Source organism: Lactuca virosa, chromosome 8 (genome assembly GCF_052849685.1).
Source record: "Lactuca virosa cultivar CGN04683 chromosome 8, Lactuca_virosa_CGN04683_v6, whole genome shotgun sequence".
Lineage (NCBI taxonomy): Eukaryota > Viridiplantae > Streptophyta > Magnoliopsida > Asterales > Asteraceae > Lactuca > Lactuca virosa.
In genome coordinates, this window is record NC_136433.1 from 250693568 (window position 1) to 250765656 (window position 72089).

The 72089-nt window shown below is 38.6% G+C and overlaps 1 protein-coding gene, 1 long non-coding RNA gene and 1 pseudogene across 2 annotated transcripts in view; all 3 read left to right on the top strand.

The window, feature by feature from the left end:
• The first annotated feature begins 17044 nt into the window (after positions 1-17044).
• On the top strand, positions 17045-18150 carry LOC145131419 (plant UBX domain-containing protein 5-like; annotated as a pseudogene).
• Positions 18151-18214: 64 nt separating this feature from the next.
• Positions 18215-24138, top strand: LOC145128289 (uncharacterized). The gene is made up of 3 exons (XR_013716790.1): positions 18215-18313; positions 23889-23936; positions 24033-24138. It is a non-coding gene; the product is annotated as an uncharacterized LOC145128289 (long non-coding RNA).
• Positions 24139-69483: 45345 nt separating this feature from the next.
• Positions 69484-72089, top strand: part of LOC145129559 (auxin transporter-like protein 2) — a 4243-nt gene continuing 1637 nt past the window's right edge. The window contains exons 1-5 of the mRNA XM_079064307.1: positions 69484-69782; positions 69983-70168; positions 70610-70722; positions 70823-71006; positions 71337-71434. Of these exons, the coding sequence (XP_078920433.1) occupies positions 69621-69782; positions 69983-70168; positions 70610-70722; positions 70823-71006; positions 71337-71434 (743 nt within the window). The 5' untranslated portion in view covers positions 69484-69620. The remainder of the gene's footprint in view (positions 69783-69982; positions 70169-70609; positions 70723-70822; positions 71007-71336; positions 71435-72089) is intronic.

Here is a 72089-nt window from a genome sequence, read left to right on the forward strand (position 1 = left end):
TATCATACAATTTATGTTTTCGAATTATGTAATGTAAAACAATGTACTTGATGTGAACAATGTCAGTTGTATTATGTAATGTTGGTGACGATTGTGTTATGTTTCATGTATATTCATTGTGATGTTATTTCAATTTATAGTCACACGAGCCCCCGGACGTTTCCGCCGTCTGGTTCGGGTGTGACAACATATTCATGGTAATTTCACTCAAACTTACAATCTTACTAAGAGGTTGAAATATCAACTTTCCATGATCATCTTTCAAGCCTCCATAAGAAATCAAAGTTTCCCACGTAATCAACCTGTCTTTCAACAATAACCTGTAATATTGTTTCTCATTAACTTTGTATTTGACATCTTTAATCATCTTGATCCAAGAATCATAATGCAAATACACCATCTTTGATTAATTAACAATAAAGATTATAAGAACTTGGATATTTCAAAAGAGAGAAAGTGAATATGAATCAAATATCTAGAGAGAGGAAGTGAATATGAACCAAGTTCTAGAGAGAGAAAATGAGATTAACAAGTTTTCTAGAGAGGGAAAATCTAATTTTTGAATCAAATCAATGAATAAATTCGATTTCTAGAACAAAAACTCTCTCAAATATGAAGAACTTACAACCATTTGAGATTCACCAAGACAAAAATGTCATCATGGATCAATTATTGAGAACTTCAAGAACACCCGCTCTGATACCAATTGATGTGAGTTAGAATCGAGTAATGAATACGTAATCAAACAAAGAAAACAGAAAGAACACATCGTGTAAATAAGATCTGAATGGCTCATATTTCGTCTGTAAAGAGTACAAGAGTTTGAGAGTGTTTACAAACTTGAAGAGCACAAAAGTTACTCTCGACCCTAATACTTACCATATTTATAGGGTGTTACAGACACAACAAAAAATACAAGGACTAAACATTCTAGTTTGAATTCGACATGTGCCTTGTAAATACATATAAAGTCAAAATCATGCTGATTTTGAACCCTTACATACCCAAAGTATTTCGACTCCTCACTATCTATATTTCAACCCCAACAATCCCCCCTTAGTGAGAGTACTCGAAATTACGCCATAAGCTTCAAATTCTGTAGAAGTACATTGCGAACTTCCATATACCATAAAATTGTCTTTCATATCCCTTCCTTGTCTTCAACTTCATTTCTCTTGCAGTTGTTGATACGAACAAGGAGATTGGTATATTGAACATTCGTATACCTCTCTAAATCACTGACTCGTAACAAGAATTTTCTCAACTTCCCATTCTTGTTCTTCCCTCAAAATACAACCCCAAAAGGTTTATGTATAATCTCCCCATCTTCATACTTATCAATATTGATCTCCCTCTTTAGCAGAGGTGAACAACATGTGATTCAATGGGAAGTCAAGCTGATTAAAATCAATGTTTTCAACATCATAACTCTTCTTAGGCACTTTGCGAAAATAGTCATTCAGCCCAATCGAAACGATTTCTTCAATGGTTTTTGTAACACCACTGCTAGTTGGGATCACCCTTATTCAAGCCAGATGGGTCATTTTGTCTTCACCTCATTATCTTGTTAATTTGCCTTTGTTTTTTGATTTACAGATCAAGTTGTTTCTTTTTCTCTTTTTCAGAAGGAATCACTGAGATAGCTTTCCATTTATCACCTTGATCATCTTTCAAAGGTGGTGGCACAGAACTCGAACTTGAACAACCAGATTCTTCGTTTATTATGATCCCTTTTTATTATTGGTCTTGTTGTTGTAGTTGTTGAAGTTGTGGTCAATGAAATAGGAAGTGAAGTCGGTATCTGAGTCGAAATCACTTTTCCAACAACAACTCCTTTCCCAGAATCCTTTAAAGACCCAACACCTCCACATCCTTTATCTCCCACTTGTGACACTTTCCTCGCAGGTGGAGCATTCGTTGGTAATCGAATAACCAACTCAAGGATGGGAGCAGGCTCTGTTTTGATATTTTTCTCTATGGTCGAAATTAACTGATAAATTGATTCTTGGGAAACAGAAGATTGATTCTAAAGATCAGCTTTCAAAATGGATTCCTTGATACTGGTTAAGAATTCTCCAACTTTGCGAACACCTGGGAATCCTTCTCCAATTTTTCTTCAAGCTTGGTCGAATAGTCAATATTGAATTCAATCAACTTTGTGATAGCAGTTGCAACAACATCAACTTTGCTATGCAGCAAAGTATAATTCTTATCCATCTTTTCCACCTCTTGAGCCATCTCGGACTTGAGTTCAGCCACCTTCAGATCCATAGATTCTTTCATTTTTGTGAAATGTTCAATGAATATATCATGATGCTCCTTGGCAACATCTCAAAGCTTCTGTATTTCATAATCAAAACTTTTGTAGTGAACAGCCAACCTTTCAACCTATTTCTGTTCAAGGCTTTCAACTAAGCTTCTAAACCGATTCTCCTGAGACTTCAATAAGTACTCCATATCTAACCCGAAGCGAAACTCCTTCCCCTAGTATTTGTGTGGATTTGTAAAAGAGCTTTAATTTTGTTGTTGAGGATTTTGAATTGTTTACCTGACATGATCATGTTATCAGGTACATTATCCTCCTCTGGGTCGAATTACAGATCAACAAAAGACACCATGATCTTATCATCATTTGGTTCATCTTCTTGAGTCACTCTCCCTGCTTTAGTAGATTGAGAAGAGAAAAGGGTAGTAATTGGTTCATGCATGATTGTGGAGTAAGTTGGTGAAATAATGGAAACTGGAAGTGAAGTTGGGAAGGGTGATGAAAGTAATGGTAAGGAAGTGCATGTTTCGAATGTAGAAGATTTGATGGTGGATGAAATAATGGTTGAAGTGGGAATGGTTGATGTTTCAAGAGTAAAAGTAACAGAGGCTTCTTTGTTCTGCACCCTTCACCCATATTGACATGTGTGCCCTTATCAGATAAGTCTAGAAGGATGTATAGAGTTTGAACCTCCTCCGCATAGGACTCAGTATGTGAAACTCCAGGTGATATGACCTTAATCTTCTCAGGGATGGATGTAGATGTTTGATCATTTGAATTTGTGTTTGTATCCGTATTAGATATGTTTATAATGACACCAGGATCTCTTGTCTCCTCGAAATTTGACTTGAGAGGAGAATCCCTTTGAGGTGACCTAAGCCCAGAATCATCATGTCGATTATCCCCACTATCATTGTCATTATTAGTTTCGACAGTAACTTGATCAAGTGGATCTTGAATCTTTCTCTTCTTTTGTTGCAATTTCTGAGCCATATCGAATGCTTGTCGTTTCTTCGAGGCTGGAGAGACAGGAACATGAACTTCTCTAAACAACACACATATTATATTGAATTGAGGCTTTTTAATATTTTTTATACCTATCTGAGACGAATGAGTGTGTGAAGAATCAACATGTGTTTGCTCATTTTTCTCGATTTCGGGTTCTTGAACAGATGGTCTGAAAGGAGAATCATGAGGCCTCTTGGCTTGTTTCTTGGTACGCTTGAGAATACCAGTTTATGAAGGAATAATTTCTTTAGAAACCTCCTCCAGCACAGTTGGTGGTTTCTCAGTCTGCCTCTTCGTCTTCAGTACTTTAGCTGCTTTTGAAGAACCCTCGGCCCCTTTCGATGGAAGAACACCAATCAAAACAGTAGAATCAATTTATGCCAAATACTCAACAAGAATTGGATTTTACGGATCAACATTTCTGAGCATCGCATATGGACTACGAGCAACATTAGGAAAGATTGTTGGATCATCAACAATGACTCGTGGAACAGCCATTGTCGAAAATTCTGCCGTTTCAATACCAGAAGGAACTAAAATCCCTTCTTGTTGATAAACCTCCTTTAGAATCAAACTCTAGTACTGAGCACACGATACACCATTTGTCAAATTGGTGTGAGTAATAGTTGTGCCAAATTATTCCCAAGGATATGTGGTATAATCCACATCGAGACCATAGTAAAGCCCAACAAGAATGGAATAGATTTCCAATTTGACTTTATCTAACCCTAAACTTCGGCCTGTCAAGCATCTTAAGACGATTCCAAATAGAAAACTCCATATACAGGGTAGACCTGACTTTTTAAAATGACTGATTCCATTCAAAACAGGTTGATGTCCTATCTCATTGAACATGTGAAGCACTTGTTCATTAGTAACCTCGTAGAAACTACCTGAGACAGGCAGCTTCATGATTTGAGCAAAGTGTTTCCTCGTGAGCTTTCTCTTCTTGGAATTCTTCAGTTGAAATGTGATGACTTTCGTAGTTTTGTTAAACATTGTTGTTGAACCAGCAAGATAAATCCAAGTCATTGGAACTGCAAACGAAGATGATATAACAATATAGAGAGAACAGAGTTATTTAGGGTTTGAATCAACATTTGTAATTACTATGGATACTGATCCACCATTGGCAGCAATCGTAGATTCATATTCTGAATCTTCATGAGAGGTTGTGAGATTTCTTCTTCATTAGTGGTGTTTGTGGGATCAACATTGGTTTGAGGAGCAGCCATTGTTGTGATAGCAAGGATTGTTGAAGACGATGAACAATTGTTAATTTTGGGAAATTTCTTCTGATAGCATAAAGTCTGAGAATGATACCACCAATTTCCTTATATAATCTATAGTATTTTTGAATTTGAACCGGTTACCAATAATACACTGCCATGTATTGCGTTATTTACTTAACCGGCATCGTAAAAACTTCCATGTCTTAAAAAGTGATCATCATGTTTTCCTTGAATCTCGTGAAAATCTTGATCCGTCACTTCCATAGGATCTTTCGCTGTTCCTAACCGGATAAGAATCGCCACTTATTTCGAACTGTGAGCAAGGAAATCTTGTTGTTTCGACACCAATAGAACATCATTCCTTCGCATTGAGGGTAGGCTCATTCACTTTGGGATTTGAAAGCGAAATCATATGCCAGACTTTGCAAAATCTTGGTTTCGAGTTGGTATTACCCAAAGCCTCAAGGATTCCAGTGAACTTTGTGCCAAAGAATGAGTGAGAAGCAAATTTAAAAAAATATGGGTTCTGTGATATCAAATTTCATTTGATACGAATGCAGTTGGATCCCAGACAAAGTTCTCTTCATTCGACATCAAGAGAGATGATGAAAGGCCTTTGTGGTTTCCCGTGAAATACAATCAAACGCTCATTAATAAGCATCGAAGGGATTCTTTTTCATTGATTTCGAAAGGTAGGCTCAATTTTGCTCAAAATCACAAGTTAACATAAGTGTGAGTTATTTGAACAAAATTACATGGATGACCAGTGTAGTCAAGAACAAGTATGGTTGGATATGATTTGAGTTAACAGTAATTTAGAAAGATATTCAGACGAAAATCACATTCCAAGAAAAAATTAAGTATTGGATCTTGTTGGGAAAAATGTATTGGTTTTAGAACATTTCATTAAGATCACTCAAGTCGAACGGAATATGATTTTGAATATTGAATAGGTACTGAAACAAGTGTTTCGTTAAAATCTTGAACAAAAATATGCACCGTCAATTCCTTGATAATTGGGGTTTCGGGTTTCACCATCATCGTGGAAGAATGACTCTTGATCATAAACACAGAGTGTTACCATATCTACATTCTGGTTGGTTTCGACCAAAGATGTCAAGGATAGGCAGTGAAATGTATGATTATGAAAGAAATTTTGGTGAAAATGATTGTGTTTAAGAACTCATTGTACCTGTGCAAAATATATGGGTATTGCAGAAATCTCTTTACTCAACATGAGAAGAGAAAGGTACCTCTTTGACTAATGTGAATATAGCCTAATTAGGAAGAATCTTTCGTAGTGAGAGTTCCATTAAGGCTTCGAACACATAAAGTCTATGAGGCTTGAGGTCAGCATACAACAACATGCTTTTAGAGACGCTTAACTAGTACATTAGTTCGAATTAATACCTATCCCCTTGATAGATATGATAGATGAGCATGCTCCTTTGCAGTACGTTGTTACAACGAGAAACGAATTGTTAAACAATATATGAAATAAAAAACAAGAAAATCTTTTTGGATTTTTGTTTTAGAATTCAAATACAAAAATAAGAAAATCTTTTTAGATTTTTGATATTTGAAACAGAAAAAAAAAAGCAAACTTGTAAAAAGTTACCAAGTGACGTTCGACCTAATAAGTAGCAACCCCCAATGATGTTGCTCATCGAACAACTTTCTCCCCAAAAGGCGAACTAAGGTCGAAATGGATTGGAGGAAATTCGAATGCGAACGCATGCAAATGCAGAACTGAAACAATAACCTCTGAATAACTCACAAAACACCAATGAACAGACATAAATTCGATCAAGAAGAACCTAGAACAGAACTTGCTTTGATCATCCCCAATCCATTCAAAATCATTAAGAATGACTTCTCATCTAAAGGTTTTTATAAAACTATCTGCAAGTTGATCCGTTGTTTTCACAAAATGGACCTCAATGTTCCCATCTTCTACATGGTCTTTTATGAAGTTATATTGAAGAGCAATGTGTTTGGTTTTTGAATGTTGGACTGGATTATGGCAAATGCGAGTGACACTTTGTGAGTCACAATACAAATGATTTTTCTTCATATTGATTGCATAATCGCGCAGTTGACTTTTTATCCAAATAACTTGTGATGCGCATGCTGCAGTAGCACATATTCTCCTTCTGCAGTCGAAATCGAAACACACATTTTTTTCTTTGATTGCTAGCTCACAAGCTTTCCATCCAATAAATTACATCCACCAGTTGTGCTTTTTCGATCAATCTGACATCCACCTAGATCCGCATTTGAGAATGCTTGGATAATTAATCTTGTCTTCGATGGATACCATAAGCCCAACGAAAGTGTTCCTTTGAGGTAACGAAAAATATTCTTCACAGCATTGAGATGGGTTCTCTTGGGTTCGATTGGTACGTCACACAATTACATACAAGAAACATAATATGAGGTCGACTTGCACTTAAATACACGAGTGAACCTATCATGCTTCTATATGTTGTTAAGTCCACAACAAGCTTATCCAACGAAGGATTCAAGCGAGTGCCAACAGCCATAGGTACTTTCACTTTTGTGTTATTCGTCATCCTAAATCTTTCAAGCACGTTGCGAGTATATTTTTCCTTATTAATAAAGATGTCTTCCCTGCTTTAACGAATATGTAAACCTATAAAATTAATAATTTTACCCATCATACTCATTTGGAACTGACTTTTCATAAGCTCCTCAAATTTCTTAGATAATAAAGGGTCATTCGAACCAAAATTATATCATCGATATAAATTTGAACAAGCATCAGGTGATTCCAAATTTTCTTTCAAAATAAAGTGGGATCAACTGATCCTTGTTTAAATTTAGCAATTTTCAAAAAATTGGTCAGAGTTGCATACCAGGCACGTGGTGCTTATTTCAACCCATAGACTGCCTTATCTAGAATATAACAGTGATCAGGATACTTATCTAACGAAACTAGGTGGTTGTTAGACATTTTTGTATCTGTGTATATGTACTCTCAACTGTTTGGTTGTGGAATGGTATTCCTAGCAGGATTGAGTTGGTAGTTGTCCTTGGTTATTGGGAGTTCAGATATCAGAGCAACGTTGTTAAGTTTTTCAGGTATCATCGTGGGTACACAAAGTTCAATTTTGACAGGTTGCGACGATGGGGTTGATATTGGGATTGATTTGATCAAGGTTTTTGCAACATTTCTGGTTAATTTTGGGGTTCTTACAAAAATTGATAGTTTTATTGGTCTTTTGTGCATTGGTAGGATCTGTTCAGCTTCTTCAAGGTGAGGGATCTTGTTGTGGCTGTTAGAAGAATGTGTCTAATGGCGGTTGAGGCTCATCGTTTCATTCATTTTGCTTGTACGTCACCTTTTGGGTAGGGTCACGATTAAGAAGGAACACAGTCAGCCTAAGGACCATTGTGTTTTCTCCTGGAAAGTGTGAAATGTTGTAATTTCAAGTTGGAACGAGTGTTCAGTTGTCTATCTTGTTTCTGGTTTTTTTTTCTTATGGTTCGTTTAATGATGCGTTGGTGGCAGTGGATTGTGGAAGAGTTGCGTGTTACAGAATGTTATGGCTCCTGTATTTTGGCAAACTGATGAGTTTGATAATGGCAATATGGTTTTAGTCCCGTTGGATGCTGGTCGGTAGTCCTCATTTTTGTGGTTGGGTGAGGGCAAGAACGGTGATGAGCCATGAGCTTCTCATCCCAATGGTTGGATGGTGTCCCAACATGCCATGATCCATCGTGGATTTCATTTTTATAAATGGGGACGAAAGTTGTGCAACAGAGACCCATGTGTTGGATTGGTAATCGTGTGGTATAGATGGGTGTTTGGGCAGTATAACGTTGTCACTTAGGGCTCAGTAACCGACAGGTTGAGCCGGGCAGTTACAAGATGTTGATTTGCTGGAAAAGTCATGGTGGCATATTAGTAGTTCATTATTAGGAGTCTTATTAGGGGACTCGTGTTCGTTTTATGATGAGGCTTCATGTGAGTTCTCTCCTTGTATTACATATGTCATAGTGGTGTGCATGCAGGACTAGTCGAGTCTTAGTAGCTGATGGTTGTTATGAATATTTTTAGAGTTGCTGATAACTCCAAGACTGCTGAAAGTCCTCAGGACTGTTGATAGTCCCATGGTCACTAATGACCCATATTTTTTTAGATTGACATAGGGGTAGTAGTGCATTGGTTAGAGTACCAGGAGGCCGGTGATGCAGATGATTATAAGTCTCTTGGGTGTTTTGGCATAGGATTGTGCACTTATTTTGTTTAGGGAGCCCGAATGTCATGAGAGTTTTGGTTTCAGACATGGTTATGCTCGTGGAGCATTCGGTTAGTCACAACTTGTCAGGAAGTCGGGTGTGTATTTGAGGACTGCATTCATGATATCCGAAATTGGGATGGGTTGATCAGTCCGACTGTTGTTTTGTTTATACGAAGGACTTTCAGAGCCAAGGGGATGTGTAGGCTAGTTTAACTTTTGCTGGTTCATATTTCCCACTTAAGTCTGTATGCGATGTTGTCGGCATCGACAGTTGATTGTGGATTATGTACCCAATTTTTAGTGAGACCGCGCGAGGCCGCAAAAAACCTTGGATGAGCTGATTTTTGTGAACACTGGGTTAGCATAGTTTATGTGTGAGTGGCCTTGTTCCTTAGAAATGAGGTACGATCTAGAAGTCTTCAAATTGTGACTAAAAGTGAGTGCCTCCTGAGGTTTATTAGTTGTAGTGTGATGGTATCCGCGTCTTCTTCGAGTCGTATGCTTCTTGCTAAGGATTAATTAAACTTGTGTGCCAATGAGGAGATGTTTGTTTGGGGTATGGTTTCAGTGCTACATTGTCGGGACATCAACCTTCTGGAAGTTCCACTTGGGAATGGATTATGCACCTGTTTCTGAAATCCTGGTAATGATTGTTGCAGATTCGGGTATGATGGGTTATGTCGGATCGCGTGGAGGGGAGTGGGCTTAGAAAACCTCAAAAAGGATTCAGGGATGTTTTTAAGATAAATTCGCAAAGGCAGATTTCGATGACAAAGTCTAATTTAAGTGGGGGAGAATTGTAACACTCGTTTCCCAAAATGGATCAGGTGAGGGCTTGGTGGGAATAGAGATCAGATTTTTGGGAAAATCTAGGTGCCACGATGTGGTGATTGGAGTAGCACAACATAGCATATTTTATGCATGAATACACGTTTAGTTGGTCGCCACAACGAGGTAAGGGGAAGTCCACATCGTGGTAGCTGAGGTAGCCCAATCCCATGATTTTTAGGGTTTTCTCTATATTTAAGAACCTGATATCAAGGATTAGGGAATCCTTTTCAGCCTCCAACCCATTTCAACGAAACCCTAGCCTTCTTGGAGTGATTCTTGTTGTAATAATGGTGATTCCTGAAGTTTGAAGCTTTGGCTTGCATTTTGGATGAAGGATAGGTGTGCTTACTAGTTGGAACAGTGCATCACTTCGAATCTTGCACCTCATGCATCTTGTGGTGCTTTGGAATGTATAAAACTTCCACCTATTTAGTTCTTTCTTCATATATCTAATTTTTATTACATTTCTTGGTTCATATTCAAGTGTGGGTTGGTTTGATGAGATAGAGTTTGCAACTTTATAGCTCACCTTGGTCCCTTTGTCACTATATCTTTTGGATCTGATACTTGATTGTGTTGTGAACTCCATGCATGAGATTTTGGTCTTTTTCACCCATTTTGACCTAGTTTGAGTTCTAGACTTGCATTAGGTGTGCATGTCTGTTAAACCGCTGTCGCGCACGATTTAAGCAAATAATATTTCACTGTTGGTTTCACTAATGGATTGCACAGGGAAATAGGGTTGAATCCTCAGGGACACAACCTAATGGTCATTGCCTCTTTGTGTAAGGCACATTCTATTAAAAAACAGAAAATAATAAAAAGGGGGGTTTTTGATTTAAAAATAAAACTAAAAATTGCAGTGAAATAAACTAAACAAAATCAGTAATAAAAAAGAATTCAGCTCTGTTGCGACTTTCCTAATAATGCAATTAACCCACATTTGGTTATTCAGAATGCGTTTTATCAAAGATGGTACTAAGAAAAACTAACAAGCTCTAGTATAATCTCTTTTACCTAGTTAAATTAACCAAAACAAGCTCTTTAGTTAACCCCAAATTTTTACTGTCTAATTAAACAAGCTCTTAATTAAGATCAGAAAAGTTGCATTAATATTTGTGTAAAATTCCTAGCAATACTCAATACTTCTCACAAGATCGGAAGCGTAAAGGTATGAAATTTCAGTTTATATCAGATTAAATACCAACACGGAACCAATCTGATACTTGTTACTTATTACCAGTTCACAAGAACAAGTATAACCAAATCTACCAATCCATTCATATCTATACTCAAATAATGCTAAGATACGGGCCCTGTCCACACTTAGCTACTAATATGCACACCTAACATACACGGGCTGGCATTGGTGCCTTCGACCCATTCAAACCAGCAGGATATCACCTCGCAAAGCTGAATGCAAAATCTCACGGTAAGAAATCTCTAGCAGCTGATCTGACGACTCCCCGAGCTATCAGTACAAAATAACACTTAGTCAAAACCCAATAATCCTTCTTAGGGTAAAATGATGATTTTACCCCTGATCTAATCTAGTCCATGACCTAGGCCCAAATCCATAACATGAAAGGCCCAATTCTTGATAGCCTTTCCAAGCCCACTAGTGGCCCACCAATGGCCTAATTTTCTAAACTGGGCCCAACTCCTCAAATAGGCCTTCCCTTAAGCCCAAAAATATTCTTAGCCCAAAATAACTGATTTCTGATGGCCCACTATGGCCCAAAATAGCAAAGTCCAAGGAATGGCCCAACCCGAGGCCCAAATAACACAAAGCCTAAATCTAGTGAGTACATGGGGCGTACTCCTCTATACGCTAAGCGTACTGGCTGTATAGCTTGCACGCCCAGCGTACTGCTCTGTTAAGCCACTTATACCATCAAGCACTTAATACTTTATTCTAGAGACTAAAATCACAGATCCAAGTCCTTTTCAACGTCTTAGTCCATAAAGTCACTGACTTGGTGACTTTACATGACCCAAACAAGCCCAAACTCCAAAAATGGCATTCTACTTCCATGAAATGACCTTAACTCTTGCATGAACCCATTAAGACCTTCAAGATGGCAACTTTCTAACTTAGGGACTCAAATAGCTCCAAGGGTGGCAACCCTAAGCCTAGGAATCGAATTTGAACCATAAAGCTTCATCCTTGGGACCAAAAAGGTCCAAAACCCCATACTTCAAGAGATCTAAGCAAATAAACACCAATTTCAAAGCTTTATGCCTTATATGAATGCCAAATGTTGATAAGGTTCTGGATCTATAAGCCTTTGCTCCTTTGATGATGCTTCAACAATGGCCACCTTCCTTCAAAACACCAAGATGCACTCCAAAATGATCTTCTAAGCTCAAAACACACCAACAAGGGATTAGGGTTTCGTAGTAGATGCTTTAGGGGTGAAAGGGAGGCTGGCCTTTGAGGCATAATGTTCCATATATAGTGCCAAACCCTAAAATTAGGGTTTTGGTCTGAATGGAGTACGCCTCGCGTACCTCTTAGTACGCCCAATGTACTCATAAACCACTCGCGGCCATGCAACCTTCTATACTGGGCGTACCCAGCCAAACATGTGCATGCATTCCTTGCATGTTTGGGACTGCCTTGCCACGAATCTCCATTAGGGACCAAAATTGTCAATAACTTCAAAGTGCCATAACTTCCTCATCCGAGGTCCGTTTCCAACGAACCTTATATCCACGAAAAGGTGGCGAGAAGCCCTACGCTCCTAACAACACGCCCAATCCCTAAAACTTTCCGAATGAACCCAAAACTCATAAAAGACCGATACATATGTCTACAACATACCCTTGTCTTTCGAAGACACAAAAGAATACTTGGGTCACTCATGCCATGACTACCACCTCCGAACTAGGCCAAATCCTTCCTTTCCAAAAGCCTTAAACCCTATGGCAATGATAATTGGGCTGCAGCCCCGAGCAGCGAAATATTTTCAAAACCAGGTGTTACAACTCTCTCCCACTTAAATTAGATTTCGTTCTCGAAATATCTCCTTACTAACACCCATATCCCAACAATGATCTGAGGAACGCAACCAATGATTCTATGTGTAAAACAATCTTCTTAAGACAACCGAAAACCAAACCGAACTTCCATCCCAAAGAAAGCGAACTTCGAGCTTCGGCAAACCACTTCTGCCTTCCCAGATTCTAAATCCCATACTGGTCTGTCTCCTTGACACACTGCCCATGCATAACCATCTGCAGGATAATTATACTTGACAGAAGGCTCCGATAATCCTTCGAGTAACAGATTCATCCCTGCAATGGTTAGAATCAGACGAGAGTTGCGCAATAGGGTCAAATCAAATACTCTGAGATTATCTAATCCCGCTGCGAGTGACTTAGCATTACCCAAGTAATCAGTTACCATACATACATGAAATCCTAAAACACTAATACCGCCAAGCATATATGGGTGTTGGCCTCCCCTTCATTCTATTTCAACCGGATACTGCCGAGCATATCTGGGTGCTCGACCTCCCCTTCGGTCTATTTCATCCGGATACTGCCGAGCATATCTGGGTGCTCAACCTCCCCTTTGGTCTATTTCAACCGGATACTGCCGAGCATATTTGGATACTCAGCCTCCCCTTCGGTCTATTTCAACCGGATACTGCCGAGCATATCTGGGTGCTTGACCTACCCCTTCGGTTTATTTCAACCGGATATTGCCTGAAACATTGGAACTGTCCGAAATAGCATGCTGCCTCCTGGCTGCTTTCCAAAATCCGCCGACACCTCCCTGGTCTCAATTCATCTTCCAGTCATCTGAAATACCGGATTCCCACCAGGTTGCTGAGCCAATGAACACCCTTTTAGTCGCTCCCCGCGACTTCCGAAGAAAACTTCAGTTATCGAAACTACCCTATCCACATTGCCACTCTTGGCTCTATAAATCCTGGGATCCCCGATCCCATACCTTGACCCAACGGTCTCTGCCAGGTCCCACCTGCATTGTTATAAGCACACATGCCTCGCCCACGGGTCTCACCCAAACCATATCATGGAGTGGCCTTGCCCACAAGTCCCACCTATCTAGGGCTACACAGGCCCAACTCCACCTCGAATCCCAACGACCAATCCTTTCCTGATTCCGATCCTGCTATGGCCTTTCCACGATCCTACGAACTGACCCACCCTGAACTAACTCATCTGAATGAAGCTGTGAATGCTACGGCTTATTCCGCAGTCTAACAACACTCTCCCATACTATCTGACCACATGAAGAATGCTACAGCTGCCCCACAGTCGTACTATACTTTCCATGCTATCTGGCTGCTGGTGAATGCTACGGCTATCTCGCGGTCTTACAACACTTCCCACGCTAACTCAACCACAGACCATGGTCTTACCGCTGATTACCAATCCGACCCCGTCCGATGTCGAGGACTCACGCGATCTAGCATGCTTACCGAACTCGCGTCCTGATGGGAATTCCCAACCTAATTCCCCAACACCAGCTATCAAACATCAAGAAGACACGAGCCCAACGTTGGGAAGTTTCCCAAACTCCCAACTCACACACTCCTCGACCCAAATAGCCACTTGGGTCGTCTTCCTCCCCAGCGGGAATGCGAACTCATCCTAGTTTCGTATCTACTTCTGTTCCTGGATACCTGAACGATTCTCCCCCACTTTGATTTAACTAACATCTTACAGCACACAAGACTGGAAGGATTCCCAATCCTTCTTACCATCCAATGATCAATCTGTTGGAAACCAATGCTTACCACTGTTAGTGTTCCAAAGCTAACCAACACTAAAGCGGTGGAACTCTTGAAGACTAACGAAACACCTCCCAAGCTCCAATCACACTTGCTACAGCTACCGCATCCTGCAACATCGGAAGCCGATCGCGCCTCCTATGTAGTCAGCTGGAAAGCCTTGCTCCTCACCGTAGGCGCCTCTTCCCGTCCATGATGGCCGTCGGTGATCCTCAAAGTCGCAGGGGCAGATGTCATCACCTGTCCCACTGCAGCCAAACTCGGACATTGGGCCTTCTTGTGGCCCCGCTGACTGCAATGAAAGCAGATCAAGTCTGATCCTTGGGTGGTGGTAGCAGTACAATCCCTGCTATAATGACCGATCCGACCGCACTTGAAGCAACCAGTATCACTACCACTGCCACTCCTACACGCACCCTCGTGTGTCCTGCCGTACTTGCCACAGCGGCTACGGTCCTGATGACCCCTCAATATAGAATCCAATACCTTGGGCCTCTTGCCTGATCATGCGGATGTTTGAACCGCATATGAATTTCTCTTTCTTATTGCCTCCAATTCGATCTCCCTCTCCCTGGCTCGAGCAATCATATCCTCCAGCTTCTTGCAGCTCGATCGGCTCACAAACTGCCTGATGTCGCTCCTCAGCATCTCGTGATATCAGGCCTTCTTCATCTCCTTGTCCGCCACATACTGCGGGACAAGAAGGCCCCTCTCCCTGAACTTGGCAGTGATCTCAGTCACTGTCTCAGTCGTCTGCTGGAGATCCTGGAACTCCCGTGCTAGCTGTTGAACCTCAATCACTGGTGGAAACTTGGCCCTGAAGCTGGCGGAGAAGTTACTCCATGTCATCGCATCAATAGCGGCATCGTCTCCAATAACATGTCCAACCTTCTCCCACCAATCAGGTGCTCTGTCCTTCAGAAGACAGGAGGCGAGTCAGACCTTGTCCCCCTCGGGACACCGGACAGTATGAAAAGTGTTGGCGACATCTGCCAGCCACCGACTGCTAGCAATGGGGTCCTTAGCCCCATGATAGTCTTGAGCTCCACAAGCTCTGAACTCTCGGAATGTCATCGTGTGAGCCCCCATCATGGCCGCCACCTCAGTGCGAAATGCACTCAGCCCCTCATCAGAAATCTCCAAGATACCCTCCTTGACCGTACCGAAGATCACAGGAGTCTGGTCAATGATACTGCACGTAACCTCAGCTGAAATAAACTCTCTCATTTGATCATCAAGCTGCCCGACTCCAGAGCCCGAGCCTGATCCCTCGCCTACACCAAAACTGCCAACTGGTCTAGTACGTAGCGTCACCATGCTGCAACATGTCATAACAACCATTATAATATTCATCACTATCGAGGGATCACACACTCACTACAAGTTTCTTGGTTTAATCTCAGCCCTCCTTCACTCGAGTACGGATCCTCTGCTTTCAGTAGTACGAGCCCATACTACCTTCCACATCTATCCGTACTTTCCTCAAGAATTGCCTTGACTCCACCAAGTCCCTTTCACTACTACTGCTTTCCACGCTAATCTCATCCTAGGCTTGCCCTAAGGTAATCTCTGACCCACTCTCCGCCATCAGCTGCATAATAAATCCTTGCTATCTCTCCCTAACTAGCTCGCAAATACCATTACATATTACTAAGACCAGATAATTCTTCGAATGAGAGGTCCTACCCTACAATGGTTAGACTCAGACAAGAGCTGCGAAATAGGGCTAGACCTAACCTTCTGAAATTATTTAGTCCTCGTAATATGTAACTTAACATATTCGTTCACTATTTAGTTAAAGATAACTAGAACTCCTAAAAGCATGAAGCAAGCAGCATTCGGGCATCGAGTAAACAAATCCAAGCATATCCTAATTAGGCCATCACACCACTCACTAATCAGTACTAGCATGCAGTTCAATAAGCTCATACAGTAGGCATACAAGGCATCCTTCCTAGATCCTTAGGCCTAATATAGCATGCAGTTCACATATTCACAATTCATATCATAACATAAACGTGTATGGGTAATTTGGGCACTACTAGAAAACAACCCTTTAATGATGCGTAAACAATGACACACAGTGATAGAGGACACACATTTGTGCGTGCCCTAAAAACTCATGTCAGTTTTCCAAAATTTTAAGGATAGAGGACACGCATTTATGCGTGCCTTAAAATTAGTGTCAGAAAAGAAAAAAAAATGCGGAGGGCGCCTTTCATAAAATGTGCGTCATGTAAATGTGTCGCTTTATAATTTTTAAGTGAAACACGCGTTTTAGGCGGGAAATGAAATTGACGAAAATTACCCCAGCATATTGGATCCCAAAAATTAAACCCCCCCCCCCTCTTCGACTTAGCAAGAAAAAGCCCTAGGGTCTTCATCTTCATCTTCAGCAGTGGGAATACCTAGGTCGATTCTTCAGGATTCTCTCTTCTTCCGCTCCCCAATCTCCAATTCCACTCCGATCGAGATCTTCAACAGCTTTGAACTTCTCTATGATCCATCCAACCATTCCCTCCACCGTTCTTTCCTAGAGAAAAAATAGGAACTCTGTGAGTTTGCACCTTTATCTTTCTACGCATATTCACACACTTACACAACAATCGATTTATAGGGTTTCTCTGACACTTTAATTTATGTTAGACTGATACGTGAACTCTCACGCAAGAAAACCAAGAATGGAAGACACACCGGCAACCAACATCGGCGGAGACGCTCACCAGGAAATGATCGCAGCATTCTCAGAAATTACTTATGCTACCAAAGAAGAAGCCTCCTTCTTCCTCGAATCGCACAACTTCGATCTCGATTTCGCCGTCTCCACCTTCTTTGAAACCGTTGCCGCCGTAGAAGAGGCTCTTGTGTCTGCCTTACCTATCCGAAATCCTAACCGCCCTTCTGATACACATTCCCCTTCATTTTCTCCGTCGTCTTCTCCGTCTTGCTCCTGATCAGCCTCCCCACCTCCTGCTATTGGTTTACAAAATCCTTACAATCTACGATCAAGGAACACCGCTACGGATAAGAAGCCATCAGGTAGTCGGTCTACTGGACGCATACGGACTTTCTCAGATCTGAATCGACAGGGCGATGACTCCGGAAGTGACTCCGATGAGCCCCATGAGTATTATACCGGTGGTGAAAAGAGGTAAATAAGGCAGGGTTCATCCGTTTATTAGGTTTCCATCCATGAGTTGATTGACAAGGAAATTAGTGCAAACAGTACTCATCAAGTCTCTGAACCTGATGTTCACACACACACCATCACTTTCTGGACCAATGGTTTCACTGTTAACGATGGTCCTTTAGGAAGACTTGATGATCCCCAAAATGCATCTTTCTTGGAGGTACCATATTAAGTTAATAACTTCTTTTCCTTTTTCCTAATTCCCATTTTACCCTTACATGATGTGTTCTCTAATTTTCTTTAACAGAGCATAAGGAAGTCAGAATGTCCAGAAGAGCTTAGGCCTGCAAAAGGAAGAGCTCATGTTCATGTCAGTCTTGTGAGGAAGCTTGAAGACTACCCTGTTAGTAATCTTTCCCATTTCTTGATTTCTTATATAATCCTTCTAGGCTGTTTTTCTCCAATGCAAAACATGCAGGTCAACTCTTTGAATGTTTTGTTCAAATTTGAAAATCTTAAGGTCACAAACATTAAAGATCATATCATATGACACATGTACTTATGATCAACAGATACAAGTTTAACAATGTCAACAGTGGTGACAGCAGACAATATTAGTGATGAAGGAGCCATGAACGCTCGCACAACAGGTTAACTGATCCTTTTTTTTTAAATAAATATACAGCCCTTATCTTTATTATATACATATATATTTATTGCAGGATGGAAGTGATTGGAAAAATGATCATGTATCATCCTTCTCAATGATTGATGCATCCTATAGCTTGCCAAACAACACAGCTATTATAACTCTACAGGTATAATATATACAATTATTATACTTTGTTGGGTCAAAATTTGGTTTATACTTTGCTTTTCTAGACAACTGTATTTTTCTGAAGTGTAATATGTGTTTGCGGCTGTGTTCACGGCCAGGTTGGTGTGTACGACCATAAACGGGTTTACGGCCGTAAACTCGTTCACGGCCGTGAACCCGTGTACAGCCCATGTTTCCTATATATATATATATATATATATATATATATATATATATATATATATATATATATATATATATATATATATAGGTGTAAGGGGTGAGGAGTGGTTAATGAACAAGAGGAGTGTAAGGCTAAGAGTGAGAGCATATTGTAGAGAGAGAAAGTTAGAGAGAAAAAGAGTGTGTGTGAGAGAATCTTGTGTAAGGAGCATCATTCATATCTTCAATACATTCAAGATTCAAATTATTCTTCTTCTCCTTCTTCTTCTATTTTGATCTGGCATCATCCGTTTGATTGGGATTCCGCACCATCAAACGGATCTGATTGATACACAAGCAAATTGGGGACTTACAAGTGGTATCAGAGCTTGGATTGTATCAATCAATTTTGTCAGATTTGGAGCTTATTTGATCTTATTTTTGAAGGATTTCTGCGTTTTTGGATAGATCTTGGCAAAATAGGGGGTTTATTCTTCGCGTTTTTGATCGAGTTTTTGAGCTACAAAGTCGAAAAAACGCTGTTTTTGGTCGTAACCAGCGAGGGGGTGGCGGCGTGTACGGCCAGCAGCTAGGGTTTCCGAAGAGTTTGCGGCCGGAAACGATTTACAGTCAGGGTTTACAGCCGGAGTTTACGGCCTCGGATTTTACAGCCTCGGAGTTTACGATCGGAGTTTACAGCCTCACCTCGGGTTTACGGCTCCGCACCTCAGATTCATGGTCAGCCTCGCATAGGGTCCGAAGTTCGCACTGCGTTCATTTAAAAAAAGAGGGGAACCAATTTTGGGGCTGCCAGGTTTCGAACCCTGGTCACCCGCATCCACAACAAAGGCGTCTTACCAGTTGGGCTAGACTTCTTGTTGATTTAAACCTTTGCGTTTTAATTCAAAATGCTTCTCCAATTCGACTAATTTCGCATTTTTTACACTTTCAAGCCCAAAATCAATTTTCTTTTATTTTTAAATTTCATTTTCAACCCAAAAATTGTAGTTTTTAATTTTTGACTTTTAATTTTGACTTTTTACTTAAAATTTTGACATTGACTTTTAAAGTTTGACCTTTGACTTTCTCGTTTAACCTTCAAATTTTCAAATTTAGCTTTTCGGTTTGACTTTTAAGTTTGACTTTTAAGTTTGACTTTTTAAATTTGACTTTTAAGGTTGGCTTTTGAGTTTTTAGTCAAAGGGCATATTTTGTAAAACAATGAGTTCTTCAAACACCAAAGTCAATGAAATTTCTTGTTCTCAAACATGCATTGATAATGTTAAAAATTTACTTGAGCATATCGAACTATTATGCAGAGAGAACGAGGACCTAAAGTACAGTTGATATCAACTTAGGAAGGCACAAAAACCCCTAAAAGAACAATTAGAGACCAAAACCAAGGACTTCCGAAAACTACAAGAAGAATAGAGCAATAAATGTGCAAACTATAGATTTGTGACAGGACAACTTGCTAAGTTAACTGCTGAACTTGACGCATTAAAACATAAGTTTGAAAATGCGGACTTTAATTTCAGAAAATTTGATGCGTCGAGTGAAGTAGTTGCATCAATGATGGAAAATAGTTTGAGATTTAAAAATAATCAGTCAAAGGGTTTAGGGTATGATAAAGTGTCTCCTCCTTTTAATCACACCTATCAGTATAACCCCTTGACAAAAGAGGAAATGGACAGAGAGGCACATCTCAAATATGGCAAACCTGCTGTATTTGTGTCGGGATGTGGTCCTCAGGTTGCAAGTACTAATGTTTCTACTTCTTATGCAGATCAACCACTAAGTCATTGCAAGCAAGCAGCTGAAGAGAGTGTGTCTGATAATAAAATTGTATCAAAGTTTGATGACTTAAATTTTTTCGATATATTTGATGATATCTTTGATAATTCTGTCGTGGTTGTGCCAGAAAGTGTTGTGCTGAACGATTCTAATGCTTCTACTTCTTGTGCAGGTAAAGTAGTGGAGGATGAGAACAAGAAGAAAACTATTGAACAAACCAATGTCTCCTTGAACTCTGAATCTGTTGCTTCGAATACAGTTGTTTCTGACAAACCTGCTGTTGAGAAATACAGGCCACCAAAACAAGCGAAACAGAGTGCTTGATGTAATTGTGCTTGTGGGAACAATAAGAGACAAGGCATGGACAAGCCACCAGGGGCAAGAAGAAACAATTTCCCAGTGAAGAAAAAGACATGTTTTCACCGTGTAACACCTGGACACATTGCCAGAAATTGTCCAAATCGCGCATGCGTTCCCTACTATGCACAAGGGTGGCAGAAAGCGCCAAGAGGGAGATTTTCCAAAAGAAACCCCTCAAGGTCACGTTCAGACAATGGCGACTGGAATGCCACGAAGGGCAAGAGTTCAACTCCCAAGGCCAAGAAATCAACTCCCAAGGGAAAGAAGGGAATGCCTGCCCAGAAGCCAATTTCAAGAAATGCTCCAATGAAACCAAAACCGGCTAGGTCAAAGTCATCTCGGTGAACAGCTTCAAGTTCAAAAGCAAGCGACAAGGCATCCATCCGATCGAACAAGAAATGGGTTAAACCCAACTATAGATGGGTTCCAAAGGTTCACTCTCCCAAATTTCCTAATGCTTCTAACGTTTCTTCATCTTCTGTTTGTGATAAACAGGATATGTCATGGGAGAGGATACCGTGCAAGGATGACAAAGGTCAACCCAATTTCAAAATGGACTGGGTTCCAAAGACCAACTAATCTCGCTCTGTGTCGGATCAGCTATGGAGGCATATCTTCAGACTTCGGTTTGTTGGTAGTGGCTGTTCCAGGCACATGATAGGGGACATCTCTCAACTGTACATCATTCAAAACTTTGCTTGAGAGTATGTGTCCTTTGCGGGAAAGGAAGAAAGGAGAGGATCACAAGGGGTTTTGTGCTTAACGATGTGAAGAATTTTCGGATCTGTTCTGAGATTATGCGTGTTGTTCTCAGACCTTCTGGATGCAAATTCAATCGGTGACTTACGGTTTGAGTTTTCTTCTCTATACTCCTGAGTTTATCTTAAACTGATTCATTTTGAAGACAATTTTTTATTTCCTTATATGTCTTTCTTTAATAGGCGTTTTTTTTGGGAAGTGATATGAAGTATAGTGCTAAAGGGCAATTTATGATGCGTGTAATGCACTTAAGCCGAATTGTCTAGACTCTGTATTCACTGTGCTGGTAGGCACAAAGGATTCAAAAGGACTAGACATTGATTGACCATGAAAGGACTAGACAATATAGACTTAGATAGTTTCATTTGGACTGACCATACGACGCTCGGGTAGATTGAGCAGTGAGATAAACATGGGAGCCTGCGAGATACACTAAAAGTTAATTATCTAGAACTGTGGCTGAACATTTCCTTGATGTATGGACTCATGTCCTTAATTCCGGTATTGATAGGGCAACTGGGGGGTTCTGATAAAGTAGGTCTGTAGGAAATTATTTTCTTGCTTTTTTTTTCTGTCAGTCATATGTTGCTTCCTCTGCGTGATTGGAAGAGATCCGACCTGGAATGCAACATATGCAACTCTATCTCTATGCATTTCCATATCTATGAAATTCTTTCTATCTGTTAGCCATATGTTGTTCCCTCTGCGTGATCGGAAGATCCGACCTGGGACATAGCATATGCACTCTACTATCTCTCTAAACCGCTATCTATGTTAGTCATATGTTGTTCCCTCTGTGTGATTGGAATACATCCGACCTGGGATACAACATATACACTTCTATATCTGACTTCTTTCTTAATGATTGAATACTTACCTAAAGTAAGGAGTTCTTTGGAAGTTCTTGATTACCGGGGTATATCGGGAAGTGGGAAACATGTTCTAGTACAACTAAAATTGAACCATTTAGAGGTTGTCTGTAGATCTCGCTGCTTAATTTAAGTGGACAACAATATCCGTGGTCGTCGTCAGCTAAATTTCCATTTAGGAATATATATCACAATGACTTGTCACTAATAATCTGTCCAAATTGTCAACATCCTTTGTGTTTAAGTGGACCACAATACCGGTGATTGACCAGATCTAGACATGCAGGCGTGTGCTGATAAACGATATTGGATTGCTTGACAACTTTGATCCCAAATATTTTTGTTTTTGTTAAATTTGTTCATAGTTTTCCTCTATGCACAAATTTAGGGGGAGAATTAAAAAAAATTCGAAAATCAAACAAAAATCAGAAAATTAAAAATCCAAAAATAGTGTTATTTCTGTTTTATTTTTTTTCAGAAAATATGAAAAATCCAAAAATATTGTGTGCTAAGTTTTATTTTAGTTTTGTTTCTATTTTTAGCTTTGTTTGTCTTGAAAAGTGAACTCAGATGTACATGAGACTCGTGGAGACTGTATCAAGAATTTCCAAGCCAAGGCTTCATCCGTGATCATCGAAGAATTCTCATTCGAAGGAGCAAGAAATGAAGATTATTCTTCCAACATTCAATCTTTCAACCCCAGAAGCAAGGTGAAGCTGACTTGAAGATTATGTGACAGATTGCATTGAAGTCTCCTCAATCAATTTGTTGCTATTCTTGAACCTGCTGAAGTGATCAAGAAGATTATTTCTCTCTAAAGATTCTCAAGCTGAAAGCGCCATCTTTCAAAAATCTTTTCAAGAAGCCTCCTCACCCACCGTGCGTCCAAAGCCAAATTCTGAAGAAAAGCCCAAGTGCTCAAGATGAAGTCATTCATTGAAGATTCATCAAGTTCATCTTGATGTTGTGAAGAAAATTGAAGATTAATGCTGAAGCCAAGCTCCCGATGAAGATTGACAAGAAAAGCCAGCTACTTTTTAGGGGAGTTTGTTGGGTCAATTAGAAAAGAAAGCTATAAACCAAGGGGGAGATTGTTGGGTCAAAATTTGGTCTATACTTTGCTTTTCTAGACAACTGTATTTTTCTGAAGTGTAATATGTGTTTGCGGTAATGTTCACGGCCAGGTTGGTGTGTACGACCGTAAACGGGTTTACGGCAGTAAACCCGTTCACGGCTGTGAACCCGTGTACGGCCCATGTTTCCTATATATATAGGTGTAAGGGGTGAGGAGTGGTTAATGAACAAGAGGAGTGTAAGGCTAAGAGTGAGAGCATATTGTAGATAGATAAAGTTAGAGAGAAGAAGAGTGTGTGTGTGTGTGAGAGAGAGAATCTTGTGTAAGGATCATCATTCATATCTTCAATACATTCAAGATTCAAATTATTTTTCTTCTCCTTCTTCTTCTATTTTGATATGGCATCATCCGTTTGATTGGGAATCCGCACCATCAAACGGATCTGATTGATACACAAGCAAATTGGGGACTTACATACTTGGTGGACTAGTTGTTTGTTCATTGGGGGCTATTCATACCATGATTAAGTTGATTTGTATTGTATTTGATGATTGCAGGAGCTTGAAAGTGGAAAAGCACTCCTTCGTTTGGCTCATCTATACGAGGTTTTACCAGATTGTTCCAAGTTTTTTATTTTTTTCTTCATGAAATGTTTAGTTATGATTATAAACTGGCGGGGCGTTTGTTATGTGGATTGAAAGGTGGGGGAAGACAAAGATTACTCTGTAATGGCAAGTGTGGAGCTGAAGAAGCTGTTCCCAGATAGGAAGGTATATCCATAAGTTGGTTTTAAATGTGATTGTTTTGTTGTCCATTTGATTTATGCGTGTGTGTGTGTTTCTCGGATAAGGAAGGTAACAGAGATGAATATGTCGGGCAATCAACAAAGAGGCGAGATGGAGAGGAAGAAGCTTGCTTGGAAAGTGAAAGGTGGATCTGAGAGGGAGATAGTTAGGGGAGGTGGGTTGATCCTGAAAAGCTAGTGGTGGAACTTGGGCCCATGGAAATCCGAACATTCTTCATCGATTTGTATTATCTCGGGATGTTTGGTTCGGTTAGTGATGAGGTGCTTGGTTGATGTAATGTAAGACAGACTATGTTTACTGGTGACATCGATCCAATCTGTCTCCAATACGAATACGAGGGAACAAATAAAAATGGAAAACAAAAAATGTGGGCTGCTCTTTTTGTAGGCCGACCTTCGGTTGTACAACCCAAGGTTTGTGCTTTTCCACATCAAAGTTGAAACATGGATTCGTGTTGATGTTTTTATTTTTGACAATTTTTTCTTTTGATTTTGTTCTAAACTGTAGTTGTTGGTGGAGGAAATTTGAAGTTGCATTATGCTACAAACTAGGAAGAGCTTATACGTTATACAAATAAAAGAAGCTTGGTAACTGTAAATTAATTCCTTAAATCCAAATATACTATTTAATTTTTCAGCTTGATAAACATTCTCTTTTTTGGCACATGGTTGAAGGTTGAAGGAGCCATGGAACACTCGTACAGCTACTATTCTGGTTATAATGGGACAGACCAGGTATATTCAATTTCTCAACTAAAATGTGTGTTTGTGTGTGTGTAGTGAAGTTAGCCTTGGCTCAGGGGAAAATGGGTTATGGGTTATGGGTTATGGGTTCATGTTTCTAAGCCTCCAGAGAATGCATATGTTAAGCAAATCTTTGAAGTAAGTGATAAAAAAGATTCAAGATTAAAGAATCATTGTAGTTTTTGGAGTTTCATATAATCAATATAAAAATGATAACCATTTTGCTGAGATTGTGTTTGTTTTTTATTGCATTAGAGAGTTTGTGAGTGAAGATGCAGTTGTTCAGAGTGTGAAATTGGTTGCTGAGAGTCTTGCAGTAAGATTTTAATACAAATATTATTTTATTATTTGATTACAAAATTTTGATGATTTTGGTATTATGTCAACAGAGGCATATATACGGTCAACAAGGGAAGAAGATGGAAATATTTACAGATAACACAAGTTTAAAGGAGATGTAAATTACTAGTATAAATAAGGTCTGTTTATGCTTATGTTTCTATATTGACGATGACATCCCAAAATTTTAATATAAAAAAAATACATTTCTTCGGAAATGTTTTGATAATATATTTATCATCTTTTCTGGGAACAAATTCCTCAATATATTTCTGTAAAAATACTGATTTTCAAATAAAGCATAAAAAAATCGGTCTTTTCTGGCCGTGAAATTGGGGAAGTCACAGAATCATTCAACACTAATTGAATAATTCAGATTCATTAAATAGTCCCTTTGTAATTTTACTATTTTTCAAGGGAGTTGATAGTTTTTGACAATCAACGTCTCAAAATTAACTAAATTTATTCACTAAGATCTAACCATGCTAAATTGGATCATAAAGTCTGAGTTTTAACTCGTTTGGCGTCTTACGACCTCATGTAGTCGGTTATGCGGTTCCCCTGTCTACATGACATCCTAAATTAGACTTTGAACTTCTGATCTTGCTAAATTAAACCCTGAACTCTGAAAAAAAAAACTTTTTTTCTTTTATATTTTTTTTTATCAAAACTAAATTCGGTTTTAAGTTTGCTTTTTCGTATTTATTTATTGTTTTCATTTTTTTTATCAATTTGATAATTTTCTTTTGACATTTTTCAAAAAATATAAATTTTATGAATATATTACAGTATATTAATTATACGAATGGTTCTTATGGTTTAGAGTAATTTGCATGTTTGGTCTCTAACTTATTATAAATTTAGGCTTTAAGTTTTTTCTCTATATGTTTTATAATTTTGGTTAATTATGGTTTTCCTGATGTTATATATATATATATATATATATATATATATATATATATATATATATATATATATATATATATATATATATATATATTCAAGTAAATAAATGACATTATAGCTTCTAAAGAATGAAGAAATATAAATAAAAAAAGTTGGATGAAACTTACAAATATAAATATAGAGGGCTTAAATATGTGATTTACTCGATTTTAGTTAATTGGTAAGCTTAATATCAAGAAATATTAAATAAAGTTATACATGATAATAACCGCAATATACGTTTTAATTCAATCGGAATAAATTGTTTGTTACAAAATTATAATAACAGATTTATATATAAATGCTTACATAATTTATTATTTTTGATTTAAACTTAATTTCAACATAAATAAATAAATAGATAAATATATAAAAAAATAAAAAAAATGAAAGAAAAAAAACTTAAAACCGAGTTTAGTTTTGATTAAAAAATTCAAAAATGAAAATAAAAAAACTTAAAGCCGAGTTTAGTTTTAATTAAGAAAAAATCAGAGTTCGATGTCTAATTTAGCATGATCCGAAATTCAATGTCTAGCTAATTTAGGATGTCACGTAGGCAGGTGAACCGGAAAACCGGCTACAAGAGGCCGTAAGGGAAAAAACGAGTCAAAACTCAGACTTTAGTGTCCAATTTAACGTGATCAAATCTTCAGTTGCTAAATCGAGTTGAGAGTTTCTATAATAAAAAAAGTCAAAACTTTTTTCAAACGACAAAGCCGTGGATGGACAATTGTTTTGACAAACTTGTGTCGAGAGCGTATTGATTTATTTCTAGTCACTTCTGTAGAAAACAAAATTCAAATGGTTGATTGGTAAAAAACTCGTCTATATAGTTGGTCTCTTTGTAATTATTTCTAGTTTTTTCCTACTATAATAAAATGTTGTCATTGTGAAAAATATAATGGTCCACAAACATTCTTATTATAAATGCATGGTTTTCTGTTTTACTTTAATAAAATTTTGTCATTGTGAAAAATATAATGGTCCACAAACATTCTTATTATAAATGCGTGTTTTTCTGTTTTACTTTTGATACGTGCAGGTATTTGTACCAATTTCTTTGTCGCTTAAGTATATATCAATAAGATGACATAAATATTTATATTCAATATTTGTTGTTGATTGTTATAACAAATTGATAGTTCTTAAGCTCAAACTACTTGTTAAAATGTTATTGGACCATTTTACATAAAAGTTAGTAACAAAAAACTAAACTAGAACATCCTCATTGATATATTTCTACTTAAGACCTTTTCAAGAATAAACAATTATTTCAAAAAACTCACTATGGTCCATCATAATATTGAGATTAAAGGGAACCAATGATAGCTCAAAGTGACACATTAATTTATTAACCTAAGTTAATTGATATTATAGATAGCACTCGACTACACTCACTCATCTACTTTAATTGCACATTAAACCTCCCTTTTTTGGGGTTCTTTACAGCCTAATCACAAATTAATATAATTTTCATTTCTTGTTGTTAATAACTTAATATTATGACTTATGAGTATTGACATTTTGAATCATTTAAAGATGGATAAAGCCACATTGAGAGTTCTTATCAACTAGTGTCGTAGCCAATATGCATGAAGTAATCACAACGTCCTCAAATAGAAGAATGATGCATAGGTTTGAAAATGAAATCTTGCTTATGGATTCCTACTCTTCACCTGCTAGGGCAAAGACCACGGGGTGGCCTTTTGAATCATTTAACCATATTGTCATCTTGTAAACTTAAAACATAGACGTATTCTCATATAATAAATGGATTTGAACAAAAAAAAAATCATTTCTTTTAGCAAAAGAAAAAAAAACATAATTAGTTCAAAACTGCCGAAAATTGCACGCAACATGGTTTGTTTGTAATTTTCATAAAAACGATGGTCATTTGCAATCGCAAGTCACGTATGCAAGCATTATTGATATCGATCGGTTGCTACTCAGACTTTTATTAGGGTTAACCGTATGAGTAGAAATGTAAATTGTAAATATTAATTGGGTTGATTGGCTTCAAGACCCGTGTGTCTTGTAGTGTTTTGTTTTGTCTAGCTCTTTGTTAACTTAATAAAATTGTTGTTAGTTTAAAAAAATATATCAATAGTTTTATCCTTTGACATGACACATACCAAACAATATGGAGCAGTGTCAAAGTCTAACAACAAATGATCACTTGTTGTACTCGCACATCAAAGATATGAACTAGGATGTCGAAAATAATTGTTTACGACGTTATCCTGCTAACATGGTACAAAACAAATACCATGTATATGTCTTATTGTGCTCAATTGATTATTCGTGAAAAAATCAGAAAGGAGAAAATCCTTGATCGTTAGTCCAGAGGCATCTATGTGAATTTATTGAGCAATACCCATCTATGAAACTCTTATTATCTAAATAGATGTGATTACATAAATTTTATCAATTGATTTAATATATCATATAATAAAATTAATAAATATAAAGAATAGTGTCCCTTTGATTGTATAAGAGGTTAATAGGGAATCTCAATGATGATACAAACTACCAAAGGCTAGAAACCAATGTGTAGAAGATTAAAGTATTTGTCATTTGCCCCCACCATTTTTCTTTTGGAAACCAAGATTATGAAGACAGGTTTTTCAAAAAGAAAAAGAAAAGAAAATCATGTGCTTTTCTCCTATGCCCACATGATCCTAACAACTCTCCATCCCTACACAAGTCTTAGATTTTTCAATGAAAAGTTTCTTGAAAAAAAAAATATTAATGATGCAAATATTATTTTACATGGATTGATGTTATAATGTTTAATGGCAATACTAAAAATCATCTAGGTGTGAGTTCAATGTTGTTTTAAACAAAGATTTCCTAAAAAGGAAACATAGCCTTAAATAGATTAGTTAAGTTATATACCAAATGGTTGAAAAAGAAACAAATGAAATAAAGGTTCAGATTAAGAGGATGGAAAAACCCCACCAAAGTCTAACCCCTTTGGTGTCCTTTTGGATTTCTTGTGGGTATACAATATGATATTATGGTCTTGAAACAATTAACCAAGTGATATAATAAATAGTTGAAAACAAAGAAGATCAAAATCATTGGTAATTTTGTTAATAGACTATGCTTAAGAGAACATAAGGTTTAAAACATTGACAAACTAACTATTAAAAATCCAAAAAATATACAGTATTCTGTTAAACATAAAAAATTTATGTTTAGCTCCTATGAAGACACATGACATTAAACACACGTAGTAATGAAGTCACATATAGATTAGTAAAATCAAACTAGATATGTATGTGTGAATAACTGAATATTAAATGTACAAGAAAAGAGAGAACGAGAAACGAATAATGAGAAAGAACATGGAAATAATAAGAAGACTTTTGGGTTATTGTGCCTTTTTTGGAAAGTGGGAGGGGGAAATTGAAAATACAAAAAGCCATGTGATAAAAGCGGCTTTCTTCTCTTATAAAGCGACCACGCCCGTTTGGCTTGCAATCATGTGGTCTACTTTGTGATAATTTCCCTTCACACTTCCCTATACTTTTGCTCATTTGCTTTGTCCCCCCTCCAACGTTTTTTAACATTCTTCTATACAAAGTTAATTCTTTTTTCACAAAACACCCTTTTATCGAGATCAGACACGTATTCTATCCCTATTGGAAGAACCAAATAGTATACTAGAAAATAATCTCATATCACATCAATATCATTTTAATAAAAGTAATATTTCATTTCTTGTACTTCTTTTAAACAGTTTCTTAATAGAGAGTTGATGGAGTAAATGATAAGAGATGTATGAATAATAGCAGCTTTTAAATAATAGGTTCAAATTGGGGATACATTTTCATCAAAGGGCAAAATTGGTAAAGACATTATTTTTAAAATTACACAAAGTTTTATTTTATTATCTTTGAAGAAAGGACCCGCTCGTGCGGCCAAGCCACTCAGGAGATATGATTATCTAACATGAAATAATTAGGCTTAATATATTTATTAATGGGCTAAAAACAAAGCAAATTTGAAATGACTGAACAACCCCTATCATTTTCCAAAGTTATAAAAAGCCCTTGGGAATTTTAGATTTATTCATTTGGACCATTTTTTCTCTTTCTTGTCAGCTTTAGACCTCGAAGATGAATGAGACAATATTGTTGGGTTTAGAGACATAAGTCAAGCGTATTAATAAGCGTATTAAGGGGGAAATAAGGGTAATTATTTTTTCATGAATTGATAATTTTATTTTTTTAGTACACATTTGATCATTTAACTTGTTAAATGTGATTACATATTATAATTAACACAATATGTTAACACATTTAACAAATTTAATAGTCAAATATATACAAAAAAAGAAAGTTGTCTAAATATGAAAAAAAAAAACTACAAATTTCTTAAGACTTTCAAAATTTCTTACAACATTTTTATTATATTTTTTCCTATAGATTTTCTAATACAATGTGTTAAACTTCGTTTATAATTTATTTTTAACTTTTTTTATACTTCCATATAATTTTAATACAATCGCTTTTAAACCAAAATTTTATAAATGTTTTAATTTTTTCTTACAAGTTTTTAACTTGTTTTTTTTTACATGTTCATACAGTATTTTTTTTAACTTTCATACATTTATTTCTAAACTTTATTTTACAACATTTTTAAAATGTTTCATAGATTTTGTATGAGAATTTAATATTTTTTTATAACATTTTAAAATAATTTCATTAAATACTAGTTTAAAACGTTATATTAAAAAAGTTAAAAGTTTATAAACTTCTAATTAAAAAGTATTAAAAAGTTGTAATAATTTTAAAACATTTACATTATATAGATTTTTTTTGTTTTTTTATTTCCTAAGCAATATTTTCTTTTTATTTTTTTAAAAGATCCTCCATAGTTATTGTTACATGTTTAATTTATTTAATATTATTGTTAGATACTATTTACTTTAAAATATTGTATATACTTAAAAACAAAAGAAAAAAATATAAGAGGCTATATAAAATATTTCACAAAACAAAAACATATTTATTAATTAAAAAGTAAAGTTTATAATTGATTAATATTTAATGATTTAGGAAGTGATGAATATTCTAAAAATAACGTTTGAAAAAAATAATACAAACAAATATGAAAAATAAAATCGCTGTTAAAAGTAGGGAAAATGACTTATCAGGATAATTAACTTTTCGTTTTGTTCACATTTTGACAACTTTTTTGTGTGTATATTTAACCATTTAACTTGTTAATTTGTTCACATATTATCATTGTCCCTTGCTATAGCCGGTGACAATAACAATATGTGAACACATATAACAAGTTAAATAGTTAAATATGTACAAAAATAAAGAAATTACCTAAATGTGAACACAGCCACAAAGAGGATTACATTAGTAAGCCATTTTCCATATTAATTGTTATAGTCACCATTGAATTCTTTTAGAACATATAATTTGTTTGGGTTTTTTTATTAAATATTTAATATATATTGAATGATCAATCTATTTTTATGTCTTTTTAGTTATATTTTATTTTACTATCTTAACTATATTTTACTTTTAAATATTTTTTATTTATTTACAAATTAATTATTTTTGTTAAATATTTAATAAAATTTCATTTATGAATTATAAATTTATAACAAGTATATATTATTTTCAATATTTTTTTATAACTGTATGTATTGACTTTTTTCGTCTTTGACATATTTGTATTTCTATTTTCGTTTGTTCGTGACATCAATATTTTATATTAAAATATGATATTTCTGTAAACAATTATTAATTAAATTGGGTGTGTGTTTTAGGCAAGGTTGTAGAACTCGTTACTCGGCGGGAGTATTCGGGGAGTAATCGGATTCGGTAATTCATATAGAAATATTTTTAGGGAAATTATATATGTTAAAATCATAAGTTGATTAAAATATATAACAAAATTAGATACATGTGACTACACAAAAGCTAAAAAACACATAATGGTCTCACTTCGTGAATAATTACTGAAAATTTAAGATATATATGTAGTAATAATCACATGTGTGTGTTAAATAATAAATCATTAAGTATATTATACATATTAATCATCGAGTTGACCGCGTTTTACAACACTACTCAGTTCAGTAAGGGGCTGATCAGGGAGTACTCAGGATTTTGTAACTCGCATCGGTAAGGGGCCGAGTAGCGAGTGCTCAGAGGAGTAATCAGCCAACTCGGCGATTTTTACAACACTGATTTTGGGGGTATAGAACATTTTAAAGAAAATAGTGATAAATTATTTAAAAACCATAGAAAGAAATTAATAACTAGAGATGCCATTTAATTAAAGTTTAAAGCTAATGGAATGATAAAATGATAATAGTTTTGAATCATAGTATAAGTTTAGCATTGAAGATGCTGTGACTATACATATATTTAATAATTTATATGCATGTTTAAAAATGTCTTTTATTGCATGTTTAAAATATTAATAACGAAAATTCTGCTGATTAGTAACATAAAACATATACTCAAATATTTGTCTTTTTCGGTCTACATAAATAATAAATAGATATGGAATTAAATAAATTTTAAAAAATATAATAATACAATATTGTTGACTACATATTATATTAATTTCATCTTATTTTATTTTTGAATACCAAACACATGTATACTCTATTCCACTATTAAATTACATTTTTCGTCCACAACAATATTTGAACCTACGATCTACGGCTGAAAGTCACATTTCGTCAATTCCAAATACTCTTAGGTTACAAGTAGGGGTGAGCATGGTGCGGTTCGGTGCGGTTTTTGGACCTAACCGAACCGCAAACCGCAAGTTGCGGTTATTCATAATGAAAAACCGAACTTTGCGGTTTTGTTTCGGTGCGATTTTGCGGTTTTTCTTGCGGTTTTGCGGTTCTTTCGGTGCGGTTTCGGTTTTTTAACCGAAAAATAAATTGGTTTGTTGCATTTTTTTACACATTTTCTTTTATTATTTTGCACACACAAAACATATATATTATTTTAAATCCACTATATATAATTAATTTATTGTATTCTTTTTACATACAACAACATTTATGATCTCTTAGTTTACACACATATGATTTCACAAAATTTATTCTTTTACACACACACACACACACACACACACACACACACACACACACACATATATATATATATATATATATATATATATATCGGTGCGGTTCGGTTTTTTTAAAACTAGAAACCGCACCGCACTGAAAACTTTCGGTTTTTGCAAAGGTAGAAACAGCACCGTCGGTTTTTATTTCGATTTCGGTTTTTCGGTCTCGGTTTTGCGGTTTTTTTTGCGGTTTTTCGGTTTGCGGTTCGGTTTTTACTCACCCCTAGTTACAAGTCCTTTGGTCATCCAATTACTTTTATCAAACCGTGAACACCATTAACCCTCATTGCATCTATTTTTATTCCAATCATGTTATTGTTTAGTTTATATACAAATGTAACAATGTTTTTGTGTTTCAAAAGCTCTTAAAAAATCTTTATATTTTTGGGTACTACAACAAAATTAGTCACGATAACTTGATGGTAGTATCACATAAGTTTGTGAAATAATGAGATTATATTGCATAAACGAAAGATTCAATCATATTTTTTTAATACGAGACAATAATTTTTATGGTTAATAATATAAGTGACCATCAAATGATAAATGTTCATTTGAGCATAAAAGATCAAAATGTACTAAATAAGTTATTGAAGGAGATGATTTTGGACTTATTTAACTCTTGTGACATGTTGTAGTTCGTTTGAGCGGGTTATCAACATAAATGTCATACAACATAAGCAGATTTTAATCCAACCATGTCCAAATGGTATAGATGTAACATCTACATGATTTTTTTTAATTTATTATTATTAGTAAGATGTGAAATTGTGAAAAATCATATGTATGTGTCAGATTAATGTTCCAAATATTTCAAAGATATTCCACAAATGAAGATGCGAAGGCTTGGGCATGCATTGAGGTGGTAGAGTAGAGCGGGAACTCCACAATGATTTCAACAATGAAGATGAAGACGATGCTCACTAGAGATGGACATGGGAGAATAAATCAATTCAATGTTCTTTTAGAGCAACGATGATTTGCATTTGTTTTTGGATTTTGACCTTTCATTTTATTGTCTTTATCGCAATTAGTAAATGGTTCCTAGGTCATCGTATCCATTTAAGTTCCTCCCATGAACTCATTGACTTTTTATTTGGTACGGTTTCGATTAAGAAGACCCACATATGTTTTAGGGTTTTAGACAGGGGGTAGTCGGTGATTTCTCTTAATCGTTAAAGTCTAAAGCCAAACCTCATTTCGTGACTGTCTAATAGATGCGTAAGATATCTTAAAAAACATCATAAAATTGGTTCATTAAGCTTTGTGGCTACTAAAAATAACCAAGTCTAGAATGTGATGCATAAATAATATCAGGGAGATGTCATGTTTGTGTAAGATCGTTAAGATTCTATAAGATTGAAATCATGATCGTAACCAGGAAATTAAATGAACACGTGAATGTAAATATGATATGATTTTTCATTAGAAAGTAAAAGAAGCTTGATTACAATGGCGCAAGAACCTCTCCAAAAGATACTATCTTTCTAACCAACATCTCTTATATAGGTCACCCTAAAAGAGTCGGTTAGGAAATGACCAATGAGATCATGACACCTAAGATAAGACAGTCTGTCAAAACAAATTAACTAAAGTAGTGAAGCCTGGTGCTAAAACTACAAGACTGAATAGACATTTGTAGTTAAACAATTTCGAAACATAAAATGAAGACATAACATATTGCAATATGAAACATTTTGCATACAGACTCAAACACAACTTCTACAAAATATGAGACCTAATAGTTTGTTACATCATATATGTGGAATTTGAAGCTTGATTTTTAATTACTTGAACCAAGAAATAATTTTTGTAAAATTTTTCAATATATATTTGATATCAAACATGAGGTTTGCTAATTTTTTTCATTTCCAAAATTATTTCTAATCCCTTTTTGTTTCACGAAGTGATGGCTCCAAGGATCGAAACATGAAACCCTTTATCTAAACTCAAAAAGTTACGAAGAGGAACCCTAAATTCGATCTTCAAATTGATAAAGTATCTTTGTGTTAGTGATTTAATGTACATGACAATTTAGTGTAAAGTGAATTTATATTAGTGCTAAAGGGGATACATATTATGAGCTAATACAAGTTAGGTGGATCAAAGTGCACACTTTTATTAGGCTAGCCTACTCCCAAAAAATTCTAAACTACAAGTTTAGTGGGAATAGATTGACAAAATTGGGGTTGACTTTGGTATGTTAGGCCAGTTTTGACAAGGTTGATCAGTTTCAAACAAATTTTTGATAAGCTTCAGACTAATTAGTAATGCTAGATATTTATGTTACCACAAATAGCTCATAATCTCACGGACAGATCACACTATCTTGGACAACTCATGTTAACATTTACAGCCTAAATCTCTCTCTCATTTTTTTCCTCCATCTCTCTTGAATCCTGGAAGGTTTGAATAGATTAACATGGAAGTCATAAAGGTTTTGTTCCTATTCAACAATGTTGTAAAAATCGGTAGGCGGTACTAGGTCGGTTGATTAGGGTGTAGTTAGTACTCAGTTTAGACGAGAAGTACTCGAATATGGTAAATTATAAAGCAATTAGTTATGGGGAACTTATATATATATATATATATATATATATATATATATATATATATATATATATATATATATATATATATATATATATATCACAAATTCATTAAAATTAATAATAGAATAGATTAATATCAAGAACAAGGATACATATTCAAGTTTTAAAGTATTAAACTATTTCAAAATTTGATATTTATTCTTTAATATTAGAGTCTCGCATGGATTTACTAAGCGCACTTCCATACCCTTAAATGTTTTTCTGGTCTATAAAATTTGCATTAAATTGAACAAAACTAAGATTGTTTAATTTAGTTGTCTCTACTCAATAATTTTTATTTGTGTGCACATATAAAATTAAAATTAAGAAACAAAAGGTTTAATAAATAACTAAATATATGATATATGTTAAATAAATTACATAACAATTATAGTAAAAATCATTAACCCCTTCAAAAGTGCTACAATTTCTTTCACAACACGATGAACTAGTCGTTAAAGAAAGTATCAACATCGAAATCTTATAACACAAGAGTTGAGGCACCAAAAGCTCGCCACCAATTTGCTACAATTAGAAAATAAACATATTATTACATGGATAAATTTGAATTTTATAAAGTATATAAATTATAAAAATGCATTACCTGAATAAATTTTTCGACATTCATCCCACATCCTTTTATTGCTATTTTCCAACTAAAATTTTCTTGTTTATCCTTGTACACCGGAAACTCAACTATCATGATATGGTTTTGCAAAGTGTGATATCCTACAAATATTGAATCAACAAAATCAATAAACGTGTCTAACACATCAAGATCATTTTGGATCACCGAATTCTTACAAATATAATATTGGTTTAAAAGGTAGACATCCAAATGTAGCTTCATATCAAGCATATGTTTCATCTTTTTTTATAGAATAAAAAACGGATCATATTTTTATTATTATTACTGAAAACATTAATAATTTATTGTTTCTCATTATGAATTTGTAACGCCTGATTTTCTGGTAAACTCTTAGCAAAACTATCTCAATGATTGGTTTGACTTGGACCCGAGTACGTTGGGCATACATATGGTACGTCGGGTGTACTCCAATGCATGCGTGAGGCGGGGTGTTCCCCTGGTATGTTGGGCGTACCCTTGCATATAGAGGGCGTACGTGAGTCAAGAGCAAACCCTAATTTTTAGGGTTTACACCCTATTTAAGCACATTAAGTCCCCCAAGTCCTTCACCGTATCAGCCTCCATTGCCTCTTGAGCTATACCTCGAACCTCTAACCCATTTTCTAAAGAGATCGACCTTTTGTGTGTGTGTTTTGTGTGTGTGTGGTGTATCTTGAAGAAGAAGAAGGCTAGTGGAGAAGCATTGGACAAGAGGGAGCTTGTAGATCCATAGGTTATTCATCCTTTCTAGCTTATTGAAGGTATAAAGTTCCTACCTTGATGATTCATCTATTAGTTCTAGATAGTTTGGGTTTTTGGGTTATTTTAGTACCTTAAGGTGTTTCTTGAGAGTATAATCTACTCCAGAGGGTTATGATGATAAATCTTAGTGTTTCTCATGTCCCTTGTGCATAAAAAAGGTGTCTTGATGGTTTAAGCTCAACCATGCAAGGGTTGAGGGTTGTTTCATGAAGATAGTATGTTAAAAGCCAAGATTTGACCTTTTGTAAGCCATGCAAAAGCATAAAGTTTGCAACTTTATGGCTTAATACATTTTAATAAGCTTAGATCTGAAGTTGGACGTTAGGTCTTAAGGAATTAAGACATAAAAAATAATCAATGGCCAACTGGAGCGTATGTCGGGCGTACGTTGAGCGTACGCACCTAGAGTCTTAACATTGCGAAGCACTCAAGTACGTCGGGCGTACTGATGGTACGCTTAGCGTACTCAACAGAGAGGTTTTTGGGCTTTTAGTTTCGGGTCATTTTGTGCTTAGGGATTTGGGCCCTTGTTGGGCCGCAAGCCTTGATGTGTTGGGCCTTTATGGATTTGGGACCATATTAGGCTTGGAATGCCGTTTTTGGACTTTGGGCTAGTTTGGATTTGGGCCTTGGTATGTTAGGCCCAATAAGGGAAGGGTTAAGCAGCCTTTTACCCTAGAAGTCGAGGTTTGGGATTTAAACTCTCGGGTAGGGTTAATGACCTAATTACTAATTAGGGTTCAATTATTTGCGATTTAGTGAGAGGAATTCACGATTCGGCAGCCCGAGTGTGATTTGACATCTTCAAACTGAGGTGAGTTTCTTTCGCTTTACTCGTGGGTCGAAGGCACCAATTCCGGCCCACTAGACTATGTTGGTAGGATGATAATTGTCTTCGTGACAATTTCCTGTATTGCATGTATATGCTTGTTGTCTTTGTGACTCTTACTCTTAAGATTATGTGTTAGTTGTAGGGGTAAAACTCGTCGAGTAATTTTGCATTTTTGGCCTGGGACTCGGCGAGTTGAAGGCCCAACTCGCCGAGTAGAAGCGGGATGAGACGCGGGATTTAAGTGATGGACTCGTCGAGTCGAGTCCCGGACTCGACGAGTAGACTCTGTCTGGACAAAACCCTAAACTGAGGGTTTGCACCCTATTTAAACAACCTTATACAGCCTCCATCGTCCCTTTATGCTCCCAGAAACCCTCTATAGAAAACCCTAGCCGTTGTTGAAGCAATCTAAGTCATTTTGGTGGATTTTGGTGTTGGTGATCTTAAGAAGGAAGGAGAAGAGCTTGAGGAAACAAGAGGAGACCAGAGGGTTCGAGTTTGTGCTTCATTTTCAGTCCTCAGAAGGTATAAGGTTGCTAACTTGCTTGTTCATTTGCTAGATCCCATTTTGTGGAGATTTAGGGCTTTTATAAGCCATTTTAGGTAGCCAACCATGAATGCAAGCATGGTTGGGGACAAGGCTTCGGATCTAGGTCCTTTGAGGGGTCACAATGCAGAAAGTGGGTGCTTTTCCACCCAAGGAAGACTCCATGCAACCCAAGAGCTTGTTTTAGGACCTTTTGGACTCAAAGTCCCATGCATGCACGTAAAGTTTGTAACTTTACGTGCTAGAACGATTATAGGAGCCTAGATCTATCTTTTGGTCATGAGTTGTACATCAGAAATCGAGGATTTTGAGTGTGGACGTTACCGACTCGGCGAGTCCGTTCTTGGGACTCGACGAGTCCCAGGCTTTGAGTCCCATACCCGTTGAGGGTCAAAAGAACTCAGTTGGGTGTTAGAAGGGTTGTAGCAGGACAAGAAGGGTGACCCAACGCGTTGGACTTAGTTTTAGACCTGGAATTCATAGGACTTGGCGAGTGCTAGAACAGACTCGGCGAGTCCAAGGCAATCTCCCAACCCTTGAAGATGAACTCGACGAGTTGTTCATACAACTCGGCGAGTCGAGGACGGGACGTATTCTTAGGATGAAGATGGACTCGACGAGTGTTCATACCGCTCGGCGAGTCGGATGAAGGTTCATCTGAGGTTGTAAGGAGAACTCGTCGAGTCGTTGCTAAACTCGACGAGTAGGGACATGGAGGAGGACAGTTGAAGAGATAGGGACTCGACGAGTTGACGACCCAACTCGGCGAGTCGGGTCAAATGGAAGTTGACTTTGACGTTGACTTTGACTTTGACTTTGACTTGGACTTGGTCTGGGGTAAAATAGTCATTTTACCCTAAAAGATAGATACCAGATTCTGATTAAGTGTTTTGTGGGGAATATAGCCGGAGGATTTCCGGAGCAGCAGCAGTCGGAGATTCCCCCGCACAGATTATCAGCAGCTACTCGTTTGAGGTGAGTTTCCTTCAAGTAGGAACGGGTCTAAGGCACCAAGGCCGGCCCATATAGACGATATGTTAGTATCGGAGTGTGGGCGGAGCCCATATCACATAGTTGAGTTTGATTATGATATATGCTTGTATGATAGAATTGTTTATACTCGTTGTCTGTGTGATACTTGTATGTTATGGTTTAGTAGCTGAGTGTGGGCGAGGCCCGTATCTCAGAGATAGTGGAGTGTGGGCGAGGCACGTATCTCCCAGCTAGCGGCGTGTTGGCGAGGCCCGTATCTCCATGAGTGTGGGCGAGGCCCGTATCTCCTAGTTGTTCGTTATATTTGGATGGTATGTGGTATTATGGGGGAGCTCACTAAGCTTTGTGCTTACGGTTTTCAGTTTTGTTTCAGGTACCTCTTAATCGAAGGGGAAGGAGCTGGCGCGGTAGCTGCACATTATACACACACCCCAGATTCCGCACTATGAGTTTCCTTGGGATTGTGCTATGACATTATCACTATTATGATTTGGATTTCAGACATTATACATAGTTTTATGAGATGTTATGATTTGACAATGTTTTTCCTCCGAATGTTTTAATTAAAGTAATCTCTAAAAATGAAATTTTTGGGAGTGAAAGTTGGGCTGTTACAAGTTGGTATCAGAACCCTGGTTTGAGGGATTCGGACACACCTTCGGGGTGTCTGAACTCAAATCAAGGGATTTAAAAGATTTTTACAAGAAAAAAAAGAGGTTTTCTAAAAAGCTAAGTTAAAAGAGTTTTGAGAAAGAACGAATTGTGTGATGTGCGCGACCGGCCGAGCTCAAGTAAGTATTCCCCAAAGTACCCATACAAGTTTACGTTATGTTTATCAGCTTCAGTAGAACAACATGCTAGAATAGGACTAAGGATCTAGGAATGATGCCTTATGTGCCTGCTTATTGTGATTCAGCTTATGAGAATTGCATGCTAGTATTGAGTAGACATCAGTAGGATAGCTTGTTTAGGTTATACTTGATATTATGAGCTTAGCATTGTATGCTAGTGCAGTTTCCTGTTATGAGGATAGGATTGCTTGAGATCGTTCCCTTTGTCTGAATGCTGCATGCTTTGTGCTATGTGGGGCTCCGAGTGATGGGAGTTAGCCATTAGGTGGATACGTCACGTCACATGTGATCAGGGTTGAATAATCTCAGAGTGTCGGACTTGGTCCTATTGCGCAGCTCTTGTCTAAGTCTAACCATTGTAGGGACGAGTCATTTACTCGAAGGATTATCTGAGCCTCGTCGCATGTGATGGTACTCAGGTGATGACTAATTGGCATTACGAGGAGGCCTTCAGCAGCTGAGGACTGGTTTGGGTAGAGTCAGAGTTTTCCCTAGGGCAAGCCTAGGATGAGAGTAGCAGAGATGAATGGTAGTAGAAGGGACTTGGTGGAGTCGAAGCGGTCCTTGAGGAAAGTACGGATAGATGTGGAAGGTAGTATGGGCCCGTACTACTGAAAGCAGAGGATCAGTACTCGAATCGAGGAAGGCTGAGGCAAGACCAGGGAACTTATGATGGGGGTGATCCCTCTAGATGTATCAGTATCACTGACGATTGTTATTACGTATTGCAGAATGGTGGTACTACGTCTGAGGCCAGCAGTTGGCAGTTCAGGGGAGGGATCGGGTTCGGGCTTAGGTTCCGAACCAGTGGATGAGAGGCTACGCGAGTTTATCGCGTCCGAGATCACTAGAGGCATCCTTAATGCGACCCCGGTCATCTTTGGGTCGATCAAGGAAGGGATTGTCGAGCTGATGGAGGATCGCCTCCGGGCATTCAGGAGTGACATGGTGACCAGCCAGTTGGGATCACGCACACTGTCCTTTAAGGACTTCAGGGGCAGTGGTGCGCCGGATTTCCATGGGGCGAAGGACCCCATTGTGGCCAGACGGTGGATTGCAGACATTGAGTCTGCACAGTTGACCAGCTTCTGCCCTGAGGGGTCGAAGGTGAGATATGCAGCTGGATATTTGAGAGACAGAGCCAGAGATTGGTGGGAGTCGGTCGGTGACTCCCTGGGAGCCTCAGCTATTGAGGCTATGACATGGCCGGACTTCGTGACCAGATTCCGGGCTGAGTTCGCACCCGCTGTGGAGCTCCAGCGACTAGCCCAGGAGTTTCTCGATATGAGGCAGACGACTGAGTCCGTGGCGGAGATCACCGCCAAGTTTCAAGAGAGGGCTTTATTGGTACCTCAGTATGCGGGAGATGAGGATATGAGGAGGACCCGCTACCACGACATACTGCGGGCCGACATTCGTGAGCATGTCAGCTTCTCCGCTTGTCCCACCCTGGATTCTATGATTGCCAGGGCAAGGGAGAGAGAGATTGATCTAGAGCACATTGGTAAGAGGAAAGCTGAAGAGGGATTGGTGACTGGGGCTTCGGGGAAGAAGCCCAAGGGGCTAGATGGGAGGCCGAAAGGCCAGCCGGGACCGGGCCGCTACAAGAAATGTTGCAGGTCTCATGAGGGAGCGTGCAGGATGGGATTGGCTGGCTGCTATAAATACGGCAAGACGGGGCATTTCAGCAGGGATTGTACCGCCCCTGCACCCACTATTCCGACATCTGAGTTGCTGTGTTTCCACTGCAACCAGAGGGGCCACAAGAAGGCCAATTGCCCCCAGTTGTCAGCAGCAGCGCCAGTGAAGGCGCCAGCTCCAGCGACCCTGCAAATTACTGATAGCCGACAGGACAAGGCAGAGGCTCCAGTGGTGAGGAGTCGGGCTTTCCAGTTGACGACCGAGGAGGCACGCGCCGCACCCGATGTGGTGACGGGTATGATTCTTTCCCTCTGATTTATTTATATGATGTTTATGATATTGATATGTGCTCTGTTTAGGATCGTTCCATGTGAACGGTATCCCAGTTCAGGTATTGTTTGATTCGGGTGCTACCCGATCGTGTGTTTCTCTTGCACTCAGCAAGAGGTTTCCCGAGTCTTCAGGCATGTTGGATTGCCCTCTAGAGGTAGAGATTGCCGATGATCGATCGGTGCGAGCATCAGCGGTATTCTAAGATTGTGTGCTGAGATTATTCGAGGAGCGCTACCTAGTAGACTTGGTTCCCATACCTTTGCGGGGGAACAAGGTTATTATCGGCATGGATTGGCTAAGCCCCAATGGGGCGGTGATCGACTGTGCGCAGCAGTTGGTGCGGATCAGGACCCCAAGTGGGGGAGAACTGGTGATTCAGGGCGAGAGGCCACAGCATGGACCCACATTGTGTTCAGCAGCGAGAGCGAGGCGCTACCTTCAGCAGGGTTGCGCCGGGTATGTCGCCTATGTTATGGACCCCCGAGAGGCGGGTAAGACGTCAGCGAACGATGTTCCAGTGGTGCGAGACTACGCAGATGTGTTCCCAGAGGAGCTTCCTGGGATTCCCCCGGAGCGTCAGGTGGAGTTCAGGATCGATTTGGTTTCTGGTGCGGCCCCGATTGCCAAGGCGTCGTACCGGTTGGCTCCTCCCGAGATGCAGGAGTTGTCTACGCAGCTGCAGGAGCTGCTAGACAAGGGATTTATCAGGTCAAGTAGTTCGCCTTGGGGAGCCCCGATCCTGTTTGTCAAGAAGAAGGATGGGTCGCACCGTATGTTCATAGACTACCGGGAGCTGAATAAGGTAACGGTGAAGAACCGTTACCCACTCCCGAGGATTGACGACCTCTTTGACCAGCTGTAGGGAGCATCTTGGTTTTCCAAGATTGATTTGCGCTCAGGTTACCATCAGATGAGGGTCAGAGAGGAGGATGTGCAGAAGACGGCGTTTCAGACTCGCTATGGTCATTACGAGTTCGTGGTGATGCCCTTCGGGCTCACCAATGCTCCTGCCGCGTTCATGGATCTCATGAACCGCGTATGTAGACCGATGCTGGATCGGTCCATGATAGTATTTATCGACGACATCTTGGTCTATTCCAAGACGCAGGAGCAGCATGAGGAGCATCTGCGAGAGGTTTTGGATACTCTGAGGAGGGAGAGCTTGTACGCCAAGTTCTCCAAGTGCGAGTTCTGGTTGCGCGAGGTGCAGTTCCTTGGGCACCTTGTCAACCAAAACGATATTTTGGTCGACCCGGCCAAGGTAGAGGCCGTGATGAGATGGGAGGTTCCGAAGTCTCCATCCGAGATTCGGAGTTTCCTGGGATTAGCCGGCTATTATCGGAGATTCATCCAGGACTTCTCCAAAATAGCCGCACCTTTGACGCGGTTAACGAAGAAAGCCATAGTTTTCCGTTGGGGGCCTGAGCAGCAGGCGGCATTCGAGACGCTGAGACAGAGGTTGTGCGAGGCGCCAATCTTAGCCCTGCCAGAGGGCATGGAGGATTTCGTCGTGTACTGTGATGCGTCCATCTCGGGTTTGGGCGCAGTATTGATGCAGAGAGGGCATGTCATTGCTTACGCTTCGAGGCAGTTGATGCCTAACGAGGCGAACTACCCGATACATGATTTGGAGCTGGGGGCTGTTGTGTTCGCCCTCAAGATTTGACTTTATCACAAAGCTTCCCAGGACCGCGCGAGGGGTGGATTCCATATGGGTCATCGTGGATCGGTTGACCAAGAGTGCCCATTTTATACCGATCCAGGAGAGCATTTCGGCCGAGAAGCTGGCCGATATTTATATTCGAGAGGTGGTGGCTCGTCACAGGGTGCCGGTCTCCGTGATTTCTGACAGGGATGTTCGGTTCACTTCTAGGTTTTGGAAGAAGTTTCATGACGAGTTGGGTACTCGTCTGCATTTTAGCACCGCCTTTCACCCGCAGACGGATGGTCAGAGCGAGCGGACCATCCAGACGCTAGAGGATATGCTGCGGGCATGTGTTTTAGACTTCGGAGGTAGCTGGGATACCTACCTTCCGTTGGCGGAGTTCTCGTATAATAATAGCTATCATGCGAGTATCGATCGACCTCCCTTCGAGATGTTGTACGGGAGGAAGTGCAGGACCCCGATATGTTGGGGCGAGGTTGGCCAGAGGGTCATGGGGAGCACCGATGTAGTGCTCAAGATGACCGAAAGGATTCAGCAGGTCAGGAGCAGACTTCAGACTACGCAGAGTCGGCAGAAAAGCTATGTTGACAAGCGCCGATCGGACCTGGAGTTTCAGGTCGGGGATATGGTTCTCCTGAAGGTGTCGCCATGGAAGGGCGTCATCCGATTCAGGAAGCGGGGCAAGTTGGGTCCCAGGTATATTGGACCCTTCAGGGTTATAGCTCGGGTGGGCAAGGTGGCTTATAGGTTGGATCTGCCAGCCGAACTCAGTCAGATCCACAGCACTTTCCACGTCTCACAGCTGTGGAAATGCCTAGTGGACGACTCAGCAGTAGTACCCTTAGAGGATATTCAGGTCGATGACAGCCTGAATTACATCGAACGACCTGTAGCAATCCTCGACCGGAAGTCGAAGGATTTGAGTAACAAGAGGGTCGAGCTGGTGAAGGTGCAATGGCAGCACCGGAAGGGCTCAGAATGGACTTGGGAGCCGGTGGATGAGATGATGGAGCATTACCCAGAACTTTTCCAGGAGCGAGCAGCGGACTTCGAGGACAAAGTCTAAAATAAGTGGGGGAGATTTGTAGCACCCAGTTCCTGGTACGCGTTTAATTCAAGCATTTTTATGTTTTTCCCTGGGACTCGACGAGTCGGAGGACCCACTCGTCGAGTAGAGTCGAGATCCGCAGACATCTTAAGTGACCTACTCGACGAGTCGGAAGACGGACTCGGCGAGTAGGCGTTGTGCGAGTAAAACCCTAAATCTGAGGGTTTGCACCCTATATAAACACCTTAACTCAGCCTCCCTTGTCCCTAACACTCTCTTAGAGCTGGATATCGAAACCCTAGCCGTTTGTGTGTGTGTTAAGGCCATTTTGGTGTTCTTGGTTGGTTTGTGAAGCTTGGAAGGAAAGAGGAAGCTTGGGATTTCGAGTTGGGACTTGAAGATCTAGAGATCTTACTTCATCTTCAGCTCAAGCAAGGTAAATGCCCCCTGTTTTGGTCTTCCTTTTTGGTTGTTCATCTTTAGGGCCTATAGTCATGGTGCATTTAGGGCTTCTTAAGCCATTTTCGGATTTGTAAGGGGATTCTTGGGGTTCTACTTCCAGATCTGAGTCATTGGAGGGGTCTCATGGCATAAAGGTGCCAACTTTATGGCCATGAGAGCCCCATGCACATTGTAGAGCACCTTCTATGGACTTTTGAGCTAAAAACCCCATGCATGTGCATCAAGTTTGGAGCTTTACGTATAAAATGGACATTAGGAGGACAGATCTATGGTTTTGGTGTGTTAAATCTCATTTAGATCGACTGTATAGAAATGGTCAAGGTTGGACTCGGCGATTCGTTCTTGGGACTCGGCGAGTCGGTGCGCTTTCAGCCATCTTAAACCCTTCTGCGATGGCCAGTTGTTAGAAGAGGGAGTCCCATAGCTGTTTAGACGTGTTGGGAGACCTGGAGTTCATAAGACTCGACGAGTGCACGAGCAGACTCAGCGAGTCCAAGGCAATCTCCCAACCCTTGAAGATGGACTCGACGAGTTGTTCATACAACTCGGCGAGTCGGGGACAGGACGTCTTCTTAGGATGAAGATGGACTCGACGAGTGTTCATACCGCTCGGCGAGTCGGATGAAGGTTCATCTGAGGTTGTGTTAGAAGGAGAACTCGTCGAGTCGTTGCTAAACTCGACGAGTAGGGACGTGGAGGAGGACAGTTGAAGAGATAGAGACTCGACGAGTTGACGACCCAACTCAACGAGTCGGGTCAACTGGAAGCTGACTTTGACTTTGACTTTGACTTGGACTTGGTCTGGGGTAAAATAGTCATTTTACCCTAAGAGTAGATATCAGGTTCTAACTAAGTGTTTTGTGGGATTATAACCGGAGGGTTACCGGAGCAGCAGTCAGACAGTTGTCGAGCAGTTTTCCCGCAGTCAGCTTTACGAGGTGAGTTACCTTCCAGTAGCGGTGGGTCTACGGCCACAATGCCGCCCACCAGTAGGAGTCGTATATTAGATGATTGTCTTTGTGATATTCATCTAGGTTTGCTACTACCTGATATGTTATGTGCTAGTATGATATGATGTTATATGCCAGTAGCAGTAGGGGAGATAGTCCCTAAGATCTCTGGTCGATAGGGCCAAAGAGGGGTAGTCATACCCAGTCATACTAGATAGAATATGATTATGTGATACATGTTATGTGGTAGTGGTAGAGTGGCGAAATAGTCCCCAGTATCCGGTCGACAGGACCGAAGGGGAGGCCAGCACCCAGATATGCTAGGCAGTATCCGGTCGACAGGACCGAAGAGGAGGCCAGCACCCAGATATGCTAGGTAGTATCCGGTCGACAGGACCGAAGGGGAGGCCAGCACCCAGATTTGCTAGGCATTACCCGGTCGACAGGGCCGAAGGGGTAGGTCGAGCACCCAGATATACTTGACAGAATATGCATGTTATGTGATTTTATGGTATGTGTTACGATGGGGGAGCTCACTAAGCTTTGTGCTTACAGTTTTCAGTTTTGTTTCAGGAACCTCTTCATCGAAAGGGAAGGAGTCGGTGCGGTAGCTGCACATCATACACACACCCCAGATTCCGCACTATGAGTTTCCTTGGGATTGTGCTCTGACATTATCACTATTTATGATTTGGATTTTCAGACATTATACATAGTTTTATGAGATGTTATGATTTGACAATGTTTTTCCTCCGAATGTTTTAATTAAAGTAATTTATAAAAATGAAATTTTTGGGAGTGAAAATTGGGTTGTTACAGGTTGGCTCTTCTTGAGATGCAGGAGTTGTCTACACAGCTGCACGAGCTGTTAGGCAAGGGATTCATTAGACCGAGCAGTTCACCCTGGGGAGCCCCGATTCCGTTTGTAAAGAAGAAGGACGGGTCGCATCAGATGTGTATAGATTATAGGGAGCTAAACAAGGTAATGGTGAAGAACCGTTACCCACTCCCGAGGATTGATGACCTTTTTGACCAGCTACAGGGAGCATCTTGGTTCTCCAAGATTGATCTGCGATCAGGATATCATCAGATGAGGGTCAGAGAGGGGGATGTACAGAAGACTGCGTTCCGGACGCGCTATGGCCACTATGAGTTCGTGGTGATGCCTTTCGGGCTCACCAATGCTCCTGCCGCGTTCATGGACCTGATGAACCGTGTGTGTAGACCGAGGCTGGATCGGTCCGTGATAGTTTTCATTAACGACATCTTGTTCTATTCCAAGACGCAGGAGCAGCATGAGGAGCATCTGCGAGAGGTTTTGGATACTCTGAGGAGAGAGAGCTTGTACGCCAAGTTCTCCAAGTGTGAGTTCTGGTTGCTGCGAGGTGCAGTTTCTTGGGCACCTTGTCAACCAGAACGGTATTCTGGTCGACCCGGCCAAGGTGGAGGCCGTGATGAGATGGGAGGTTCCGAAGTCTCCATCTGAGATTCGGAGTTTCCTGGGATTAGCCGGCTACTATCGGAGATTCATCCAGGATTTCTCCAAGATAGTCGTACCCTTGACGCGGCTGACGAAGAAGGTCGTAGTCTTCCGTTGGGGGCCTGAGCAGCAGGTAACGTTTGAGACACTGAGGCAGAGGTTGTGCGAGGCGCCGATCTTAGCCTTGCCAGAGGGCGTAGAGGATTTTGTTGTGTACTGCGACGCGTCTATTTCAGGTTTGGGCGCGGTATTGATGCAGAGAGGGCATGTCATCGCCTACGCTTCGAGGCAGCTGAAGCCTCACGAGGCGAACTACCCGACGCATGATTTGGAGCTCGGGGCTGTGGTATTCGCCCTCAAGATTTGGCGTCATTACCTCTATGGGGTCCGTTGTACCATTTACACGGACCATAAGAGCCTGAGGTATCTCATGGACCAGCCAAATCTAAATATGAGGCAGCGTCGGTGGCTCGATGTGGTAAAGGATTATGATTGTGAGATCCTCTACCACCCGGGGAAGGCCAACGTTGTGGCCGACGCGCTTAGCCGCAAGGCAGCGCCGATCAGGGATACCTGCATGAGGATGACCGTGGTTACTCCACTGTTGGAGCAGATTCGAGAGGCCCAGCAGGAGGCCATGAAGGAGGAACATCGGAAGAATGAGCGGATTGTAGGCCAGGTTTCCTCCTTCGACTATGATAGTCGAGGGTTATTGACTCTTCACCGTAGGGTGTGGGTCCCTTATCATGGAGGTGTGCGGCAGATCCTGATGGAGGAGGCGCACAAATCTCAATTCTCCATTCATCCCGGGGCGACGAAGATGTATAGGGATCTTCGTCTGGACTATTGGTGGCCCTGCATGAAGCGGGATCTGGCATGGTACGTGGAGCGGTGCTTGACCTGCAGGAAGGTCAAGGCCGAGCATCAGAGACCACACGGCAAGATGCAGCCGTTGGATATCCCGCTGTGGAAGTGGGAAGACATCACGATGGATTTTATCACAAAGCTTCCCAGGACCGCGCGGGGAGTGGATTCGATTTGGGTCATCGTCGATCGCTTGACCAAGAGCGCCCATTTTATTCCAATTCAGGAGAGCATCTCGGCCGAGAAATTAGCCGACATCTACATCAGGGAGGTGGTGGCACGGCACGGGGTGCCAGTTTCGGTGATTTCAGAAAGGGATGTGCGGTTTACTTCCAGGTTTTGGAAGAAGTTTCATGACGAGTTGGGTACTCGTCTGCATTTCAGCACCGCCTTTCACCCGCAGACGGATGGCCAGAGCGAGCGGACCATCCAGACTCTGGAAGATATGCTGCGAGCATGTGTGTTAGATTTTGGTGGTATTTGGGATACTTACCTTCCGTTGGCTGAGTTCTCCTACAACAACAACTACCACGCGAGTATTGACCGTCCTCCCTTTGAGATGTTATACGGGAGGAAGTGCAGGACCCCGATATGCTGGGGCGAGGTTGGCCAGAGGGCCATGGGGAGCACCGAGGTGGTGCTCAAGACGACAGAAAGAATTCAGCAGGTCAGGAGCAGACTTCAGACTGCACAGAGTCGGCAGAAAAGTTATGCCGATAAGCGTCGTTCAGACCTGGAGTTCCAGGTCGGGGATATGGTTCTCCTAAAGGTGTCGCCATGGAAGGGCGTCATCCGATTCAGGAAATGGGGCAAGTTGGGTCCCAGGTATATTGGACCCTTCAGGGTTATAGCCCGGGTGGGCAAGGTGGCATATAGGTTGGATCTGCCAGCCGAACTCAATCAGATTCATAGCACTTTTCACGTCTCCCAGTTATGGTAATGTTTGGCGAACGACTCGGCAGTGGTACCATTAGAGGATATTCAGGTCGATGACAGCCTGAATTACATTGAGCGTCCTGTAGCGATTCTGGACCGGAAGTCGAAGGATCTGAGGAACAAGAGGGTGGAGCTCGTGAAGGTGCAATGGCAGCACCGGAAGGGCTCGGAATGGACCTGGGAGCCATTGGATGAGATGATGGAGCATTACCCGGAGCTATTCCAGGATCGAGCAGCAGACTTCGAGGACGAAGTCTAAAATAAGTGGGGGAGATTTGTAGCACCCGCTTCCTGGTATGTATTTTATTTTAGTAATTTTGCATTTTTGGCCTGGGACTCGGCGAGTTGAAGGCCCAACTCGCCGAGTAGAAGCGGGATGAGACGCGGGATTTAAGTGATGGACTCGTCGAGTCGAGTCCCGGACTCGACAGTAGACTCTGTCTGGACAAAACCCTAAACTGAGGGTTTGCACCCTATTTAAACAACCTTATACATCCTCCATCGTCCCTTTATGCTCCCAGAAACCCTCTATAGAAAACCCTAGCCGTTGTTGAAGCAATCTAAGTCATTTTGGTGGATTTTGGTGTTGGTGGTCTTAAGAAGGAAGGAGAAGAGCTTGAGGAAACAAGAGGAGACCAGAGGGGTTCAAGTTTGTGCTTCATTTTCAGTCCTCAGAAGGTATAAAGTTGCTAACTTGCTTGTTCATTTGCTAGATCCCATTTTGTGGAGATTTAGGGCTTTTATAAGCAATTTTAGGTAGCCAACCATGAATGCAAGCATGGTTGGGGACAAGGCTTCGGATCTAGGTCCTTTGAGGGGTCACAAGGCAGAAAGTGGGTGCTTTTCCACCCAAGGAAGACTCCATGCAACCCAAGAGCTTGTTTTAGGACCTTTTGGACTCAAAGTCCCATGCATACATGTAAAGTTTGTAACTTTACGTGCTAGAACGATTGTAGGAGCCTAGATCTATCTTTTGGTCATGAGTTGTACATCAGAAATCGAGGATTTTGAGTGTGGACGTTACCGACTCGGCGAGTCCGTTCTTGGGACTCGACGAGTCCCAGGCTTTGAGTCCCATACCCGTTGAGGGTTAAAAGAACTCAGTTGGGTGTTAGAAGGGTTGTAGCAGGACAAGGAGGGTGACCCAACGCGTTGGACTTAGTTTTAGACCTGGAATTCATAGGACTCGGCGAGTGCTAGAACAGACTCGGCGAGTCCAAGGCAATCTCCCAACCCTTGAAGATGAACTCGACGAGTTGTTCATACAACTTGGCGAGTCGAGGACAGGACGTATTCTTAGGATGAAGATGGACTCGACGAGTGTTCATACCGCTCGGCGAGTCGGATGAAGGTTCATCTGAGGTTGTAAGGAGAACTCGTCGAGTCGTTGCTAAACTCGGCGAGTAGGGATATGGAGGAGGACAGTTGAAGAGATAGGGACTCGACGAGTTGACGACCCAACTCGGCGAGTCGGGTCAAATGGAAGTTGACTTTGACGTTGACTTTGACTTTGACTTTGACTTGGACTTGGTCTGGGGTAAAATAGTCATTTTACCCTAAAGGGTAGATACCAGATTCTGATTAAGTGTTTTGTGGGGAATATAGCCGGAGGATTTTCGGAGCAGCAGCAGTCGGAGATTCCCCCGCACAGATTATCAGCAGCTACTCGTTTGAGGTGAGTTTCCTTCCAGTAGGAACGAGTCTAAGAGACCAAGGCCGGCCCGTATAGACGATATGTTAGTATCGGAGTGTGGGCGGAGCCCGTATCTCATAGTTGAGTTCGATTATGATATATGCTTGTATGATAGAATTGTTTATACTCGTTGTCTGTGTGATACTTGTATGTTATGGTTTAGTAGCTGAGTGTGGGCGAGGCCCGTATCTCAGAGATAGTGGAGTGTGGGCGAGGCCCGTTTCTCCCAGCTAGCAGCGTGTGGGCGAGGCCCGTATCTCCATGAGTGTGGGCGAGGCCCGTATCTCCTAGCTGTTCATTATATGTGGATGGTATGTGGTATTATGGGGGAGCTCACTAAGCTTTGTGCTTACGGTTTTCAGTTTTGTTTCAGGTACCTTTTCATCGAAGGGGAAGGAGCCGGCGCGGTAGCTGCACATCATACACACACCCCAGATTCCGCACTATGAGTTTCCTTGGGATTGTGCTCTGACATTATCACTATTATGATTTGGATTTCAGACATTATACATAGTTTTATGAGATGTTATGATTTGACAATTTTTTCCTACGAATGTTTTAATTAAAGTAATCTCTAAAAATGAAATTTTTGGGCGTGAAAATTGGGCTGTTACAAGTCGCGGAAGAGATATCTTTGGTTAGAAATAGAAAAATCATACAAGAACTTAAGGAAATGTGGAGACTTGATCCTGATAGGGAATGAGAAAGGTTGAAAAAGAAAAGGATATGCTGATTTAGGGTTTGAATTATTTCTTAGTCGAAATCCAACTTTGACTAACTTAGAGTTTGACCGAGTAGCACTAAGGTTGATCTAGTCTGACCGAGTCCAAGTGTTTTTGGCTGAGTTCCATGAATTCACTGCTATTCAACGAAGAGTACGATTAGGGAGGGAATAGATTTTCTATGAAAAAAATATTAATTTTATTTTCTTAAACATAATTAAAACTCAATGTGGACACCACATCATTATCATTTGGATGTGGATGTGGATGTGGATGTGCCACATGGCATGAAACATATGTTGGTATCATGCCAAACATGTTATAACGTGTGACAATGGTGAAGTGGTGGCAAAATCACATGTTTAATGGGCTACTTAGCACATTATGATCTTTCTTGACCAAATAGTTATTTCTCATTTAATTAATGATCAATTATATATCAGTAACCTCGATTTTTATTTTCAAGATATTATAATTCTACGCTTCATCTTCATCTACGAGTACATGTCAAAATAATACGTTAGGCTTGGGAAGCTTAGTGAGAATACCGAAATCTAACTAAAGAATGGAATTGAGTAATAACAATAACTAAACTCCTAAGTCTATATTCTAAAAACCTTAAAAAAAATTTCATAAATATAAACCCAATTAAAACCGTTTTTATCATATTAGAAACCATTTCCAATCCTTTTGATGATAATTTTAGTAAAATTGAAAGTTTATGATAAGATCAATTACAAACAATGCAAGTGCATATATTGTTGGATTAGGTGTCTAAGCTCATAACTATAATTGGTATAAACTTGAATTGATGGTAGCACGGTCCTTTTGGGTTGCCCTCAAACCTGACAATTGAATATGATGGCTTTTAGAAAGAGAAGATTGATTTATTAATTTATGATATGGTTAATAAATTAATTAGAAATCAAAATAAATGATTTGTTAATGTATTATGAAAATAATATATTAATTGAAAATAAGTAGGAGGACTAAATGTGACAATGTTCAATAGTTGAGCATTGAGCAATTCTAGAACCTTCCATAAATGGGGGGGGGATCTACAAGCGTTCTAGGGTTTCCTTGGGCTCTAATGGTGCCTTGGATGACTTAAGGAGGAAGCTAAGAGATTAGGGTTATCTTGGAAATATCTACCTTATCCACTAGACTCCTATATAAACCCTAAGGATTAAGAATTTCGTTCATGACACTTCGTAGAGGCTTAGGGCCGAAATTATTATTATTATTATTATTATTATTATTATTCTCTCTCTCTCTTTCTCTCTCTCTCTCTCTCTCTCTCTCTCTCTCTCTCTCTCTCTCTTCTCTCTCTTTCTCTCTCTCTCTCTCTCTCTCTCTCTCTCTCTCTCTCTCTCTCTCTCTCTTCAAGCTCCTTGGTTGTTAGGGTTTGGGTGTGAACCATTAGAGGCACTACACTTGTGGTGCTAGCTGCCAAAGGTATTCAAGAAGGAATTGAGATTGTTTACTACAACAATCTTAAAGGTTAGTTTTTCTTGTTCTTATGACTTAGTTAGTTCATAAATTTTTATAGGATAGTATTCAAAGTATGTTGCATTTACATGAAAGACATAGATCCTATTAGGTTGCATGTGCCCTAATTAATTAAAATTGTTTTTGATTATTTTCCGCTTATGACATTGAACTTGTAACCCTAAGAAGCCATCATACACAACTAACCCAAACCAAATCCACTACTCTCATATAAACCCTCACATTCTAGTTTGTTAAAAAGGAAAGTATCCCATTATAAATTAAGCTCATATCTATTATACAATATGCCTACATCTTGCTTATAAAAAAGGAAAGCGTTCCCTTTATAAATGAGCCCATATCTAGCTCACAATAAGCCAACCTCTAGCTTACAAAGATGGAAATTGCTTCCTTTGTCAAATAATATCGTATCTAGCTCACAATAGGCCCACATCTAGATTATAAAGAGGAAATTTAATCATTTGTCACAGAGGATATCAAATCTCATCATATATGCAATGCACAATAAGGATGCTCAATCCATTTCCAAACCAAATAAATTTTCTCAATACAAAACATTATTCAAATATTAATTTCATGTATGTTACACACATGCCATAAGTCCATATAACAAACACAGTATATATAGTATAAATAATACTCAAAACAATTCAAATATGGTGTTATAGGACATGTACTCTGGTATGTACTCAACTCAATAGCTTAGGATGCTAATTCACATTGCTTAAATGATTAAATTGCCTCATAATCACCACCTTAGAATGTAAAGAAAAGGTTACAAAATTGACAAAAAAAACCATAAGGAAGTCTCTCTTTGTCTTAGTCTCTTTTTACTTATCTTAACCTTATGTGGGAGATTTAGGAACAATGGAGGTCAGAGGCTAAGGGGTAAAGGTTTAAAAAAACATTTTGGAGCATCACATAACATTACACAGTCCTGTAACTTTTTCTCTATGAGTTACAAGACTATGTAACACACAACACCCTATAAAAACAAGTTTTTCACTTAAGGCAATGTACTTTGCTCATTTGGCTTCCAAACTTCACCAATGAGTCCTAATGACTTTAGTAAGTATTAATAACATGATTAAGAAAATGTAATTGCACAAGAGCTATAAAGAATTTCATAAATTACTTATTTTCACCATGGATTGCTCAATTCCATTGAGTTCATAAGTTAGAACCGGTGATTCTAGTTGATACAACTCAAACTCCATTTTCTTCCAAATTCATTTTTCAATATAATCACTTATCAATAAACCAACCTTTATATGAACTAATGATTCAATCTATGTTAGTTTCTATTTGTTAATAAATCATCATAAAAGTTATTTCAAAAATTCCATGGGTTGTCATTGAAACCCTAGATCAATACATAAACACAAAGTGATTTAAAATGTGAAATTCATGGTGTCACAACTAGCATTTTTGCTAGGAAATTCTACTCTCATGTAATCATTCACCTAGTGTAATAACTTGTACTCTAAGAGAATATCATACTTTATACTCATCCAAATACATCTCATATGCTCAACTAAGGGCTGAAGACCTTAGAAATCCCGGTTCAAGTTCTTTATGAACTATGAATTCCTTATTGGGCCTAATGGACCAATAAGTTTCCAATTCGACTATCTTGGGCTTAGAACCCTTAAATGGGCTCTAATTGGACCCACATTCATGAAACTTAACATTTTGGGCCATAATGGGCCTAAAATGGATTAGTTTACCCTTAATGAGCCTTATTGGGCCATAACAACTCCAATCACCCTAAAGAGCCATAAAACTACCTAATAGACTTTCATTGAGCCGTAAACCACCTTAAGAGCCCAATGGCCAAAAAATATTATTAAGCTCCATAAATTCGAGAAAGCCAAGCAAAAAGAGCCCAAAGCCATTACATCTTCATCTTGTCAAGCCCATTCTCGGCCCAACTCATATATATATATATATATATATATATATATATATATATATATATAATAAATCTAACTAATCTATACAATGACACCTCATTATGGACTATAGGATTCTTAGACTCATTACCCTCCATGTAACAAGAAATCCCATGTTTCCATGCTACAACACTTCAATATTCTCTCTTTCTTCCCTCTTCTCTCCATACTCTCGGCCAAACCCTCTCACCACCTCTATTTTCTTTCAAAATTTTCCCAAGAAATCTCTCAAGAACTCTTCCTTCTTATTCTTCTTCATTTTTCGAGATTTTTGGGTGTGTTTCAAGAGGATTATTCATCAAGATCATCATCCTTAGTAATATATTACAAACCTAAGTTGATTTATTTCATTTTTAAACCCAAATCACTCCTCTTACCACCTTTTTCTCATGAATTATACTCTTAAAACTTCCTAGAATTCGAAGATCCCATCAAAGAAACAAGCTAGGCCAAAAATAACATCATCTTCTCATACTTCTTCAAAACCGAAACATCAAAGCCAAGGTGAGTTCATACCCCCTATTTTCGATTTTTACTTTTTTTTGGGGAAGAATACAAGTTGTGTTGTGTAGATCTATGTGTGTATGCATAAATATGTGTGTTTTTCATTATTTATTTGGTGGTTATGTGTTATTTACTTCATAAATCTAAAAATATGTTAAGAATATTAAGTTTATCACTTGGATCTACATGAAAACCTTGAGAAAAGTATGTGTTATCACATATAATACATGTAAACTAGTAGATCTGGGATTTATACACTTAAAATAGTAAAAATGAGTGTTGTGTTCCAAGATCTATAAACTAAACTCAAAAATCAGCCTTTCACAGGAAAGTTTTGGCCCAATCTCGAACTGTTTTGACCGCTTAAATGATAATATTTTTCAAAACTATTTTATATTCAAAAATATCAGGTTTCTACCTTTAAAATGACTACTCTCACGTTTTCATACGATTTTTCTACAAGTTTTGGTGAAATTTACAAAACTGCCTATCAGATTTGAAATAATTTCGGACCAGCCTGTGAAGGTGAGAAATTTCACACTTGTTAGAAGCCATTAAAAATTATGAGAAAAATTGTGAACAAAGTAGACAAAATTTACAAACTTCCAGAATTTACCGATCCAAATTTTGACTTACGATGATGTTTCTACAAATTTTCCAATAACCGGTTCAGAAAAGTCAAAAACCAGAAAAAGGTGTATTTTCACAAAAATCAAGTCAAAAATGATATTTTCACAAAAATGGGTTAAAAATGTTATTTTTACTAAAAATTAGCCATGAATACAAGTTTTGAACAAAAATGGGGACTAAAGTTTATTTTTACTAACATTGGGCCTTAATTGTAAACTATTGGCTTAATTGGGCCAAGAAGTTCATTTTTACAAAAAGTGGGCTATTTATGATATTTTGGTAAATAATTTGGCTAAAACTATCAATACAATAATAAACGGGCTAATTTTGCCATTTTCATATTATTGGGCCTTAGTGGCCCATTTATGTGTGTGATAGGTTCTAAATACTATTTATATGTTTATTGGGCCTTATTGACCCATTAACATGTGCGACGGACCTTGGGTACTATTTGCGTGCTATTTGGGCCTGTGAATGTCTTACATGTGAAATGGGCCTTAGTTGTCCTTTTACATATATTTCGGGCCCATATTATATAATCTCATTCCAATTTGGCCTTGAAATGATTTAAATGTTTAGCGATGCCTTAGTGGTTCACTTACATGGTTCATTGGGCCTGGAATGAGTTTATACTTTTCTTCGCGTAAATTTGATTAAGGATCTAGTGAGTTTTGTCGGTTGACACCTATTAAGTGTACGATCGTAGCCTGTAGTTGTAACCAGAGTCTCTTGGAGGGAGAGCTGGGATTTGTGTATAGATCTATACGGGGATGACACCCCACACCTGAGTTGTTCGCTATAGTTAGACTAACTCAGTCTAGGGTGACGAAAACCTTATAATCAAAATCAGCGTCCAACAACGCCAAGACAGGCGAAATTGTCATTATTTAGTATGGTTATGACGGCTCACCTAGAGGAATTAACGTTATGAAGTTTACGGAAGACCATTCTTTTTTTTTTTTACAGACAACATCGGGTTGTCTGGGGACATTCTCTTTACATTCTCTCTACATTCTCTTTACCCCTTTTATTCAAATAAACAATAACATACATGCATTAATACAAGTTCTGACACAAACATACTAAACTGTTTTCAGAAAATATAGGATTTTCTGGTGGTTTCAAAGTTATTCAAATCATTTTCAAAAACATGCTTATTAACTCACCAACATTTTTATGTTGACCTTTTTAAATTAACTTGTATTCTCAGGAAACCGTTGAAGCAAGATGAGCGAAACAAACTAATGGATATTTTGTTATATTTTGTTTCATCATACTCTGACTATTTTGGCATGTAATATTCAAATACAATACTCGATGTAAACAATGAATGTTGTTATATTACATGTGTGATGATGATGATGTTATGTGTCAATTGTATACTCTGTAATGATACTACAATGTTAAAGGTCACACCAAGCTCCCGGACGTTTCCGCCGTCTGGTTCGGGGGTGTGACAGATTGGTATCAGAGCATTGTTTATAGTGAACTAGCATATCTAATCATACAGGATATGCAACTATAAATGCAATGGGACTAAACTACTCTGAACATAATAATTAAAATACATACTTAAGTGTGCATTTTAGATTAAAAACACAACAAGAACACTAAAAGTCTTTGGAGGATTTGAACATCGCTATTAAACCTGGATAGTTATGTAGTCGTATTGGGGGTGAATGTAGCCTGATCAACTACATTAATTCAAAATACGACAACATGTGTTCGGGAGTAATTGTGATGGACAATGAATAAAAAATTACGATTTAATTATCCAAAGAGCTTATAGAATCAAACCTAAACAAAATTCAAATACTATAGTAGCATTTGGTGTGCTATTTGTTTCTAGTAATTATACCCCTTCGTGCAATACACTATAGACGAGCATCATTAGCCAGGAAACCCCTATCTCCTTAGTCAGGGAAAAGTAGGGTGGCTCGACCCAGAGGAAGACCCAGAAGGAGACTCAAAGGAAGAACCAGAGGAGAAACATGAAGTAGAACTTACAGATGAATCCATTGAGCCAGTAGTGAACCTCTAAGAGGAAGAGCTCGAGGGAAATGACGATGATGCCTCGGATGCAGAATCTGAAGTCATCAATCCTCCATACACAGACAGAGTACCGACTTATCGTATGGACCCCGGTGGCCCCACGCCTCATAGGCACTCGATATTGGAGATAGATTCGCCAGCAGGGGATACAACCACCCTACGGTATGAACCAAGGTTTCTTCGATCTCAGTCATGAAGGACCAGCTGACTAGGCCCTCCCAGTCATGGTCCGGCGCACCCGAGACGTTGGCAACCAAACTCAGGACACCCCAAATCAAACGGACCAAATGCGGTTTCTATTGAGAGAGATGAGAAACAAACACAGGAAGTGAACGGAGACTCCCGAGCAAGACAGTTAGTTTGGGAGGTACGACTACGAGATACCGAGCAACAAGTAGCTCATCTTCAGGGTGCATCCACTTCATCAGAACCACCACCAGACACTTTCCGCCACAATTAGGATCAACTTCCCCCCCCCCCCACTACCATTTGTTATGATTCTCCTTCGCATGCTAAGATGGTATTTACTAATGAAGCAATTATGTGTTTTCCCTATTTCATGTTATTGCACGAATTCACTTATATGCACAACCGAAGCCCTGAAACCGCTAGATACTCAAGGATCTCGAAACCAAAATAATCTATGAACTCTAGGGATAGACTTAATATTCATGCCAAATCCACAATTACCTACTACCAAAAATACATCATGAGGATGTAGATTGAAACATTATGAATCATGCGACAAGACGCAAATTTTATAGAGTACAACCAGGAATAACGATCACTACTTACGATCTGGCTTATCATCATGCAGCAGGAAAATGTCATCCCACAGAAATAACAAGCACGCCCACGAGACACCGCTCCTGTAGATGGACTCTGCTACATTCCAAGCTGCTGTAACAGCGGCAGTAAACGCTACTATGGCACAACTCAATGCAAACAACACCAATAGAGGTGGAAATAGCATCAACAACTCCAGCCGAAGGAACGAGCATGGAAACCAACAAATGACAGCTTATCAAGGCACTCCAAACCCCAAGCTTAAGAGCAGGATGCGAAAGTCTGGAAGTAAGAGAAAGGGACAGCCAACTCAAGGGTTCTCAAAGAAGCAACATGTTGTTGCTGTTCATGTGACCATGACCCCTACTACATCAACATCAGCGAGACCATATGCTGGAAGCCTTCCAAGATGCAACCAGTGCAATTTCCATCACAAGGGAGCCTGCCGGGAGCCGTATTGTAAGAAATGCAACCGAAAGAGTCACACCACCAAATACTGTAGAACTTATCCACGACAGAATCGTCAGGCAAACAAAAGCAACAACAATCGCAACAACCTTAACAACAACACCAATGATGAGACCAGTCACACCTGCTATGGGTGTGGAGGAACCGGTTACTTCAAGCACAATTGCCCCAAGGCTATCAATCAAGGGGAAGAAGGATCAGGAAGGGTCCTGACCTTGGGTCAAGGCGAAGCAGTCTAAGACCCGACGGTTGTTACTGGTACGTTCCCACTTAACAACTCTTTTTCTTGCATCGTATTCGATAGTGGAGCTGAGCGAAGCTTCATTAATAACAAATTTGAGCACTTACTAAAACAACAACCCCAGAAGCTGAATGAAGCCTTCACGGTGGAGATGGCTAATGGGAAAAACCGAATTAACCTAGGATATTTATGTAGGGTATACCTTAACACTAAACAACCATTCATTTCAAATAAATTTAATGCCAGTAAATATTAGGAGTTTTGATGTGATAATCGGCATGGTTGGGTTAAGCCCCCGTCGTGCTGATACTATGTGTCGCCAGAAGGCCGTTTGCCTTCACCTCCCCAATCATGAAACTCTAATAACCTATGGTGATAAACCTGGCGCCAATCCTCGTCTTAACTCATGCATTAAGGCACATAAGTGCCTGCACAAGAAGAACTACGTTTTCCTCGCTCACGTTGTGGACAAGGCCAAGGAAGAAGTAAGCATACAAGGTATTCCAGTAGCATGTGATTTTCCGAATGTATGTCCCGAGGAACTTCGGGGAGTACCCCAGAGAGACAGGTCGAATTTTGAATCGACCTCATACCGGGAACCACATCAATTGCCAATTCACCCTATAGGTTGACTCCCGCCGAAATCCAGAAGTTATCCAGTCAATTAATAAAATTTTTGAGCAAAGGATCCATCGGACCAAGCTTCTCACCCTGGGAAGCTCCAGTCTTGTTCGTCAAGAAGACGGATCCTTCAGAATGTGCAGCGATTTTAGGGAATTAAATAAGCTCACTATAAAAAACCGATGACCACTTCCTTGGATTGACGTCCTATTTGACCAGCTTTAAGGAGCTAGTTACTTCTCCAAATAGAGCTAAGATTCAGATATCATCAGCTCCGAGTCCGAGAAGAGGACATTCCAAAAACTGCTTTCTGAACTCGTCACGATCATTTCAAATTTGTTGTGATACCCTTCGGTCTAATGAATGCTCCCACGGTATTCATGAAACCTACGAACCGAGTTTTCCAACCATTCCTAGTCAACCTTGTAATCATTTTCATCGATAGCATACTCATCTGCTCTCGAAGCAAGAACAAACATTGTCAACACTTACAAACGACTTTGGAGGCATCAAAGCCGGAGAATATCGCGAAGGGAGCACTGTGTGGATTGGATAAGACTCTCAAAGTCAAAAAGACGAAGCTTATTATTACAAGAGTTGGATTGAGCACTAACTGGGTGATCGTCGATAGGTTAATCAAATCTGCTCATTCCTGCCAATAAAAGAATTGTACAAAATGGAAAGATTAACACGGATTTATATCAAAGAGATCGTGAGACTCCATGGGATGCCAGTGTCTATAATCTCGGATCGGGATTGTAGATTTACCTCACGGTTTTGACAGTCACTCTAGAAGGCTATGGGAACGCAGCTAGACATGAGCACTGCTCACCACCCTCAAACCGATAGCCAAAGCAATCGGACCATTCAAACACCTGAAGACATGCTCCGAGCCTGTGTGATTAATTTCATCAAGTCATGGGATACCCATTTTCCCTTGATTGAATTCTCATACAACAACAGTTATCACACGAGTATCAAGGTTGCTCTTTTGGGAAGCATTATATGGTCGCAAATGCAGATCGCCTCTATGCTGGGCTGAGGTGGGAGACACCCAACTAGCAAAAAGGGCAATCACCAGCCAGCACTCTTACAGGACCAGAAATCATCCAAGAGACTACAGAGAAGATAATTCAAATCAAAGCCCGACTCCAAGCGTCACGTGACCGACAAAAGAGTTACGTTGACAAACGAAGAAAACGTTTGGAATTCCAAATCGGAGATCGAGTATTGTTAAAGGTCTCTCCCTAGAAGGGGATGATTCGTTTTGGAGAACGAGGAAAACTAAACCCACGATACATCGGACCGTTCGAGATTCTTGCTCGAATTGGTCCAGTAGCCTATAAGATGCAGCTACCTTCGGAGCTCAGCAACGTACACCTTGTGTTCCACGTCTTGAATTTGAAGAAGTGCTTATCAGACGAAACTCTTGTCATTTCTTTAGAAGAGATCGAAATAAACAAGAATCTCCTGTTCGTCGAAGAACCGATTGAAGTTATGGACAGGGAAGTGAAGCGTACTAAACAAAGTCGCATTCTGATTGTGAAGATTCGATGGAACGCTAAGCGTGGACCGGAATTCACATGGGAACGTAAGGATCAGATAAAGCAGAAGTGTGCTCACCTATTATCTCATTCATGAACCTATCTTTCGAAAGAATTCCGGGACGAAATTCCCTCTAACGGGGGGATGATGTCACAACTAGCATTTTTGCTAGGAAATTCTACTCTCATGTAATCATTCACCTAGTGTAATAACTTGTACTCTAAGAGAATATCATACTTTATGCTCATCCAAATACATCTCATATGCTCAACTAAGGGCTGAAGACCTTAGAAATCCCGGTTCAAGTTCTTTATGAACTATGAATTCCTTATTGGGCCTAATGGACCAATAATTTCCAATTCGACTATCTTGGGCTTAGAACCCTTAAATGGGCTCTAATTGGACCCACATTCATGAAACTTAACGTTTTGGGCCATAATGGGCCTAAAATGGATTAGTTTACCCTTAATGAGCCTTATTGGGCCATAACAACTCCAATCACCCTAAAGAGCCATAAAACTACCTAATGGACTTTCATTGAGCCGTAAACCACCTTAAGAGCCCAATGGCCAAAAAATATTATTAAGCTCCATAAATTCGAGAAAGCCAAGCAAAAAGAGCCCAAAGCCATTACATCTTCATCTTGTCAAGCCCATTCTCGGCCCAACTCATATATATAATATATATATATATATATATATATATATATATATATATATATATATATAATAAATCTAACTAATCTATACAATGACACCTCATTATGGACTATAGGATTCTTAGACTCATTACCCTCCATGTAACAAGAAATCTCATGTTTCCATGCTACAACACTTCAATATTCTCTCTTTCTTCCCTCTTCTCTCCATACTCTCGGCCAAACCCTCTCACCACCTCTATTTTCTTTCAAAATTTTCCCAAGAAATCTCTCAAGAACTCTTCCTTCTTCTTCTTCATTTTTCGAGATTTTTGGGTGTGTTTCAAGAGGATTATTCATCAAGATCATCATCCTTGGTAATATATTACAAACCTAACTTGATTTATTTCATTTTTAAACCCAAATCACTCCTCTTACCACCTTTTTCTCATGAATTATACTCTTAAAACTTCCTAGAATTCGAAGATCCCATCAAAGAAACAAGCTAGGCCGAAAATAACATCATCTTCTCATACTTCTTCTTCAAAACCGAAACATCAAAGCCAAGGTGAGTTTATACCCCCTATTTTCGATTTTTACTTTTTTTTGGGGAGAATACAAGTTGTGTTGTGTTGATCTATGTGTGTATGCATAAATATGTGTGTTTTTCATGATTTATTTGGTGGTTATGTGTTATTTACTTCATAAATCTAAAAATATGTTAAGAATATTAAGTTTATCACTTGGATCTACATGAAAACCTTGAGAAAAGTATGTGTTATCACATATAATACATGTAAACTAGTAGATCTAGGATTTATACACTTAAAATAGTAAAAATGAGTGTTGTGTTCCAAGATCTATAAACTAAACTCAAAAATCAGCCTTTCACAGGAAAGTTTTGGCCCAATCTCGAACTGTTTTGACCACCTAAATGATAATATTTTTCAAAACTGTTTTACTTGCAAAAATTTCAGGTTTCTACCTTTAAAATGACTACTCTCACGTTTTCATAAGATTTTTCTACAATTTTTGACGAAATTTTTACAAAACTGCCTATCAGATTTGAAATAATTTCGGACCAGCCTGTGAAGGTGAGCAATTTCACACTTGTTAGAAGCCATTAAAAATTATGAGAAAAATTGTGAACAAAGTAGACAAAATATTCAAACTTCCAGAATTTACAGATCCAAATTTCGACTTACAATGATTTTTTTACAAATTTTCCAATAACCGGTTCTGAAAAGTCAAAAACCAGAAAAATGTGTATTTTCACAAAAATCAAGTCAAAAGTGATATTTTCACAAAAATGGGTTAAAAATGTTATTTTTACTAAAAATTAGCCATGAATACAAGTTTTGAACAAAAATGGGGACTAAAGTTTATTTTTACTAAGATTGGGCCTTAATTGTAAACTCTTGGCTTAATTGGGCCAAGAAGTTCATTTTTACAAAAAGTGGGCTATTTATGTTATTTTGGTAAATAATTTGGCTAAAATTATCAATACAATAATAAACGGGCTAATTTTGCCATTTTCATATTATTGGGCCTTAGTGGCCCATTTATATGTGTGATAGGTCTTGAATACTATTTATATGTTTATTGGGCCTTATTGACCCATTAACATGTGCGACGGACCTTGGGTATTATTTGTGTGCTATTTGGGCCTGTAAATGCCTTACATGTGAAATGGGCCTTAGTTGTCCTTTTACATATATTTCGGGCCCATGTTATATAATCTCATTCTAATTGGGCCTTGAAATGATTTACATGTTTAGCGATGCCTTAGTGGTTCACTTACATGGTTCATTGGGCCTGGAATGAGTTTATACTTTTCTTCGCGTAAATTCGATTAAGGATCTAGTGAGTTTTGTCGGTTGACACCTATTAAGTGTACGATCGTAGCCTGTAGTTGTAACCAGAGTCTCTTGGAGGGAGAGCGGGGATTTGTGTATAGATCTATACGGGGATGACACCCCACACCTGAGCTGTTCGCTACAGTTAGACTAACTCAGTCTAGGGTGACGAAACCCTTATAATCAAAACGGCGTCCAACAACGCCAAGACAAGCGAAATTGTCATTATTTAGTATGGTTATGACGGCTCACTTAGAGGAATTAACGTTATGAAGTTTACGGAAGACCATTCTTTTTTTTTTTACAGACAGCATCGGGTTGTTTGGGGACATTCTCTTTACATTCTCTCTACATTCTCTTTACTCCTTTTATTCAAATAAACAATAACATACATGCATTAATACAAGATCTGATACAAACATACTAAACAGTTTTAAGAAAATATAGGATTTTCTGGTGGTTTCAGAAAATAAGCATGATCATTTTCACAAACATGCTTATTAACTCACCAACATTTTTATGTTGACATTTTTAAATTAACTTGTATTCTCAGGAAACCGTTGAAGTAGGATGAGCGAAACAAACTAATGGATATTTTGTTATATTTTGTTTCATCATACTCTGACTATTTTGGTATGTAATATTCAAATACAATACTCGATGTAAACAATGAATGTTGTTATATTACATGTGTGATGATGATGATGTTATGTTTCAATTATATACTCTGTAATGATACTACAATGTTGAAAGTCACACCAAGCCCCCGGACGTTTCCGTCGTCTGATTCGGGGGTGTGACACATGGTAATAAGTGATGATTTAAATTGAGATTTTTTTTAGATTATTGACACAAAGTTACTTCAACAATAAACTTAATCAACACATATCACCACGATTATCCCATTAATGGAGCTTCAAGCTTCCAATTCCTCACCAAAATCCACCACAATCAATTAGAGTTAGATTGTATAAAGGTCAGGAGTTTTAAGTGCTAGAACGTGACTATAATCAATTACTAATCTAAATTTAAAATCAAACTTTGGACTTTGGTTCTAATCTAAATCATATATCACCATTAATGATAGATAAAGAAGAATTATACCTCAATACTTGTTGTTGACTTCCTAGCTTCAAACCATAACTTGAGTCTCCATAAAATTTGACCTTAGATCTTCAATTAAGCTTCAAATCGTCAACTTCAAGTCAACCTATCTCTATTTTCAGAGAACACCCACCATATATACTCTCATACTTTTGATTTATGTTACAATTACTCTCTCATGATATGAAGCTTAATTATTTGGTACTATTTCTCCTTAATTTATATCTAGACATAAAAATATTTCACCTATAGTCTTTCTTCAACACATTATATGAAAATTAGGTCATATACGTCTAGTTTGATTAAAACACTTATTTAAAGTCAAGTTTCAACAAGGTGACACTTTTAACCTATTTTCTCAATTTTTCTAATTAACTAAATTTCAGGACTTCAATATTTGTTTTAATTGACAATATAACATTATTATTTAATTAATTATATTTTCAATCATTTAACTATTTATTTTGATATATTTGATTATTTCTAAAAGGTGATCTTTTACTAAATATAAAAGTAAAAACGTGTAGGCCAGTATATCACATTTTCCAGTTTTCTCAATTTTATGTCATATTTTGTTGTAAAAATCTCTTAACCTAAAACTCCGTTTTAATAATATACATCTATATTTATTTTGCTGTGAGAAATGGTCATTGGAGATTTTTGTAAAAAAAAAAAAAAAAAACTTAACAAAAAGTCATAGTTTTCTTAAAAATGAAGAACACCACTATTGTGTAGGGACGTCAACGGGGCAAACGGGACGAGGAGTGCAACCCTTGCCCCCGCCCTCGAAATTTCCCCGTTCCCCTGTCCCCGCTCCCACCCTCGAAATGTCCAGCCTTCCTACCATTGCGCTCACCCCTGAATCCCCCTTATTACCCCCGCCCCCGCACCCGATTGATTTTGAGCTGCCTTTTTTGGGGCTAAAAGAAGTTGTTGTTTGGACTAAAATAAGGTATTTTGTAGGTAACAATTAATTATTTATAGCAGAATTTTACATGTTAAAACAAAAAAGTTATGACATCTTAAAAACATTATAGTAATAAGGGAAAATGACATATATGTCCTATTAAGTTTCTAAGGTTTACTCATTCAGTCCCTAAAGTGTTTTTCGTGCTTTATTAGGAAACAAACTTGTTTTGTCGGGTCTATTAAGTCATTTTTAAAGAAATGAAGCGGTCATCCAGTTATTTTGATGATGTGGACTTTGCCCTTCAAAAGTTCACTTTTCCTTTCACTTTGTGTTAATCTACATGTTTGGTGTATATGACAAAAAGAAATTTTAAAATGACAAAACTACCCTTAAGACCATCTTTTATTTATTACACTCTTTCTTTTCTCTTCGATCGTCTTCTACATCTGAATCAATTAAAAATAAAGAAAACCATCTTTTATCTCCTTAAAGAAACTGATAACCACAAACTGTAAAGTTTCATTTACCCAAAATTATCCCTCTCCCATTTACCACCGGTACAACCATTACCGTCTTTAACCACCAAAAATGTCACCTCCTGCACCAGTTCCTGTTCATCTTTTCTGAGTTCCTCAAACTTGGAAGAACGATCATCATCTTCAGGTTTACAGATATCCAATTGCTTTGAAGAAAACATCATTACCATTAACCTGAATGCAATACAATCACAAATATTACGATTAAAATACAGTTGAAATGTACAACTGGATAGTAACCCTGTTATCGATTTCTTCAATGGCAATTAGATGCCGATCAGATGTTATCATTATAATAACATCCACGATCAACAAGAAGCGAACAAGAATTCTCACATTCGAAATTATCGATCAGCAACTTCGCTTCATTCACTGTCGCATCACTCAATTCTAGAGAAGGGGGATCGGTTGCGATTAATTCATAATAGGCGATTGATTCAGAATAGAAAAAAAGGGGTATACCTACGATTAAACCGTTTCAAAGGGGTATACATGCAATTGATTCAGAATAGGCGATTGATTCAGAATAGCCGAAAGTTGGGTCGTTGTAGAAGGTGGGAATCGACGGGGTGGAATTGGAGGTTGAAGGTGGGTTTCCGGTTGTGCTTTATGATTCCATTTATGGCGCCGACTTCACAATTTCAGTTATTAATGGGTACTTTCCGATCACCGATCCTCTCGTTTCTATATCTGGTTTTGGATTGTAGAAAGGGTACGAGGGTTTTTTGATGAGAAAGAGAAATGGGTAAACCAGTAGTTTGGGTTGTTGGGGACGCTCTCAATTTTGCCATGTCATCGCTTACATGTTAGCTTATGCTTATGTGGCAATGGAAACCGGCTACAATATGTAAATGGGATTAGATTGCTAGGTTATAAATAATTCGTTCCTTCATAAAGCCACAAAATAAGTTAAGTGACTAAATGGGTAAACCGTAGAAACTTAATAGGGTATATATGTTATTTTCCTTACTAACAACTTAAAAACATGTTTTTTGTTGAATTTTGGAAGCTAAAAATCATATTATTGTTTATTATATATATATATATATATATATATATATATATATATATATATATATATATATATATATATATATATATATATAATATAATTAATATATATAATATATTTTCGTAGTTTAATTCAAGACGTTGTTTTAGCAACAAAAAGCTCTATTTTAATATGAAAATATTCCGACAATATTTAAATAAATAAAAAAATGTTTTAACAAAAAATTATGATTTTCGTAAAAATATTAACAACTTCATAGTGAACAAGCATTTTCACAGGTCAGACCTGTGATTTTTTTTTCCTTTTAAAACGACATTGTTTTGAATATGTTGACATGTCAAACATCAATCTAGGAGTTCGCTTGCACAACATGAAGCTCTACTTTGCTATGAAATAGTCTTTGAATAATTATAAAACAAAATAACTTTATATTTTAATCATGATTTTTATAAATTCATGAACAATTTCGTAGGTCCAATCTACGAATTTTTTTTATTTAAACAAATCGAAACAATATCATTTTGGCCATTTTGCAAGTAATTTGTGAATTCGTAGGTCAGAAATATGATTTCATTAGTCAAATTTGTGAGTTTTTAAAGTTTTTTTTTTCTTCGAAAGTTCTTTTAGTCATTTCGCAGTATTTAGGAAAAAATAATTTTTGCCTAAAAAATATTTTAATATATTTTTTTATTTTAAAAGAACTTCAGAAACATATTAACATATTAATACAACCCGACCCGTTTTTAGTGGTTCTTTTTTAAAAAACCACAAAATATCTATCACTATTATGGAAAGAATAAATTTCGGTATAAAGTAATCCCCAACATCCAACATGTATAGACATACTTACACACACAACTCTTCTCTTCTCTTTTATGTCTTTCTTCATCTATAAATAAACACCACCCACCCACCATCTCTTATATTTCCATTAACTCCCAAGAAATTTTATATTTCCAAATTCCAGAAGTACCCATGGATGAAGGTCATGAGAAGGTGGTTGAGACTGTGTTGGTAGGTAACTATGTGGAAATGGAGAGTGACGGCAAGGCTAAAAATGTCAAATCCACCATCTCCAACTTCTTCTGGAATGGTGGTTCTGCTTACGATGCTTGGTTCAGTTGTTCTTCCAATCAGGTATCTTCAAATTCTAGTGTTCTTTTCTTCAAACTATATATGATCATATGTTTGCAATAAAAGATTCAAAATTCAGTAAAAAAAAAGATCATGTATAGACTATAGTCTCGACTTTTTCCATTATACCATGTATGTATGTTCAACTTTGTTCAAACTTTTGGATCATGAGATGACATGGCATGATCTTTATCATCGTACAGGTGGCACAAGTGTTGCTTACACTACCCTACTCATTTTCGCAACTAGGAATGCTCTCAGGGATCTTGTTTCAAATCTTCTATGGATTGATGGGAAGTTGGACTGCTTATCTCATCAGCATTCTTTATGTCGAATACAGAACTAGAAAAGAAAGAGAAAAGGCTGATTTCAGAAACCATGTCATCCAGGTACAACTCTTTAATGCCTGTATATGCATTTACTACTTGTACGTATGCATGCATGGATCCAGTTAAATACCTTCAATGTAGAGTAGGGTTAAAACCTTCAATGAATGATGTACATTCAATAAACATATAGACATTATCATGAGTCATGACAAGATCGTTCTTTGTTACTTTAGCTAGAAATTGATAATATGTCTGTCTTTTTCGTAAAATGCTTAAATCTAGAGTTATAATAATTGTGTAAAGATCCATGCGTCGTGCATTAAAAATTGTACACTCTTCTAAAATTATATCTATCTTTTAAAAAAAGGCTTAGAAAAGGTATACATTACTCTAGATTCGTTATCCTCTACCCCTTTTATCAAATCATGCTACAATGATTTGTCCCTTGTTCCTTAGAAGTGGTACTTAATTACATTGGATTTGACTTTCTTTTAATTGTAGTGGTTTGAAGTTCTTGATGGACTACTTGGGAAACATTGGAGAAACGTTGGGTTGGGATTTAATTGCACCTTTCTTCTGTTTGGCTCAGTGATCCAACTCATAGCTTGTGCAAGGTACATCATCTAAAGCCTAATGTACAAACAATAAATGAATTAATGTTGCATTTTGTACAACTCATTAATACATAAACGAAATAATGTTTGTTTTTCGCAGCAATATATATTACATAAATGATCATTTGGACAAGAGGACATGGACATATATATTTGGTGCATGTTGTGCAACAACCGTATTTATCCCGTCATTTCACAACTATCGAATTTGGTCCTTTCTGGGACTGATTATGACCACTTACACTGCGTGGTACCTCACTATTGCCTCACTGCTCCATGGCCAGGTTTTCTTCTTATCCTGTATTTTTTCACTATAATAACTTGGATTTCATAAATAAACAATTGCAAATCACAATCCATTCATACTTTATACACAATATAACTTTTCGTTAAACAGTATCCGAAACAGTATCTGAGTGGGTCTTCTCACAATATATTGTGCACTTATTGTAAAGCATATAATTCACATGTTGTAATTAATTAATTAATGTTTAAAGTAAGTTTTTTTTATAGTTGTGAGTTGTTTTTTTTAAAAGTACTACAACGATACAATATTGTATAAGAAGATGTTGGTGTAATTAAAAGTATGGGGGTGTAAAATGTTAATTTTGTAGGTGGAAGGGGTGAAACATACTGGTCCAGCAAAGATGGTTCTTTACTTCACTGGGGCAACAAATATCCTCTACACGTTTGGGGGACATGCTGTTACTGTGTAAGACAACCCCCCTGTCCTTTACATTATTTCCAAAAGACACCCTTCCTTTTTTTATTCAATTAAAATGGATACAACTGTCATTTAGCAATTAGCATCACTTGTGTTTTGTTTTGTGGGTGTTATCATCATCATCATGTTGAAGATAACTTTGAGCCTGTTTTGCTTTCACACTTTTATTATTTTTTCTTTTTTCGTTAAGTCCATGTAAAGGAGTCATATTAAAACTTATTTTTTAGGGACAAAATGGTCATTAAACTAGTCTTAATACTTTGATTATTTAAACTATCTTTTGAAATGAACATAAACATTAATCAATGGGTACACAAGTTTTTTAAATCTTAAACATGAAACGATTTATTTATGTTTTTAATTAATTTTTTTTTTCTTGAAAATGACTTGAGCTTTGTTTTCTTCAGACATGGTCTGATCTGATCCAATGACTTTACCATAATTTTCCAAAGATTCCCTACATTGACTGGTCCTTATCTAAATCCCTGTGCACTCAACCACAACTAACCAACACCCTTTTATGAAACATGACAGTTCAAATATATTTACTATATTACCCCCTCAAGCATGGGTGACCCAAAATCATTCTTTTCTCCAGAGACCCTTTTTTGTCTTTTACATCGCGGTGTTTTATTACTATAGA